General features: G+C 42.3%; 1 pseudogene; it reads left to right on the forward strand.

Moving 5' to 3' along the window:
• Positions 1-21599: 21599 nt before the first annotated feature.
• LOC148134870 (putative G protein-coupled receptor 139) lies at positions 21600-31631 on the forward strand (annotated as a pseudogene).
• Positions 31632-72089: the final 40458 nt, after the last annotated feature.

Below are 72089 nucleotides of genomic sequence, written 5' to 3' on the forward strand. Positions count from 1 at the left end.
CTAGAATGTAGAAGAAGACTGTATGGGTTTGGGAGCCTTGGTTGTCCTCATGTCTACATGTGATGCCACCTTCAAGTAAAACTATGCAACTGCAACCATAGGTCTCTGTGTTCGACAATTAACTGTCCGCAATTACCAGGTATTGATCTCCTGTTTCCCCCCATGTCTTTTTATTACAATAATCATCCAAACTCCTCTCAATTATTTTAGTTAAACATGCGTCAACAGTTCGTTCCAGCAACCAGAACTATCCATCAAGTGAATACCTCATATCACTCTGTCTAGTTTTGCAAATAAAATTAAATCTGTAATCTCTGGTTATTATTCAGAAATGAGACTGAGCAGTTTAGGACTGTTTACTCTATTCAGCCTGTTTCGTATTTTGAAATCTACCAGCAAATCTGCACTTAGCTTTCTTCTGTCCAAAAAGAAAAATCTCAAAATCTGCGTTATAACTGAACTCTCTCATACCTGGAAGTATTCTTGTGAAGCACTTCTTCAGTTTCTCCAACTTATGACACCAAAACCTCTGTATGATATTCCAGCTAAGGTTTAGCAATTATTGTGTAAAAAAAATCCACATAAACTCCTTGGCATGTACTCGATGTGCATTTGTATAAATCAAAGAATACTCTATGCTTTACTTATCAGTCTCTTTACTTGTCTTGCACATATGCATCCTAATCCCTTTTCGTTCTTTTTTCTTCACATTGTATGTTATATTTTATATGGTCTTCTCTTTGCTAGCAAATTGTGATGTCTCACACTTCACTGCATTCAAATTCTTCCACCACTTCCCAATGCACTCTACCAATGCCAATGTTAGTTTGGAGTTCTACACTTCCTTCCTCACAGCTATAATTTCTCTCAGTTTCACGGTAATGGTGAATTTTGAAATTGACCCGTACTCACCAAACTCCAGATCACTCGTATACATGTATGAAAACGAATGTGGGTCCAAAAACCTTCCTCACTCCTAAATAAAATACTTCTGGACCATTTATTTTTGGTTCCTATTAAACAGCTATTGTTGTGTCCACATTGTTGCAGTCCCTTTTGTTCCATGATATGGAATTTTCCAGCGAAGGTTTGTTGAAATGCATTTGATGAATCACCTTCTGAAAGTTCATGTTCATCACATGAACAACGTTACTATCACTAATTTTCCTTTTGAAATAACTCATTGACGAATTTTCCAATCCTAAGAGAGGGCAGATAAGTGCTAACCGCATTGTTGTGGGTCTGGAGTAATATGCAGACCAGATGAGGTAAGGATGGCAGTTTCTTTGGCTAATGGACATGAGTGAACGAGGTGTTTGTTTGAGACAATCGACAATCGTCTCATGGGCATCATTAAACTCTTAATTCCAGTTTGTTTTAAAATATAAGTTCTACCATATGCCATAACAGGATTTACCAGGGCATCTTCCAGATAACTACAACAAGTTTGCCAAGCATGATTTCCTATTTAGAATCCAATTCTGACTTTTCCTACATCACCCATCCTTTTTCAAGTCATTTTCAATATCAGCCCAAATTGTTTTTGAAAGTTTTCGAACCAGTGATGATAAACAGAATTTTTTGCATTTGCTGGGCTAATTCAAACAAGCTTTCTTGGACACGGTGACTCAGTGGTTAGCACTGATGCCTCACAGCGCTTGGGTCCCACGTTCGATTGCAGCCTTGGGCAACTGTATGTGTGGAGTTGGTACATTCTCCCCGTGTCTACCTGGAATTCCTCCAGTTTCCTCCCACTTTGCAAAGATGTGCGATCCAGCTGAATTGGCATGCTAAATTGGCCAGTGTTAGCTGCATTAGTCAGAGGGAAATGAGTCTGGGTGGGTTACTTTATGGAGGGTCAGTGCGGACTTGTTGGGCCGAAGGGTCTTTTTCCACACTGCAGAGAATCTAATTTAAACTTTTCACTCTTCTATTTTCTCCCCTAAGTCTGGGTTAGACTCACAGATTATTGACAGTGCCCCTGCAATATCTGCATTCATATCTTTCAAAAACCTTGAATGCATCTAATCAATTTCTGGCATTTTCCAAATTTAAGTGCCAACTGGCTCTAAAGTACAACAAAGATTGTCAGGCTTACACTTCTTGGTGTAAGCCTGACCGCAGATTGACCGCAGAAATCTGCGCTGCAGAGGAACTTGGGAGCCCTTCTCCCTAAATCTGGGTAAGGTTGATAAAGGTTAGGCAGGTAAGAGAGAAGGCGAATGGAATTCTGATATTTATTACAAAGGGAATGGAAAAGAAAAAAATATGGAATTCTTTGAAAATTATATAGAAGGTACTCGGCAAACCACATGGAGAACAATATGAACAGGTTTGGTCGTGTACCTGCAGAGAAAACGTTTTTACATTGATTGCAGTCGAGAGAATATTCAATAGGTTGATCCTCAGTGAGGTTTTCATGAGAAAAGGTGGAGTAGATTGAACTTGAACGTATTATAATTTAGATTGATAATGATAATTTATTGACAGACGAAGAATCTTCATGGATTTTCGAGAATATTGTAGATGCTTGGAAGTTGGTTCCCGAGCTCGAGGATCTGGAACCATAGGACATAAAATGACTCACTCATTGAGGGAGATTAAATTGAATCTGTTCAGTCAGTGGGAAAGGAACATCCATCTGCAGGAAAAGTGCAGGGAACAGGATTTGTCTCATTTCCTTAATTGTGCAGATCTTCTGAAAGCATTAGGATTGACAAGATTCCTGTTATTTCTTCGGACACCTGTTATTTCCCTTATACCTTTCCACATTATCTCCATTTGCTAATTCAGAGCCCAGCTCATCTTCTTATCGATGTACCTCTGTAACACATAACATATTTCAGTACTATCCACAAATCTGCCAACCTCCGTGTCTTCTGCAAATGTACTATCCCATCCTTCTTGGCCCACATCCAGATCGTTTATAAATTGCCGTAGAGCAATGGACCCGCAACAGATCCTTGTGACACAACACTGGTAACAGAGATTCAGGATGAGCATTTCCCATGAACCACCATACATCGCTTTCTTTCAGATAACCAACACTGATCCAAACTACTAAATCACCGTCAATTCCAAAATTCCATTTTGTGCACAATAGCCTCTCATGTGGCACTTTATCAGACGCTTCACTGAAGTCCGTACCGACCACAGCAATCACTTTACCTTTACTCACCTGTTTTCTCACCTTCTCGAAGAAATCAATTAGCTTAGTGAGGCACCTCCTACCCTTCACAAATCCCTATTGACTATCCTGAACAAAATTAATCCTTTCCAGATGATTACACAACCTAACATTTATGTGCTCCTCGAACACCTTACACGCAACTGAAGTAAGGCTCTCTGGTCTATAATTACCAAAATTGCCTGAATCCCATTCTGTCCTATGGAACCATAGGACATAAAATGACTCACTCATTGAGGGAGATTAAATTGAATCTGTTCAGTCAGTGGGAAAGGAACATCCATCTGCAGGAAAAGTGCAGGGAACAGGATTTGTCTCATTTCCTTAATTGTGCAGATCTTCTGAAAGCATTAGGATTGACAAGATTCCTGTTATTTCTTCGGACACCTGTTATTTCCCTTATACCTTTCCACATTATCTCCATTTGCTAATTCAGAGCCCAGCTCATCTTCTTATCGATGTACCTCTGTAACACATAACATATTTCAGTACTATCCACAAATCTGCCAACCTCCGTGTCTTCTGCAAATGTACTATCCCATCCTTCTTGGCCCACATCCAGATCGTTTATAAATTGCCGTACAGCAATGGACCCGCAACAGATCCTTGTGACACAACACTGGTAACAGAGATTCAGGATGAGCATTTCCCATGAACCACCATACATCGCTTTCTTTCAGATAACCAACACTGATCCAAACTACTAAATCACCGTCAATTCCAAAATTCAATTTTGTGCACAATAGCCTCTCATGTGGCACTTTATCAGACGCTTCACTGAAGTCCGTACCGACCACAGCAATCACTTTACCTTTACTCACCTGTTTTCTCACCTTCTTGAAGAAATCAATTAGCTTAGTGAGGCACCTCCTACCCTTCACAAATCCCTATTGACTATCCTGAACAAAATTAATCCTTTCCAGATGATTACACAACCTAACATTTATGTGCTCCTCGAACACCTTACACGCAACTGAAGTAAGGCTCTCTGGTCTATAATTACCAAAATTGCCTGAATCCCATTCTTAAACAAAGGAACAACATTTGCTGTCTTCCAGTCTTCTGGCATTAATCCTGTCAACAATGATGACGTTAAGATCAAAGTCAATGGCTGTGCAATGTATTCCTTGGCTCCCCATAAAATCAGAAAATAAATCCATGCCTGTCCAGGGGTCTTTTCTATTTTCTGACGTTCCAAAATTACTGAAAATCATTTTTTGCCAATTTTAATCCCATTTAATCTTAGAGAATGTATCTCCGAATGCTCACTAGCATTGTTCTATTCCAATGTGAATACTGACGAAAAGTATTCATTAAGTACTTCCACTATATCCTCAGATACCACACACAAATTTCAACTACTCTATTCGTTTGGCCCTAATCTTATTCTAGTCATTCTATTATTCCTGATATATCTGTAGAAGGTCTTAGGGTTTCTTTGACCCGATCCACTAACAACTTATGACGTCCCATCCTGGCTCTTCTTAGGTCTCTGTAGATGGTTTCTGGCTAAGTTATAACTCACAAGCCCTCTAACTTAGACTTCACTCCTCAAACTCCCACAACTCTTCTTCCTCTTGAGAAGAGTTTCAACGTCTTTGGTAAAGAATGGCTCCCTCTATCAATAACCACCTCGCTGCCTAATAATTATATGCCTAACGTTGTTCTTGTTGAATGAGCTTCACATTTCACGTGTGTCCATTCTTGCAGTTTCCTTCCCAATTCGATGCTTCCTTCATCGTTCCCAATCGAGTCATAATTGCCGTTCCCACAGTTACAACTCTTTCCCTGAGGTGTTCACATATCCTTGCCCATTGCCATTGGAAACATAACTGAATTGTGATCACGATCGCCAAAGTGTTCCACCACCAGTAAAGTAACACCTGGTGACGTTCATCACCAAATCCAATATGGCATCGCACCTTGTTGTCTTGTCTACATACTGTGTCAGAAAACCCTTCTGCACACATTGTATAAAAATTGATCCATCTAAACTACTTTAAACTCTTGTATTCCCAATCTTTATTGGGGAAGTTACAGCTTCCCATAACAATTACGTTGCTAATCTCGCTCCTATTGAGAACCATCTTTGCTATCCTTTCATCTAAATCCATGGAACATTTTGGAGCTCTGTAGAAAACATCCAACAGGATGTGAACTCTCCTTTTCTGTTTCAAACCACAGCCCAACTACATAAATGGTTGTGTCCTCTCACGTTCTCTGAGATGGTGTCATATTACCCTGGATTAACAAAGTTTTACTGTCCATCTCTTTTGGCATCATCTCTGTTCGTGCTGAAGTATTTAAATTCTGTAATCTGCAGCAACCATTCCTGTCCCTTCCCAGAAATGTCTCTGAAATGGCAACAACATCGAAATCCCAGGTACCAACAAATGCTGCAATTCTACCCAACTTATTTCGGATGTTCCTGGCATTGACATACACAAACTTCAATCTTACACCCTGTTTGCAGGTACCTTATTGCGACCATGTAAACCTATCCCTGATCTGACTACCCTAAACGTCCTGCACACTGAACTACAATTCAGGTTCCCAACCGACTGTTGAACTAGTTTAAACACCCCCACCCCCTGAAAAACATTCACATATCTCCCCCCAGGATACTGGCACCCCTCTGGTTCAGCTGAAGACCATACTGCTGTAGAGGCCCCACGTTCCCCTGAAAGAGCTCCAATTATCCAAGAACCCAAAACCCTCACTCCTGCACCATCCCTGCAACCACGTGTTCAACTCTGCTCCCTCCCTGTAGATCACTTCGCGAGCACATGACACAGGCAACAACCAGAAGGAACAACTCTGTTTGTTCTTGCTTTCAGTTTCCACACTAGGTCTCTGAATTCTGACTTAGATCTCAATTCTCTTCCTCCCGCCGTCGTTCGTGCCTTTATGCATAACAAGTTGTGGCTGCTCCCCCTCCCGTCAATGATCCAGAAAACACAATTCGAGGTATCGCTCATTCTGGCATCTGGGAGGCAACACAGTGAGTCCCTATTTAGTCCCACAAAAAACTCCTATGTGCACCCCTAACTTTGACGTTCTCAATGAATAAAGCTCTGCTCATCTTCCTATTCCCCTTTGAGCAACAGGGGCAGAATCTGCGAAAGAAACCATTTCTTATGCCTGGTAAGTCGTCACCATCCCACGCGCAACAGTATCCAATACGGTATTGTTTTTGAGCACAATGACCACTGAGATCCCTGCACTGCCCACAGGTTCCATTTCCTACTCCAGATGGTAACCCATCTACCTTATTCACGTGACTGTGGAGTAACTTCCTCTCTGTAACTCCTTTTCATAATTCCTTTTCATAAAAACTTTCCGAAGTCCATCGTGCTCCAGCTCCAGGTCCCTAACATCCGGAGTTGGGTGCAGTACCCACAAACGAAGTCAGCAAGGACACGAGAGATGACACTTACCGCCCACATACTGCAGGAATAACATTCAACTGCCTAAACTCAATTCCCACGATTCCAAATTCCCAAATAAACAGCTGAAAAATACTTATTAGCTTACCAACCGACACAAAGAACTCCTCTTTGGTTAGAGATGGATTGGTGAGAGACATTACCCAAGTAGTGTTTTCGTTCAAGCGACTGCCAAAATATGTGAACTGATGATGTCTTCAACAGCCTCCTGCTCGACCCTCCCGCACGTCTGGCAGCTGGAGCAACAATGGCGAGCCCCGACGCTTGAAGTGAGTTTTAACATATTTTACTCACCTTCCGCCAGCGTCCTGCTCTCTTGATTTGTACTCTCCACCATTCTCACTATCTCTCTCTATCCCCCTACATTTCACTTGCCCTGAAAATCTCGGTCTCTCCCTCCCGCCCTCTCCATCTGCTAAACTGTCTCGCTCGTCCTTTCCTCCCCCTCTGATTCCGTGACGGTGACAGGTGTGGAGAGTCTGAGGATGGCGGCAAGTGGGTGTGGTGGTGGACAGAGTAAATTTGGAAGAGATAGAATGGAGGGAGACACAGAAACCCGACCAAAATGAAACTTTACCAAACTATAATAAGATTCAAATCATTGTCTGTGCCAAACTAGGAAGGTGTTTCCAGGCGTTGTGGTGTGAAATATTAAAGTTAAAATGTCAGGGAGTGTAATTGTGAAGGATATTCACATCATTGAAGTGGCTGACACAATGTCCCCGGCCGGTAGACGAAGCTGGGATAAAATCCTCGCTCAGTGTGTTCTGACCATCATTTTACAATCTTCACCAGGTAGATATGATAGTTTTATCAGACACAAAAAGCCGATAGATGGAAGTCGCGCTGTGACAGGTGAACTGAACTACCCTACATCACAGCTCATGGTCAGTGATGCAGATACAATTCCCAGCAGTAGAAATGAAGGCCGTTCTGTCACAAATACTTCTCAATTCTAACATTTCAAGAAGTGAGAACTGATTCTAATTAGCGGCTGTGTTGACTTTGCCCCTCGTCAAGAATTCATACTTTGCATTTTTTGTCTGTGGGTGTCATTTCTGACCTAACAGTTTCATTTAACACTCACATTGTGACACAAACACAGAATAGGTAAATACATTCTAAACTGAACAAGACCCAGGATATTAGTTATTTACAGATATTCGCATCCATTACAAAATTGAGCTCCCAAATCCGATTATGAAATTCACAGACTGTCCCAACCTGTTCAGGATAGGCTGCGGGCACCTCTTACAGTCCTAATTCTCTCATTCAGAACAGACATGTCGTAGACTCGATAATCGGCCTATGCATTTTCAGCTGAAAAGCGTATATATCTTTAAATCGACAGCCAGACAGGGAACAAGCAGATTATCTTCTCCATGGCGACAATTACCAGTCTCTGTGATATCGCTCCTGTTCTTTAACGCATCCTCCCTCTGTAAACAGTCCAGTTTCTGCAAATATCCCTACATTTAGAACATACTAAAAACCTAAGCTTCTGGAAAACTCCTTCCTGCTGTGGGAGAAGGCAAGAGAAGTACAGTTGGGTCGAGTTTATGGAAGACGTTAAACAGTGCAAAAGACAGTTTAGTTTGGGGAGTATGAGATCCAGAGCTTGCAGAAAACAAAATAAAATTGCATTAATTCTATAGGAGATTAACAGAAGGCTTGAGAGTATAGGACGTGATTTCATTTGAAGTATTTTGCGTAGATGGAGTTGTAGTAATTGGCAGAGGTTTGAGAGATTTATAGATTTGAAGGGTCCAACGAAGGAGAGAGATACATGGACAGTTTTGACATCTGGTGGTGATTACAGAGATCGGGTGGACTGGACATGTTTTCACAGATAGGGAGGGATTTAGGATGCGGAGATTACAGAGATAGTGAGCTGTGTCGGTGCAGAAGGTTGTTTCACCAAGGGGAGCGTGAAATAGAAGAATGTACGCAACCAATCACGTTTTGTAGTAGGTTCACAACGTGAGAAATTGTAGGGACTCGAGGGTGGAATTTTCGCTGCTGGAGAATATTGGACATATAATGAACACTGTCGTGGCTGCAAGAGGTTATGGAGATAATGTCATTTGTCAGGACAAGAGAGAGTTACTGCATACAATTCTATGTGACAATGATGTGGACACTTAGGAGAGGGTGCAGAAAAGTTTCACCAGGTTCTTGCCTGGTATGGAGGGTCCGAGCTATGAAGATACGTTGAGGAGATAAGGAATGCTTTCATTAGACAGAGGCTGAGAGGGTTCCAGATTGATGTCGACAAAATCACGAACATTTAAGACAGAATGAAGCGATTTCCCAGAGTTTGGGACTCACATGCTCGGGCTCACGAGTTCAAAGAGAGATTGTAAAAGTTTAAGGGAGATAAGTTTCGAAAGTTCTTTACGCAGAGGCTGGTGAACGCCAGGAATGCCTTGCCGGGGGAGGTGGTAGAGACGGGCAGGATAACGTCAAATAAGATGTATCAAGACAGTTGCATGAATGGGGAGGGAGCAGAAGGAGTTGGATGTTTCTAAAATAGACGGCAGGTTCAGGCAGAGGATCTTGATCGCCGCAGCTTCTAGGGCCGAAAAACCTGGAACTACGCTGTAATTTTCTTTGCTTTTTGTTCTTTCTTTGAATATCCTCATGCCATTTTCTTGGTTAAGAGCCATCGCTCTGACTGACAACCAAAACATATCTAACTCCTTCTCAATGTGACAATGATTATACTTACACTGTGTGTTCCGCCCTCCCACTACCCTCTGAGTGAAAAGGATACTTAAACTACTCTTCTCTTCGCATATCTACCTTTAAACGTTAATCTTTCTACCCAGCTGTGATCCCTCCACAAATACGAACAGGGTCTTCCTGTGTACCGAATTTGCTTTCTTGATAATTTTAAGCCTCTCACTCAAGAGACTCTTCTGCTCATAAGGAAACTCAGTGACCGTTAAGGAAGTGTTCACAATTATAGGCACCACCATCTGCCCACCCCCCACAACCCCCGAACCCCAGCCCTCTGCTCTGCATGGTCGGACATTTAGTGGATGCAATAATTTGCCTTCAGCTTCTGACAACAAATGGCTGCAATTCGTTTAAGTGTAATGGATGTATTAGATAAGGTTTCAGAAAGTTCCACGAGTTTCCTTTGCTTTATTAAGTGGAAAAGGTGAAAAGGGAGAGATTAGGTTTATTTAAATGTCATCATCGCCGTCTATGCGTGGAGCCGCAGGAGATTGCCAAGATTTTAAACAAGTATTTATCATCGTTGTTTACTCAGGAGAGAATCGTCTACGCTTAGGAACAAGGGAAAGAATGGTGCTATTTTGGGCAGCTTACTACGAAAGAGATGTCTGCAAACTTACAGCTTATTGAGCTGGTTAAACCCCCTTCACCTGATCAAGTCCGTTCTCAGAAGATGTGGGAGACTAGCGAAAGACTGCAGAGACCGTTGCAGACATTTCTGCTTCGTCTTTAGCGACTGGTAAAGTTCTGGACGTCTGGAGGTTTTCTCATGCTATTTCAATGTTTAATCAATGTAGCAAATACAAACAAAGCAACTATAGTCTAGTGAGTCTTACATCAGGGGTAGGCATATTGTTGGAGGAAGTATTGAGGGCCGGGATGAAGCATCATTTTAATTGGTTTGATTATGGATTTATGCGCGGGAATTCATGTCTAACAGATGTACTAGAGATTCCTTTTCAGAGAAGTAACAAGGAGTATAGGTGGAGTTAGGGTGTTGGGATTTCGCGAGAAGGACTGTACTCAGACCTCCAACAAGGTCCCAAATGGCAGATAGTCATGCAGGTTAGGTCTCATGGGATCCAGGGAGAGCTAACTAATCGGATTCAAAATTGGCTAGATGGTAGGAATCAGAGGGTTTTGGTTGCAGTTGTTTCATGGGCTGAAGTCCTGTCACTCGTTTGCCACAGTTGTCAGTGCTGGGAACTTTGCCTTTTGTTATTTAAAGAAGTGATCTGGGTGAGAATGTATAAGGAATGCTAAGTATATTTGCAAATAATTCAAAATTAGGAGGCATCATTGGTATCGAGGAGGCTTATCAAAAAATCAGAGGTTTCTTGATCAGATGCAGAAGCTAGAAGTGAAAATGCAGGCGTGTCAGCGTTGAAAAGCGTGGGGTTGAAGAAAGCACAACATTCAAGCAACATCCAAGGAGCAAGAGATTCGATGTTTCGACGGCAAATCCAGGGCTTATATCTAAAACATCAACTCTCCTGCTCCTTGGATGCACCCTGACGTGCTGTGTATTTTACGGACCATGCTTCCCGACACTTGATCAGGTGGAGAAGTGGGCTGATGATTAGTGAATGCAATTCAAAACTACAAGTAAGTGTGACGTTTTACATATTGGAGAATCAAACCAATGTGAGACTTATGGAGGGAATTGTCAATTCTTACAGAGTTTTTGGGATCAGACGGACCGAGGAGTACAGGTGCATAGTTCTTTGAAAATGGCGTCAAAGGTAGCTAAGGTAGTGAAGAAGCTGTTTACCATGCTGGTCTTTAACTTGAAGGCAGTGAATATAGGAGTTTGGAAGTTATGTTACAACTGCATATGTCATTGGTGAGGCCGAAATTGCAGTATTGTGTTCTGAATTGGTTACCCTGTTTTAAGAAATACACTGTTCAAACGGAAAGAGTGTGATAAACATTTACAAGGATACTGCCATGATTAGTAGGCCTGAGTTAGAGGGAGTCTTCACCATGATATCACTTTATTCCTGGAACCAAATGAGAATGAAGGGTTACCTTATTGAGGTGTATTAAGTGGGAATGTTGCAAGGATTTGCAACAGCTTTTTGACAAGTTGTGATTTCGTGTGTGTTGGATTTTCAAATAATTATGTTGTTCTTAATTGGGTTTCATGATCGTGGATAAGTAAATTGGGCTTAGTATAAAACTGACTTGTTGGGGGAGTTGCATCACTCCTGGAAGATCGAATTTACACCTGCTTAAATCATGTAAAGTATTTAGGGTCTGGGCTGCATTCTTCTAATATTTTGAGGGGTTGGATCATGTTTAGCAGCAGTCTGGGCAGAGCTTGCAGTTCTGCCTCTCTTTATGATATATGGCATTAATTCTGCGCAGTCTTCTAATGCTGCAGCTCCTTGGCTTTTTCCAACTGTTTTGAGAAAAAATGTAGGTTCAGGCATGTCTGCCTTAACCTACGTGAAGACGTTTTGAAGTTAAAATCAAGCCCATGTGCTATAAAAGCGAGTGGACCGGTCTCCAAATTCAGCATGTTTCTGGTTAGGATTGGTTTGGGTTGGGTTTTAGCAGGCTAGCTATTGAGGGGAACCTGTCAGTCAGTTTTGAGGCTGCTATCAAATAAACCGGCACATCAGAGAAGGTGTTCCATTGTGAATCTCTCTGCCATTTCTGTCTCTACTGTAAGAACCTTGTGCTTGGTTTTTCGTATTTTTCCGGGGGTGCGTCTGGAGATTATTGCAGTTATCTTGAATAGCATCATCAATTTGGCATAACCTTTACGACTTTTGGATAGTGTACGTTGTTGTACAATCCACCCTCTTTTGATTGGATTTCATTCGGCAATCTGGGAAATATATTCTGTTTTCGATGTAGGTTTGCTCACTGAGTGGGCAGGTTCATTTTCAGACTTTTCGTCAGCGTACGAGGAAACATCATCACTGAGCCTTCAGAAGAAGCACTGATGAGATGGCCCAAATTCTATTTATCTGTTTAGGTTTCCTTGAGTTGTTGACTTCATTTTCTGTGGTGATTTCCTTTCCTGTGGTGATGCCATTTCCCGTTATTTTTGTATGATAAATGGGATCCAAGTCAATGTGTTTGTTGATAGAGTTCCTGTTTGTATGCCATGCTTCGAGGAATTCTCGTCCGTGCCTTTTTGGCTTGTCGTAGGATGCATGAGTTGTCCCAGTCGAAATGGTCTCCTTCCTCATCTGCATGTAAGGATAAATCTCCGAAAGGAGTGCCAGACTACTCAGAATGCTTGGGTATCATGGTATCTCACAAAATCAGGTTGGGGGAAAGTGAGATCTGCAGAGACTGGAGACCAAAGTTGAAAAATGTGATGCTGGAAAAACACAGCAGGCCAGGCAGCATCCGAGGAGCAGAAGAATCCACAGGGCTTATGTTTTTCCACCATCACATTTTTCAACTCACATCTCACAGAATCACAAAGACACTAATTAGCAACTAACGAACTTCAAAGAACCTACACATACAACACAAACTCTACCTTGGACAAGCAGGCAGCAAATTAGCCACCAGGATACATGACTATCAACTATCCACATAAAAGGCATGACCTACGTTTACTGACATCTTTACATACAGATGAGGAATGGCACCATTTTGCCGGGGACAAACATCCACCGAAGGATAAGCCAAACAGAAACTGCACGAGAATTCCTCAAAGCATGACATTCCAAAAGGAACTCTATCAATAAACACATCGAGTTTGACGCCCATCTCCCACCCCCTGAGTTAAAGAACAGAAAGACTTCTGCGCAGAAAATGACTTCACCAACCCAAGGAAACCTTACACATAAATAGAATGCGGCCAGTACCACCAAGCGTTCATCCGAAGGCTAACTGATGTTCCCTAACATTGTAACGAAAAGTCTGAAACTGCTCAAGGGTTTATGCGCGAAAGATCAATTCTCCTGCTCGTCGAATCCTATCTGATCTGCTGTGCTTTCGCAGGACTGCACTCTCGACTCTGAGCTCCAGCATCTACAAGCCTTACCTTCTCCTGGTGGCTTCATAGTGACCATCTGACTAAATATCAATTGTTGAAAAAGCACATCTGATCACTATTACTCTTTCGAAATGAGGCAATAAGCTGTCCTCACCTTGCCTGACATATATGTGCCTCTAGACAGTAAAGCAACTGTTTCTTCACAGCTCCCTGAAATTGTCTAACAGATTTTTCAGTTAAACGACAAATAGGAATATGCAATACATAATGGCTGAGCTGGATGTGTAACAACACATGAACTAACTCTTTAAAACTACCATGTATTATGTCAGGCAGCGAGCAGCTACCTTGAGCTTTTCAAAATGTGAATTCCTTGCCGTGTACCAAACCCAATGAGCAGTAACTACAAGTTGAAAAATACATAGCCGCATCCAGGCGATTTCAACTGAATCTGACCTGCTTTTATAATGATTATACATCATTATTAATTCATCACTATTAACATTTATTGAAGATTTGTGTTAAATTTGTAAACACCATTTAAAGCAACAGAAGAAGGGCCAAACCATCTCAAACATTTGTGTAAAATCATGCACAGTCATGGGTCAGGATGGATAGTGATAATAACAGTGAGGGAAAGGACGTCTCCATTTTTGGAAGTCTATCTTGTTCACTGACTGCATTTCTATCAGAAAAGGCAGTATGTTCTTCTCACTTGGTCCTTCATGTGACTCCAGATCCTGTGCAATTGTGGAAGGGGAATAAATAACGGCCTTGGCAGAATGAACACGTTCAATGTGTGGGAAGGTTTAAATTTCAATCAGTGAGTGAAATGTTCTTGTTTAAACAGGGCATACACCACACTAGCGGAAAGAATGACACTTCTGAGGTATTTTTGACACTTGGAATAAACTGTCTCGATGCAACATCGAGTAAAATAAAATATGATCTCAGGTTGGTGGTCATGGGGTTTGAGTGAACAGCGTTGTTTCTTTAAGATTCCAGATCCTGCTTTTGTTAGTTCGTTATGATGTATGGGCAGAAATGCTCCTTCAGAGTTGAGATTAATCTTGTTCTTAGAATTGATTTGTTCATGGCAGAAATTTGACAACAAACGGCAACAAAGCTGAGCTGCAAACTCGATCTCCCCAAAGATCTTCCACATGCGATAAGGCAACGTCTCTGTGAATGTAACAGCTCAGATTTTCAATCAAGGAGCTTTTGGCTGCCTGTAGGTACAAGTCACCTCTCACCGAAAAATACATGTGAAAAAGATGTCCGACGCAATCATTCGTTCTATTTGCGATTCTGATATGGCATTATGACAATTGAATCTGTTTTAATCTGCTGCTACTATGCTCTCTCGTTTTCGCATTTGAACAGAAATGTCTCCAGCTCACTGACTGGTCAGCCTCATCCAGACACCGGAACAGTGATAGAGAATCACTGAGCAGCATTCTAAGTGCAATTATCCACTGACAGAAACTCCCAACTTCACTGCTAGTGCAGTACTTTCTGATCTCAGAGTTCCGTCATCTGCTCCGGTTTCATAAAGTTTGAATGTATAAGGAGAGATCAGGTGTATTACTTAAGAAAAAGGGTCGCTGATCGAGAAATATTAACACTGTTTTCTCTCCCACGGATTAGGCAGACCGGCTTAGGCATTTCTCTATCGCTTATAATGAGACCTGTTTTCACTAGAATTTCCAAAGTTAAAAAAAATAATCTGAGTGAAGCCCGACAAAATATTAACAAGATAAAAGCGGGTGATAAAAGTAAACAGATGCCATTGGGTGTGAAAATGATGTTCAGTCCGTTCAGGAGAGATGTTATGAAACAATTTGAAACGAAAACTATGGAGAGGTTAGATTACCTAGATTAGATTACTTACAGTGTGGAAACAGGCCCTTCGGCCCAACAAGTCCACACCGACCCGCCGAAGCGCAACCGACCCATACATTTACCCCTTACCTAACACTACAGACAATTTAGCATGGCCAATTCACCTGAACTGCATATCTTTGGACTGTGGGAGGAAACCGGAGCAAACCCACGCAGACACGAGGAGAGCGTGCAAACTCCACAGTCGCCTGAGGCAGGAATTGAACCCTGGTCTCCAGCACTGTGAAGCAGCAGTGCAAACTACTGTGCCACCGTGCCACCCACAACTGTCGTCCAGGCATCAATTGCTGATTTTAAATCTGAGATAAGCAAATGAATTGTCGGAAGTGCTCCCTGTTTTGATTTGTACCTACCCTTCTGGAAATTCTTTCATCCTTACCATCTCTTGTCAGTGACTTCAAATCTTGAATAAGTTAAACATCACAAAACACCAAGTTCTAGTCCAACAGTTGTATTTGGAAGCATTAGCTTTCGGAGCGTTGCTACTTCATGGGTGATTGCGCAGTATATGATTATAAGATAAAGAATTTATACCAAAAAATTGCAGCGTTATACAGGGATGTATTGAACAAACCTGGATTGTTGCGTCATTCATCTTTTCGAATGTAGGTTTTGGTTGATTTATATGCGAATCCTAAAGATCTTTGAAGTCACCTTCTCGAGATAACTTAACGTTTTGTAACAAAATGTGACGTTTTAGCTCAGACACTGTATGATAGTTGTGAGGTCAGAGTCTGTATCCCAATCTTGAATCAGACTGATTCTATTTACAACTTGTAATTTATTTCCCTGCCCTTTACAACATATGACATGTATTTACATCTGCATTGACTTTCTGCAGATTGTCCTTTTTTTAAAGCAAAATAGAATGTGTCTACAAATTTAATTCTGCAAATACAAACTCACCCCATGGATTTTGACCTGTATCTGTGTGTTAGCGAGAGAGAGAGTGCATGTGGGTGTGTGAGTGAGTGCACAACAAAGTGTGTGTTTTCATCTGTAAAAGCTTAGCAAAGTGTGTCTGTGGGTGTAATGGAGTATATCCCTGTGAGAGGGTGTGTGCGTGTGCCTGCATGTGGGGTGTGTGTGTGTGTGTGTGTGTGTGTGTGTGTGTGTGTGTGTGAGAGAGAGAGAGAGAGAGAGAGAGAGAGAGAGAGAGAGAGTGTGTATAAAGGTCTGCGTGAGTGTGCATTGGAGAATGTGTGAATGTGCTTACAGGCGCCGCCATGACTGCCCCTAATGATATTACTCACGCCAAAACACCGAAAACTTTGCCAATATCCTGTGTAATGCCTCTTCTGCCACCGCGGATCCTACAGGAAACACTTCCGACCCCCGACGCTGGGGTGAGCGTCAATTATGTAGGTGAAATCACCTGGATCTCACTTCCGCACCAACTCCAGTTAAAGTCTCAACCGCGTCCCCCAGCTCCAGCTTTACAGCAATTCCTAGATGAGCCCTGCTGTGTTTTTACCATCGATTGACTCCTCAGCAAATGTCTCACCTTCAAACCTTATGGACACGGATAAATGAATTCAACACTTGCCATGGCATTGAATACATATGATGCCTTTGCTTCCGGTCTTTTTTATTCCAACAGGACTCTGGTCCACCCTCCGAGGATCCCTTCTCTCGCCTCCAACACGCCCCAACCACTTGGAACCTTGTGCTGGCCTGTTACCAGTCCTTACTCTCTATATTTCCAACGGACGATGGGAAATCGACCACCTCATCTGTCGACACCTCTCACACAATGCAATCTGTACCCTTGCAAAGCTCAGCCACATGCTCCGCTCGAAACTCAAACTCGCAGTCAAACCAGCAGGCAAAGGATTGAGTGGGGGGGAGGGGGGGGGAGTGGGGTTTGCAATGGTAGTTTGGCGCAACGAAATGTGCACTGCTGAAGCCAGGTGTCAACTCACAGGCATCTCTTCCCTTGGCTCATTGACCATGGCGTCCCATCCCATCACCAAACTATCAGAGCATAACACACCTCATCAGCCAATGGGAACTCCTACCCACTGCCTCCTCACAATTAACAAACTTCCCTGCCCTTGTCGACCGATTGTCTCAGAATGATCCTGGCCCACTGAAATCATCTCCACATACCTTAATAATTTCCTATCCACACGGTCCAGGATCTCCTCACCTATAGTCGAGACACCCCAACGCCCTCCACCTCCTCCTTGACATTCATTTCGCCGGTTTCCAACAAGTCATCATCACCATGGACATCCTGCCTCTATACACATCTGTCCTTCCCGACGAAGGCTTCCAAGACTTCTATCTCTTCCTCTCCAGTCGTCCCCACCAGTACGCTTCCATTTGCTTGGCAGAACTGGTCATCAACCACAATAGAACATAGAACACTGCAGCGCAGTACAGGCCCTTCGGTCCTCGATGTAGCGCCGACCAGTCTTACCAATCAGAAGCCCATCTAACCCATACTATATCATGTCCGTCCATATGTTTGTCCATTGACGACTTAAATGCACTTTTCATTGGTGAATCTATTACCGTTGCAGGCAAAGGATTCCATACCCTTACTACTCTCTGAGTAAAGAAACTACCTCTGACATCTGTCCCATATATATCATCCCTCAAAAAAACATTATGCCCCCCTCATGATCGCCATCACCATATCTGGAAAAAGGTTCTCCCTGTCCACCCGATCTGACCCCTGATTATCTTATGTGTCATTATTAAGTCACCTCTTCTCTCCAACGAAAACAGCCTCAAGTCCCTCAGCCTTTCCTGGTAAGACCACCCCTCCATACGGGGCAACATCCTAGTCGATCTCCTCTGTGCCCTTTCCAAAGCTTCCTCTTCCTTCTTATAATACGGTGACCAGAACTGTACACAATACTCCAAGTGCGGCCGCACCAGAGTTTTGTACAGCTGTAGCATGAACTCATGGTTCCAGAATTCGATCCCTTTATTAAAAAAAAAGCTGAAACACTGTCTGCTTTCTTAACAACCCTGTCAACCTGCGTGGCAACTTTCAAGAATCTGTGTACATGGACACCAAGATCTCTCTGCTCATCGACACTACCAAGAATCTTACCATTCTCCCAGTACTTTGCATTCCGGTTACTCCGACAAAAGTGAATCACCTCACACTTGTCCGCATTAAACTCCATTTGCCACCTCTCAGCCCCTGCTTTACAGCTTATCTATGTATCTCTGTAACCATCGAGACTATTCACAACTCCGCCGACATTAGCGTCTTCTGCATATTTACTAACCCACCCTTCTACGCCCTCATCCAAGGCATTTATAAAAATGACGAACAACATTGGACCCAACACCGACCGTTGCGGTACACCATAACTAACTGGTCTCCAGGATGAACAGTTCCCATCAACCACCACCCTCTGTCTTCTTGCAGCAAGCCAATTACTGATCCAAACCGTTATATCTCCCACAATCCCATTCCTCTGCATTTTGTACAATTGCTTACTGTGGGGAACCTTATCGAACGCCTTGCTGAAATCCATATACACCACATCAACCGGTTTACACTCATCTACCTGTTTGGTCACCTTCTCAAAGAACTCAATAGAGTTTGTGAGGTAATACGTGCCCTTCACAAAACCGTGTTGACTATCCCTAATCAAATTATACTTTCCTACATGATTATAAATCCTATCTCTTATAACCTTTTCCAACACCTTACCTACAACTGAAGTAAGGCTTACTGGTCTATAATTATCAGGGTTGTCTCTTCTCTACTTCTTGAACAGAGGAACCACATTTGATATCCTCCGGTCTTTTGGCACTATTCCTGTAGAGAGTAACGATTTAAAGATCAATGCCAAAGGCTCAGGAATCTCCTCCCTGGCTTCCCAGAGGATACTAGGATAAATCACATCCGGCCCAGGAGATTTATCTATTTTCACACTCTGCAGGATTTCTAATACCTATTCCTTGTGAACCGCAATCCCACCTAGTCTAGTAGCCTATATCTCAGTATTCTCCTCGACAACATTGTCATTTTCTCGGGTGAATACTGTCGAAAAATATTCATTTAGGTCTTCTCCAATCTCCTCTGACTCCACACACAACTTCCAACTACTATCCTTGATTGGCCCTAATCTTACTCTCGTCTATCTTTAATTCCTTAAATACCGATAGAAAGCCTTAGGGTTTCCGCTGAATCTATCGGCCAACAAATTCTCATGTTTCCTCCTGGCTCTTCTGAGCTCTCACTATATGTCTTTCCTGGCTATCTGGTAACCCTCAAGCACCATAACTGAGCCTTCATATCTCATGCTAGCATAAGCCTTCTTCTTCCTCTTGAACAGAGATTCCACTTCCTTCGTAAACCAGGTCTCCCGCGCTCTCCAGCTTCCTCCCTGCCTGAGAGGTACATACTTATCTCGGACACACAGGAGCTTTTCCTTGAATAAGCTCGACATTTCTAATGTGCCCATCCCCTGCAGTTTACTTCCCCATTCTATGCTTCCTAAATCTTGCCTAACCGCATTATAATTGCCTTTCCCCCAGCTTAGCCATGGACACACGCGTAGTCCCCAGCTCTGCCTGCCCTTTCGTTGGATATGCGGAACAGTCTATCTTCTGCAGCAACACCGATACCATCCCCGCCCATCCCCCCGCTGTTACCTCCGCTGCATTGTTGATTCTATCCCACGAGAAGTTTAAACACTTCATCAACATCATAAACACATTCCACCTCGACCTCAATTGCTACTGACCATCTCGGACTTTCCCTCCCTTTCCTGGACCTCTCCATTTCCATTAACGACATCCTTATTTCCAATTCATCTGCCTCCGCCGCACCTCCTTCCAGGATGACCAATTCCACGACAGAACACACCACGGCCTCCTTCTTCAAAGACCACAATTTCCTGTCCCAGGTGATCGATGATGGTCTCCTACGTATGACATCCAACTTTCGCATCTCCGCCCTTGAAGCTCACCCCTCCAACATCAACAAAGTTGGGACTCCTCTGCTCCTCACCTTGAACCTTATGAATTTCTGAATATCTACCGCCTGGGTCAATCCAAACAAACAGGATCAGTGTGGATTTCGCAAGTTTCCTTAGTTCCCCTCCCCCAATTAATTCAAAATCCAACTTTCCAACGCGGCTTCGCCCTCTTCACTTGTCCGACTTGTCCACCTTCGTCCTCCCCATCCGCTCCCCCCTGCTCTCTGAGCTATCACCTTCACCCCAACCTCATTTACCTATTGCATTTTCAACTACCTTCTCCTTAGTCCCACCCCCTCCCAGTTATCTCTCAGGTCTTCTTTTCTAGCCCCTAATTCCTCATCAAGTGCTTGTGCCCAACACGTCGATTGTCCTGCTCCGTGGATGCTGTCTGACTGGCTGTGCTACTCCATCGCCACAGTCTTCGAATCTGATTTCCAGAGACTGCAATGCGCCCTTTCCCCCATGCCAGAATGATACGACAATGCTGGGCTGGAAACCCTGGCTGTGGGAAACCGTCACGTCAGGCTGAGACAGTCAATACAAGATGGGACTATCCGAGATTATAATAACTGTTCGTCGTCACTGAAGAAGGCTTCCAAAGAGGGCCACCCAACAGGGTCAAAGCTGCCAAGATGGGGACTGCCGGATGTCATCCTGTGGTTGAATCAAAACAGCTCACAATACTGGAATCAGCCGTTGAGATCTGAGGGAACCATTTCCAAATTTCTAGGACCACGTGCTCAAAGGGAAAAAAATGGGATATGTCCAAGGCATTTGTCTGCATTCAAGAGTGGCACAGGTTTCTTTCCTTGACATTTGATTACAGACTTCGTCGCTTTTTCTGCAACTATTTCAGTGTTATCCAGCCAATTCCCAAACACATGTTCATGATTTAGCCTGTGAAGAGCTGCGACTCATGTCTTAGCTTGCAGACCTCATATTGCCACCCAGCGTCTTCAATTCAGAACCCATTTAGTTTGTTTTAACATCCCGACTAAAGTTTTTAATGCACCTCCGTCCGCTCTTGCATATGATAACTTCAAGCCTTATCTCAGCAGTCCATGATACAATTCATGCCATGTATCAAAGGTGACAGTATTGCATTGTTTACATAAAAACCTTGATGTTAAATAGTTCACACACAGTTAGAAATATCTCCGTGATTTGAACCGTCCATATGATTGGAGCCCCAGTCAACCGCGATAATTTTTCCAGCCACACAGTCATCTCTGATAGATACAGCACTCCCGAACTCGAGTCTTGAAACGCTTCGTGGTTTTTACAATCTTTTCTAGTTGCCACAGCCTTTCGTGAACCTTCTCACATGTGGCATACTTTTCGCACTCTATTCCGGACTCAGGCAGTAGCAGACTCGAATTTTGGCCTGCACACTACCCAGGGCAACGGTGGCAATGGCGAGTCCAGCGAGGTCTCATACCAGCGAGGGCGTTGGTGGGGCAGGACGGATTCGAACTGTGGCAATTTCCATCCCAGCTGCAGTGGTACGGTGAAGGGACTGCTATCTCTCCACCAGGATCATGGCTCATAGCAGAGAACTTCAAGAAGTGGACAGTAAAGTTGAACAATTTTATTTTTATTCATCTGGCTTTATATCGCACGTCAAAACTTTTTGTTTGCGTTTTAAGATGGCACCAGAAAATGGCCACACTCATGAATACATTGCACTGTATTCTGTATCAAATTAGCCATGACATCATATGACTAAAATCAAACCTCTTTAAAAGTATATGACCCAATTCAACCATACATAAATCTCTCGCCTGTCTTGGACTCCACATTCCTCCATATAAAATTGCCCAACATCACAGAGTTCCATTTTTTTCTTATTAGCAGTGGTATTTTACAACTTTTCTGTACTCCGGAAGCTAACATTCTTGCATCAATTTGATTCAGTTACCATTACGTCATCAGTTCATATAAACTGATTAAGATGATGTCATAGTATTACTCATAGTGGCCAGTAAACTTTGAAAAATACGTGACTCCATTTCTTTGAAGAAAGGAATTTACCATGAACTTCAAGCAAGCTGAGAAGAAAATTTTGTGTTAAGCGATATAGTTGTTGGTGGGAAATCTTCGAACTCTAGCAATATGTGACACCACTTCCTTTGAAAAAGGAATAGGCCATGGGATTTCAAGCAGGCTTAGAAGAGAACCCTCTGTTTAACGATACATTTGTTATGTGGGGAGAGTTCAGTTCACCTTCTACATTTTCAAGGTTGAATAAGACACAGATGGTTTACTCCCATTTTGGTAGCCCTTATGAAGAAAATGTAATAGCAGCTGGGACTTGTAAATGTATATGAAATAAAAAACAATTGACTAAATAAAATATGTATAGACGAGGCAACTTGCAAATAAAGTTTTTATATATGTCGTTATTTACTGTATTGGACCTTAATACAATTTATACGGATCATTATGTCCTGCCTTTGTTTAGCATTTGAGGCATACAGGCGAACGAACTGTTCAAAGCATTCAGCCCAGCAGAAGAAAATGGTCAAAAATGAGTAAATGATTCAATGCAGCATTGCCAATTGACTGAGGACTGAGACACAATCTCAAGAACGTCAATATACAGGTTCTATCAGCGTATGTCTCCACTTTCGACACAAATATAGATTGAAGATGCATATGTAGCAAAACTAGGAATAAATCTCACGTAGTCAAGATAATGCATCATGTAATGCATCAGTTCACCAGGCTGTAAGTTTGTGGCTTCGAACGAATTAATAAAGAACTGCTTTCACTGACTAAGATACCTATCTGACAGTTTGAAGTTACGCTGCTTGCAAACTGCAGTGGAATATCCTCGAGTCTTTGGAAATGGAGACGAACCAACTTAGTTTATGCCTGCGTCCTAAGCTGAACCAGAAAGCAACAGCTGTGGTACACCTGTCAGGTCGCTGCCTCAATAGTGTTATAATATATTAAAATTTCCTGAGTTGTTGCAAAAACTTCTCGTTTGCCTTACTGGTTAACGTCTCAAATGTCCAAACTAATTTTAGAATTTGTGTTTTTGCTCACCTAAAATTTTAACGACGAACGATATACTTGTTTTCAGCTTCGATTCTTCCATCTTATCGTGATCACACAAACCCCATAAAACTTCCTGTCTCAATCCCTGTCCCCAGCACTTAACCCTTCGCGATTTCCACATTCATCCCCAGGCTCACAAACCTGCAGAAATCATCAGTATTTTGAGCACAGCTAATGTTTTCATTTCTTCGTGAATTTCAAATTAATTTCCAGTCTTTTTATTCAGTTGATTTCAGCTGCTGTAATTAATCCTTCGAAATACACTTTGCCACATCACTTTTGTGACTCCATATACGTAACTTCAAGGCACTGCATCAATTTATGCGAATACGACATTTGGTTTAATAGCTCCAATAATTCTTTGGTATATAACATCATCTCACATACATGGTAGATTTAAACATTCAAGTTCATCCCTTCAAGTTGAATCATTGGCTCCTCCCATGAATCCCTTTCCGACAGCACTGCATTGAGCAGAATAACATCACTATTTGTTCAGTGACTAATTAATGTCTGTCCCCATGGATTGTATTTCTATCAATTGAGCGGGGATTGCGTGATTTTTACCTACATAAGTGTGTCCTTGCCATATTTTTTTCCAACAGTATGAGAGGGACCAAGATCTTGGACACCAACAGAGATAAGTGGATACAGACACAGACTGAGACCGACAGAACAGGAGCTTTGAGTCAAGACATCGACATCTTCTGCAAATCCTCTTGAATCCAAAACCCGCCATTGAAATTTAACAACAAATGGATCAGAATATGACAATAACAGATTGGTATGGTACAACAATGCACCAGGCTCTGCGAATACTAGCGTGGAAGTTTCCATCAAGTGCTGAGAATCTTGGATCAAAAAATTGGAATGCAACCCCAATGAAGAGAGATTTATCCTGGACTGTTTACTTTCTTTCTTTATTTTACAATCGGATGTCAGTAGCTTGGCGGATCCAATATATACTTTATATTGTTCAATACTTCTACTATCCTATGCTTGCAATTGTTGGTGTTCCTCGTAAGTAATGATAATTGTTCTTTTTTATATATGTATACATCAAACGAAATTATCTGGATTATTATTCTTGGATTTCAGTGCAGCACTATAGATACGATTGGTGCTCCCAAAGAGATTCCTTTTACAGTTGAAACTTTAGAATTCACTGCTAGTTGTATTCGTGCTCTCATTATCTAACGATCTTCTTTTTATTTGCGTCTGGTAGTATTGTTAGTAAGTGCCAGCATTCAAGTCATATATTTTTAACCCTCAAAATTCCCCTTTGTTGATCTTCTTACTCCAGTGCTGGTAAGACAAAATCATTCTCTTCAACATTGAACAGAAGCTCCGTTCCGCCACTCTGGGTGATTTCTGAATTTGAACAAGACTATCTTCCACCTTTAAGGAGAAAGTGAGGTCTGCAGATGCTGGAGATCAGAGCTGAAAATGTGTTGCTGGAAAAGCGCAGCAGGTCCGGCAGCATCCAGGGAACAGGAGAATCGACGTTTCGGGCATAAGCCCTTTTCAGCCCATTCCTGAAGAAGGGCCTATGCCCGAAACGTCGATTCTCCTGTTCCCTGGATGCTGCCTGACCTGCTGCGCTTTTCTAGCAACACATTTTCAGCTGTCTTCCACCTTTAGAATATTTCTTGATTCAGACACTAGGTGCACCATCTCACCACCTGAATTAATGCTTCTTTGTGCGACCAGAGTCAAACTGTGAGACCACGTTTGCCTTTCTGAAGTTTAAACTCCACAATTCTCAGAAGGACTCGTTTACAATAAATACATATTGGGAAAATAGAAAACATCTTCCAAATTCCGACTGCTCGTACCATTTCACTCCAATTCTGTTCAACTGATATCCTGTACAAACGCACCTTCATAAGGTTCTCATTGGGCCAAAAAACTATTTTCTGCTTTCATTATTTTGTGCAAACCCAGATATGGCCTCACCCATTCAATGTTTCCATTCCCATACATTTTCAATGAAGTTAGACTTTTGTTGTCTGTTTATTTGCTAATACTGTTGAACTTACAAAAAGTGCTGCTCATTTCGGAAGAAGCTGTAAAATGAAGTGGCATACCTGTAACACTTCTAATTGGATGAGAATCCTAGATTAAAAGGACCCAAGGGTAGTTCAGTATTATGAATACATTTCCCCCTCATTCCACCACTTTGCTTCTATTCTAACAATTCGCATACCAATCTATATCGACGAAGTTGTGTGAGGACAAATGTGTACCATTCTAATGTAAATTATCTTCTTGAAGAAAATGGGAAGCAAATGTCTCTATGGGTGGTCATAAAATGCGGGACACTGTAATTTCAATTATCATTCAAAACAATGTTTTGAAGTATTGCTCTTCTGTATTTTGTGATCGTCAATTCTCTATGAGGCAAAATCATCACAGTCATGTTAGCTTTAATTTGTCTTGAGTCTTGGATCCTCTAAGCACGGCTGAAAATGTTGTAAAGTTATCAGGAATGCTTCAACGAGAAGCTCCAATATTTCGGATTTGGAACAGTTCATGCAGAAGCAATGGTGCAAAATCAATCTTCCCCTAACCAGAGTGTTTCATTTGCCAATCCAGGGTTGTGTTTACCCATTAATGCCTTAAATATAAATGCATAATAGTCACAACAAACAAACTCATTCTCCATGGGAGATTTAAATTTTCCCAACATTGACTGGGATACACTTAGAGTCAGAGGACTAGGTGGGTTAGAATTTGTAAGATGCGCCCAAGAGAGTTTTCTAGAGCAGTATGTCAATGGTCCGACGAGGGAAGCGTCCACATTGGACGTAGTACTGGGGAACAAGCCAGAACAGGTTGTAGAAGTTGCGGTGCGGGATTTCTTTTGGAAAAGTGACAACAATTCTTTAAGTTTTTAAATACTCGTTAATAAAGAAGAGAGTGTAGCTAAGGGAATAGTACTAAACTGGGGTATGGGCAATTATATTAATATTAGGCAGGAGCTCAAAAATGTGGATTGGTCACAGCTATTTGAAGGGAAGTCCACATTTGATATGTGGGAAGCTTCCAAATATAGGTTAAAGATAGTGGAGGAGAGTCAAGGTCCGTTGAAGGCAAAGTATTGGAAGGGCAAGATTCGTGACCCGTGAATAATTGGAGAAATTGTACGATCAGCCAAGAGGAAAAGGGAAACGTACATAAGATCTCGGCAGTAAAGAGCAGAATTGGCCTTCGAGGAATATCGGAAGAGTAGGACAAGTCTTAAAGGAGGAATAAAGCGGGTTAAAACGAGTATTGTTAGCGAGCAATATTAAGGAGAATCCCAAAACATTTCATTCTTACATAAGAAGCAAGCGGGTAAAAAGAGAAAAGATTGGTCCACTCAAGGATAATGAAGGAAGGTTGTGTGTCGAAACTGAGAGAATGGGTGAGATTCTGATTGATTACTTTCCACTGAAGTTCACTGAGGAGAGGAACATGATGAATCTTGAGATTAGAGAAAGATGTTTGATTACTCTGGATCACGATAATCCAAGTACGGAAGATGTGTTGGGTAGGATAGAGGTTACTAAGGTGCACAAATCCCAAGGACCGGATGGGATCTATGCCAGGTTGCTGAGGGAGGTGAGAGAGAAAATAGCTGGGTCACTGACAGATATATTTGTAGCATCCTTAATCACAGGAGAAGTGCAATATGACAGGGGGTTGCTCATTTTGCCCCAATGTACAAGAGGGACAGTAGGGATATTCCGGGAAACTACAGACCAATGAGCCTGACTTCGGTGGTGTGACAGTTTCCGAAGAGGGTACTGCGGGACAGAATGTACATATATTTAGAAAAGATTTTGCTTATCAGTGATCGGCAACATGTTTTTGTGCGGGGGAGAACGTGCCTTACTAAGTTAATAGAGTTCTTTGCGGAAGTGACCAAGTTGATAGATGAAGGAAGGACTATTGATGTCATATACATGAACTTTAATAAGGCGTTGGATAAGGTTCCCAATGGTAGAATAATGGAGAAAGTGAAGTCACATGGTGTGCAGGGTGTTCTACCTCGGCGGATAAAGTACAGGTTGAGCAACAGGAGACAGAGAGTAGCAGTTGAAGGGTGTTTCTCGAAATGGAGAAAGGTGACCAGTGGTGTTCCACAGGGGTCAGTGTTGGAGCCATTGTTGCTTGTGATGTACGTAAATGATCTGGAAGAGTGCACCATTGGTCTCATCAGCAAGTTTGTAGATGTCAGAAATGTTTTCTGGAGTAGCAGAAAGTATCAGGGACTGTCAATGAATACAGGAGGATATGGACAGACTGGAGAGTTGGGCGGAAAAGTGGCAGATGGATTTCAATGCATAAAAATGTGAGGTGATACATTCAGGTCAAACTAATTCGAGAGCGAATTATACAATGAATGGAAGAGCCTTGGGAAATGCTGATGGGCAGAGAGATGTGAGAGTGCAGGTCCGTTCTACCTGTAGGTTGCAGCACAGGTAAATAGAGCGGTCAAGAAAGCATATGGCATGCTTCCCTTCACTGGATGGAGTATTGCGTTCAATAGCTGGCAAATCATGTTAAACTTGTACAAGTCATTGGTTCGGCTGCATTCAGACTACTGTGCACAGTTCTGGTCGCCACATTCCCAAAGGGCGTGGACGCTTTTGAGAGAGCGCAGAGAATGTTGACGAAGATGTTGCCTGGTACGGAATGTTCTAGCTATGACGAGATGTTGAGTAGGTTAGGTTTGTTTTCATTAGAAAAATAGGAGATTGAGGGGTACCTGATTGAGGTTTAAAAAGTCATGAAGGATATCGACATGTGAATAGGGACAAGCTTTTTCCCAGGATGAAGAATTCAGTAACGAGAGATCACAGTTTCAAGGTCAGAGGTGGAAAGTTTAAGGGGGAATACAAGCGGCAAGTACTTCACAAAGAGGGTCGTGGTCATGTGGAACGCATTGCCAGCAGAGCTGGTAGAGGCAGGCACTGTAGATTCATTTTAGATCCATCTGGACAGATGCATGAGTAGGTGGGGAGCAAAGGGATACAGATGCTTAGTACTTAGGGTACAGGTTTAGATAGTAAATTTGAAAACGGCTCAGGCTTGGTTGGCCAAAAGGCCTGTACCTGGGTTGTAAATTTTATTTGTTCTTTGGCTTTCTTTCCATATCTAAAATTTGCCTACCATTGTGGGCGGCACGGTGGCACAGTGGTTAGCACTGCTGCCTCACAGCGCCTCAGACCCGCGTTCAATTCCCGCCTCAGGCGACTGACTGTGTGGAGTTTGCACGTTCTCCCCGTGTCTGCGTGGGTTTCCTCCGGGTGCTCCGGTTTCCTCACACAGTCCAAAAGATGTGCATGGTCAGGTGAATTGGCCATGCTAAATTGCCCGTAGTGTTAGGTAAGGGGTAAATGTAGGGGTATGGGTGGGTTTCGGGTCGGTGTGGACTTGTTGGGCCCCATTACTGTTTCTACACTGTAATGTAATGTAATCTAATCTAATCTAATTGTTTGTTAAACTTAAAGCAGCACGTTCCATTCCCTTGCAGCACTACCTGCATGTTCCCTTATACAAAAATAATCGCCTGGGGCTCATTTTAAAAACATCACATCGTGCAAGTCTTTCTCACGTTGCCTACGCCACTTAATCCTGGGGATTTTGAAAGCATGGGGAAACTGCATGGGATATCCTTTGGTTCTCCCAGTAGTGTAGGCTCTTCATCGTGACTCACACAAACCGCCATGTTAACAGAGAGTGGTTGCAGGAACTAATCTCAACGTCAAAAGAAAACATTATCCGTAACGTCGAGTCTGATGAAGCTTTCTTGTGCCCTGCAACTTGTAGTGTTTTCTGGAGCAAGTGTTATAGAAGTGGCGTTCCACTTTTTCATATTTCTTTAACCTAATGATACCAGAATTGCCGACAGAGATCTTGAAACCGCAGTAATGTAATGTGGCTGGTTACATTCTGGATAGATTGACAAGTATTCGAATATGAACAATGCCAATTAAGAGTCCTCTTTGAAATGGTGGATTTTAGGTAAACCCAAATCATGGAGGAAACTAGCCCCTTTCAAGACATGCCATTCAAATAACCTAGACCTTAGCTTTTATTTTATATCAACACAAGCTGAAAGCACTGCATTCCAGATGTGATTCGAATCGTCACATACAAATCGTATTTGTTATTCTACAAATGTTGCTAAGTCCTTAGAAACACAGATTTTTGTTATCTAAAATACCCAGAGACTTCCATTTTCAATTAAGCACACAACCAGATAGTCCAGAGTAAACAACCTCTCCCTTCCTACGTTTCAGCATGTACATGGTGAGTTGTCGTCTTGGCGTGAATAACAAATAAAAATCCAATTCATTTCTGCAAACCTGTGTCGACATTTTCGGGTCTATTTCCCAGTCTAGATCATCCGAATTCCTGTTATTATGCTGTTTCTTCATCAACTCTATTTTCTTATCTAATTACTGACTCTTCCAAGATTGGAATTTGTCCCTGCAGTATCTGAAAACCTTTATTAGGACAATCTTTCCTCATAACGTAAGTACGCATTCCATTGTATATCACTTGGTTGTTAAAATAGAGATTCGTACAGCCAGTCCGTCGTCTTTTATCAATTGTGTTGCAGAGCTGTCACATGGTTAATGACACCGCATCGATTGAAACAGCTTTGCTTTCATGAAACCCTTAATCAAACTAAATTAACTATCTTCTTAATCTGCTCTGCTCGAAGTTGAACCATCCACTTTTGCTAATTCTCCTCTGTGCATGCACCATATATCCGTTGAAAAATACATGCAATTACATCAGTTTCTCACACTCTTCACATTATGCATATACTTCACTCCTACCACACCCAATTGTCTATGGCACTCAGTAAAGGCAAAGGTTATTTTATCTATGTTTTGACATACCTAATCTATTGTGTAAAGTTCTGGCACATGCCGAGGATGCTTTGAAGAGTGTGTAGAATTTAATAACGAGGATGTTGCCGGGTATGGGGCACTTTAAGTCATTAAGGAAGATTGGCTCGACTGGATTTGATTTCACTGGAATGCAGCAGATTGAGTGGCGCAGCATAGAAGTTCTTAGATTTGTGAATGGCATTGGTAGAGTGGAAAATATGAGGCATTTTCCCTGTGTGGAGGGTGAATTACGCAGTTTTAAGATGCAATATGGGAAGTTCAGACGCGATGCAGGAGGCAATACTTTCACACACAGAGTGATGACTGCTGAGAAAATGTTGCTAGACGAAGTGTTTGAAGCAGACATAATCGCAGCACTCAAAAAGCATACGGACGAAGATATGAATGGAAAGGGAAAAGAGAGTTATGGGTCCTCAAAGCGAAGCAATTTTAGAATGAAAGGGCAAAATATGGCAGTGTAGGTTTGGAAGGCTGAAGGACCTGATGCGGAACGGTGGTGTTCTTTGTTATTTACTCTTGAAGTTTTTTCCCCCAGATTCCGAGATAACTTTCATGCATGTCCTTGTACTCTGTCTCACAGTGAACGCAGTGACAATTGTGATTCTGTCCCGCGGGAAGTGTGATCTATCCAAATGTGTCACGCTCTACCTGGTGTCTATGGCAATTGCGGACTTACTGGTTATTATCTTCGATCTCATACTCAGACACATTCCAATTGTTTACCGAGAAGATTTTCATTTCTTGATTTATATCCCTGTGTGTAATATCCATGCTGTCCTACTTTATGCAATCACTGACTGTTCCGTATGGTACACCGTCACTTTCACCTTTGATCGACTTGTTGCCATTTGCTGCCCGAAGCTGAAAAGTAAATACTGCACGGAAAGAACAGCTACGATGGTTGTGGGAACTGTAACAGCTTTGAGCTGCATGAAGAACATTTTTTGGTATTTCATGTTATCAGGTAAATATTCCCAGGTCAACTTACCCTGGTTCTGTTACATAAGAGGAAATGTTTTAGAATCTATGTTCTGGGTGGCAATTGAGTTTCTACATCATATTCTAACACCATGTTTCCCTTTCATCTTGATTCTGTTGTTCAATATAATAACTGTGAGAAATATTTTATTGACAAGCAGAGCTCGTAGGAGACTTCACGCTTCTCGTAGTGGCAAAGATCCAGAGATGGAGAGTCGTAGAAAATCCATAATTTTACTCTTCGTTGTCTCAGCTAATTTCATAACCTTCTGGTCAACGTTAATGTTGTATTCAATTTGGTATCGCATGTTTTGCTTGGGGTATCATGCCATATCATTGCAGGCGTTCGTGCTTGAGATGGGATTGATGCTTCAGCTTCTGAGTTGTTGTACGAACACTGGCATTTATGCAGTAACACAAACTAAATTCAGAACGAATTTTATGAATATATTGAAATTCCCCTTTACTGTAGTTATTAAATTAATTGAGAGATAGGAATGACTGAATTATTGAAGATATGCAAACGTATCCTTTTGGTAATTTGGTATTTGGTGAGGATTTTATTAACTGATGCGACAGTGTAAGTATGGTTTGGCCAAAATCTATATGAAAACAAATGCGGGCTTCTCCTATATTAATGAATAATTGTTCGCACTAAATTGTAACAGAACAATGAGGAAGAGAACAGTGAGTGCAGCCTCGAGACAAAAGCTGCTCCATTGGTGGCCATGAGATGATTTGGATTTTTGTAAACGTCTATCTGGTTTCTTCATCCACTCGGAAGAAACAATAGTCACACCTTTTCTTATCCGGCCAACAACACTGACTGAACACTAACTGTGATGAGGGTGGTTCAAAAAAGCTTACTGAAGTGCTCAGAATAAGTAATCAGTTTCAGAAGAGAAACTGGATTAAACAATTTCCATCTCAGGAAATAAAAACAGCATGAATGATATTGCAACATTATAAACGTCTGATGCTATTGATAAAAGTTAGAGAGGCTTACAAAAGGGACGTCAACAGAAATCCTGAGGTAACACTTACAATAATTATTCTTTATGGACAATGTTCTCGGCAGTTAAATCACAGGATAACAATTTGCATACACTTCAATTCACTCAAGGTAATATCAAGAAATTGTTGAATGCAGTGAAATTGGTAAAGCTGTCAGACATGACAAAATTTCAGGTCAGAATAATAAATACTTATGATATAAAACCAGCAGCACGATTGTTGTTTTTTTTTTAATTTTAGCTACAATGCTGGCATCAACCCGACAATGAGGAACATGGTCCAGGCATATCCTGAAGAATGACAAATCCAACACCACATCACTCATATCTTGGTTATGAATAGTCTGAGTAAAGATGTCATCAACAAAGCAATCAATGAGCACTTGCTCAGCAACAACTCCCTCATTGGCAACTAGTCTTCGTTTCTGACTCTTCATTCACTAATATCATTCCAAGCTTGAGAATGTAGAATACTTCCAAAGATGACACCAGCATGACACCCATCCACATTAATTCCATATTTGACTTTTTGCGGCATTTATTACATTAAGAAACTCGAGAAAAACTGGAATCAAAGACACTTATACTTAAGTCTCTCTGCTAGTTCTGACAAAAACTGGCAAAAATAAGTTCGGGGTTTGATATCAATTTGAATGCTTGCAGAACATCTCCACAGTAGTTCATCAGAGTAGTATCATTTGCCTAAAAATCTTCAACAGCTTAATCAATGATATTTCCCATTTGGGCAACATGAAGATTCGAGCTGGAAAGTGGGAATTGCGATTTGTGCAACATGTATGTCAGGTAATGGTCATGTCCAATGAAAGAAAATCATCCATTGGCATTCAATGACATTATCATCACTGAATCCACATGAGAAAGTTTTTGCATCAGAATAATGGATGTATACTGTGCAAACGAGGCACTTTCCTGCATCCAATGTGTAGTTAGAAAAATGCAACATTGTCTTTACCGATGTCATTTCTAAAAATAAATGATGTTAGGACACTTTACGTGCGCATCCAAGTCTATTATTTTGCAATGCTCAAATATTATCGCCTCAAATACCATTTCTGGCACGACATTTCAGACTACGATCCGAGGGCAAACGTTCTTTTTTGCCTCAAGTCCCCTGAAATTAAGCTCGCTTGATATTGAGCATTCATTTATTCGGAATATTGTTTCCTGCTCACACTGTGCATTTCTCTCAACAGTGTGTACACCACTATACGGTCTCTACTCAACCTTCAATTCCCAAAATTCCCTGAGATTATGTAATCTCTCTTCGTGTTTGCAATACTCCATTCCTGACAATATCTCAGTGAACCTCTCATCCATCCAGTTGCTGCAACCACATTCTTCCCAATAATTTTCGAGACGAGAACTTCACACAGTAATTCAATGACATGCAGAGTTCCAAAATGACCTCCCTGTTCTTACAGTCTATGCCACGACCAATAAGGAGAAGCATCAAGATCAGAGTAGGACTTGAAGCGCACAGCAAGTGAGGCAGCATTCGAGGAACAGGAAAATCGACGTTTCGGGCAAAAGGCCCTTCCCAAAAAGTTGATTTTCCTCCTCCTCGCATGCTGCCTGACCTGCTGGTTTTTCCAGCATCACTCTAATCTTGACTCTCATCTCCAGCATCTACAATACTCAGTTTCGTCCAATAAACTGAAGTGTTCAATATTCCTTGCTAATTATTTTTCACCTTTACTGCCAGCTTCAGGGACATGTGCATAAGTACACCAACATTGTCCTATTCATTGAAGATTCTTAATATCTTGTAATTCAAGGAAGCGCAGTAAATACTATGGCTGCCACACAATAACGAGGAGCGTGAATTTAATTACAGCCATAGGTGACAGTTTGCCTGCAGTATGCACTCCCTTCTTGTATTTGCATGGTTTCGGCTGGGTGATATGGTTTCCTCTTAACGTCCAAATGTTTAGACATGAAGTGAATTGGCGATGATAAATTACTCTATATTGTCAAAAGACGTGTATTTATGTCGATTAGCTATGTTAAATGCGGACTGAAAGCGATAGGGCTTGGTGGGATGAATGGTTCAGCGTGGATTACCTTCTGCATTTCTCTGATGACTCGTGGGGCCAAATGGCCTTTTCTTTCGTTGGAGGCAATCCACACTGCTCCCCTTCCAATTCCTTCTTCCAAATTATGTCGTCTCAGATGTATCAGTGACAAATTTCATTTGCTGCTTGTACGTCAGACCAATCCATTTATATCTTCATATAGCCTAACACCCCTCTCGTCACTTTCAACTCACCCAGCCAATTTTTCTTTTTAGATTAGATTACTTACAGTGTGGAAACAGGCCATTCAGCCCAACAAGTCAACACCAAACCGCCGAAGCGTAACCCAACCAAACACATTCTCCTACCTTTACCCCTTCACCTCACACTTCGGGCAAATTAGCATGGCCAATTCACCTAACCTGCACATTTTTGAATTGTGGGAGGAAACCGGAGCACCCGGAGGAAACCCACGCAGACAATGTGCAAACGCCACACAGAGGGTCGCCAATGTGCAAACGCCACAGAGGTGGGAATTGAAACCGTGTCTCTGAGCTCTGCGAGGCTGCAGTGCTAGCCACTGTGCCGCCCGTAATGTTGATCATCCAAAAAAAGCATACTTATCTTCTTTCCCGCATTCTCCTTTAAATTATGTTTTGAATACAACGTCAAAGGCCCAGATTGACCTTAACAGTAGATCACCTCACAACATCTCCAGGCAGCTTCCATCAGACTCTTTCTTCGAAGCCAATTTTGTATCCATATTCAAAACTTTCTCTGACATCATTAGCTTTTACCTTCTTTTTCCTTATGACTGACCTTCCTGAAATTCATATCAACGTCATCAGAACTCGTGGTCATCTCCTTCAAAAATTCTTCTAGATTTGTTGGGTATGATCTCCGTCTTTCATATCCATTCTGAATATCACTGATGAAAAGTATCCCTCTAAATCCAAATATGAGCAGTTTAGGTGGATTAGACATGCTAAATTGTGTAGGATAGGTTGATTAGGCACGGGAAATGCAGGTTCACATGGTTAGGTTGGGATTTGTATACATGTTGACAAGGTTTCAGAGCTTCAGTGGGACTCGATAGGCTGAATGGCCTGCTGCTGCACTGTACACATTTGATGATGCTCTGATTTTGATCGGAATTTAATTTTATCCTTTACTATTTTCTCCAGTAGAATCAGAATCCCTCATGTTCGATTCGCTAGCCTGTAGTTCCCTGGTTTACGTCCACCATCTTTCTAGCAAATTGGAAAATGACTGTCTGTCCTCCAGAACTCTGGAACCTTCTCTGTTGTCGGACATGGATTCAAACTTTTGTCAGAACTCCAGTAGTTTCCTCGTTATCTCCCGCAATAGCCTGGGATAAAACTCACGTAGACCTGGGTATTTGTTCAATTTACAATCAATAATGTCTAACTCTCCTTCTTTCTAATATGAATATGCTCAAAAGCTTCACAGGCACTTTGCCAAACTTTGTAGACATTTTCGTCTCGAGGGAAGACATGTGTGAAGCACTGATTTCTTAGTCAGCCAATATTTTTGAGTTTCTCATGCAGAATCGCCCTTGGCCCCACATAGGCTTTAATATTTCCCTCATCATTCTGTTCGATTCATATTCTTGCAGAACATTTTGGGATTTTATGCAATCTTACCTTCCAGGGTATTATCATACCACAATATTCTCTCCTTCTTGTTTTCCTCAGCTGACAAAACCCCCATCTTTACCCCATATGGAACATAGAACTATACAGAAAGCAGAGGACTTTCAGCCTACGATAATTTTCTGAATCTGACGCCAAATTAAACTAATCCCTATTGCTTGACCGTGCTGCGTATCCCTGGATCCCTTGCATAGTGATTTGCTTATCCTTAAGTCCCTTAGATGCCACAACAGTGTCTTCCTGCATCATTACTTCTGGCAGCGCATTCGTGTCAACCTTTTAAAAACGTCCGTTACATCTCGTTTGAAATTTTGCGCTCACTTCAATTGGTTGTCCCCAGTACTAGATATTTCAATTCTGGGAAAGAGAGTCAGGCGGTCAAACCCAGCTAAACATCCCATAATGTTATGGACTTCTAAGAAATCTTGCCTGAGCCTCCGCCGCTTCAGAGGAAATGCCCGAATTTTTCTAGACTCTCGATAATGCCCCAATCGCCAATCCAATAAGCAACCTGATAAGTCTCTTTTGCACCCACTCCAAAGCACTCACATCTTTCCAGAAATGTAGCGGCCAGCATTGAACAAAATGCTCTATGTGTGACCGAAATAATTCTTATTATGCTTCAACGTGGCAAACCTGGCTCCTATATTAATGTCCCCAAACAATAAAATCAAGCAAGCCGTACACCTGCGTTACCACCGTGGACATTTTCAGGGAATTATTGAGTTGAACCCGAAGATCCCTCCTTATAGCAATACTTTTCGGTGTTCCTCTATTAATTGTAAACTTTTACCTAATGTTTCGTTTGCAATAAAAAAAGCACCTCACTGTAACTTGGATTACTCTTCGTGTGGCATTTACCCGCCAATATCTGCAAATGATCTTTATCCCACTGGATCCTTTCACCAATTTGTAAAAAATCCATAAATTATCTGAACTTTGCATAGCCTGAAAATATATACAGGAGAATCTCGATTATTGGCGGGCACTATTTCGTTCGGAGAATCTATTATTCGGTTAATCGACTAAATGCTTTCCATCTGGGGTAATGAGTTCGAAAAGTCTGCTCCCTGTTCAGCAGTACACAGCGTGCGAGCGCCCGCCCCAACACCGCGCTCCGCCCCCAAACCCCTCCAACACTGCCCCCACCTCATCCCCATCCATCACCGGCCCCCTCGCGTCCCCGTCCTGAATCCTGTCCATCACCGCCTGCCCCAGCCCCAACCCCACCCATCACACGCCCCTCCCAACTCCCTCCCCAAACATGTCCATCACCGCCCCTCCCGCCTCCAACCCTGTCCATCACCGCTACCCCTCCCGCCTCTGCCCCAACCCTGTCCATCACCATCCTCATGTCCCCCACTCCGAACCCCATCCATCACCGTCCGCCACCCGCCCCCAACCCTGTGCATTGACGCTCACGCGGCCACCGCCCATCACCGCCCCCTCCCACGCCCCCCGCCCCAACCCCGTCCATCACCATGCCCGACCTCAGAACCCCGTCCGTCTCTGCATCCCTCCTGCGCACCCCAGTCCAACCCGCGCCCCCGCTCCGGGACAGCCGTAGTGGACACAAACAACATGACAGCTGCTCTTTCTGCCTTTATGAGGTAAGTCTCCAAATAGCACACATACGCACACACAGACACAAACGCACAGAGCCACATACAATACATTTTACTGTACCTTTTTGAGAGGTTCCACATTTGCCTTGTACAGGACAATATTGGAGAGATTGTCTATGGGAGGGGGTTTAGGGTACACCCCTTTGTAGAACTCCAGGGAAAGTGTTGGGAGAGATATAGGGCGCGAGATCAATTACTTGGAGACGGTGCTTTTTTTAATCGCAGTAAACAAAAGATCTGATCACTGTTGGAAACACATCTTTGATGTAATATTTCTCTCGGGATCTCGAGATCTCCTACGGATAATCCAATGATTGACGGAACAATCCATTTTGTTTGAGGATTGACATGTCAGTTTTTCAACAGGTGCTGCAGAACCGAGAGGTGTGCAATGTTTTTTAGTCTGTAGCGTTCTGATAATTGCGCATAAAGAAAACAAGAGATTCTCAGAGACGTTCAACATATTGCAAGTTACACTGATGATGAATATTATAGCTGGAAAAAAGAAGGACAGAGAGAGGCAATCTAGGCTATATCATTTGTATTTATTTATAAACAGAAACTGTTAGAGGAACTCAACAAATTCAACATCGTCTTTGGTCGGAAACCAGATTTAAAATGTCGTGTCACATGAACATTCAAGGTACCAAACATACATTTTCGTGACAAGTCAGAGAGTCTTTGGAATCCAGTGGATCCCCAATATCTTTGCCATTATGATATAAGCAGAAAAATGCGACATTCCGTGTTTGTAAATCGAAAAGTCATGTACGCTATTTTACAATGGTGTGTTTTCTTGAAACAAGCTGCAAGTTCAAATGTTACAGAACTGAATTGATTTAACTTTAGCGTCTCACATACTCAAATGTGTCCAGTGATAATATTGTAGTCATCACAATACAGCACCACCTTAACTATAGAGGTGACTCATTACAGTCATTTAAGATCAAATTGTTAGGAAATGCGAAACGTAACAGAAGTAAAGAAACAAATATTTCAAAATTATATTCTATGGTAATAAAATAGAAAAGTAAAAATGTAAAAATCTCCAAATACAAGTCATTCTGATATAGTCCATATCAGTAACTTGTCTCAAAGGATAACATGCAAAACTACGTTGCGACGTGCACGAGAACTAAAAACATATGAGTTACCCCACAGCAGGTGCCATCCCTTCGCCGCTCGGAATACTTCGCTGACGCCACTGAACCTACACTCGCACCACAACCAGGTGCGATTCACTCCCCTGTCACGCAAGCCCTCATGTCCAGCTGCGACTGCAGATATTGCTTTGCTGGCGCCACCATCTGCCGCAAACGACAGAAGAACAATCCTGCTGCTGCTACCAAAGGTACCAAAATCCAAGAGAAGCCGTGCCCACCGCTACCTTCTTGCTGCGGTGTGGGTGCAGCCAAACAACCCGCAAAATGCTTTTTTCGCGAAAATCTGTTCCATTTCTCAAGGATATTGTGTCATTGATTTTTTTCCAGAGGTTTAAGAACAGCTTTCAGTGCCAATTAATTTGGTTTGCTGCAAATATTAAAGGGTATTGAGAAGTATTTTTGTTTATATGTAAACAGATGAGAATTAAGGTCAAAACAGTCATGTTTCGAAGTGACCTGTATAATGAAAGGGTTGTGGTCAGCTCTCCAGGCGAAAGTAAGGACTACAGATGCTGAAGACTAGAGTCAAGGTTAGGGTGGCAGTGAAAGAGCACAGCAGGTCAGACAGCATCCGAGGAAGCAGGAAAATCGACGATTTGCACAGGACCCCTTCTTCAGGAATGAAGGGCTGATGAAGGGCTCCTTCCCGAAATGCGATGTGCTTTACCAGCACCACTCTAATCTGGTCACCTCTCTGCGTGGACCATTTAATTCACTCTAGAATTAATTGTGAGTTTAACAGTGAGCTACGTGTAAGCAACGTCTCTCACTTTTCTGCCATTCAAAATTCAAACTATCAGCTACTGATCCATTCATTTACATTTTCTAAGGGGGTTTGCTTATTGGGAATGCTGTGTGCATTCGGAAACGCATTATTAATTCTAGTTTTGCTAGACTGAGTTATGTATGAGTTCTTTATTCTGTTCTTTGTATTTTATTGTGTAATTTTGTGAATACATATGTTTCCGTTCTTAAGCTGTTAGTTAACTTCGCTAATCTATTCCGGGTAACTAACACTGTACACTTGCCAAATCAGTTTGGATTCGGGGCAGCTTGCTTAACATTTTGCTTTGAATGGTCTGGCCAGGTCCATAACAGATTTGGGGCTCTTGGAGGAATTTCCCACAGAGTCGACCAAAACAAAGCAGTACTAACAGTTCTTGGTACTGAGTAGATGTTACTGAATGCTTGTGCCAGAGGTTCGTAGTGTGATTGCTGCATTCACTAAATTGTTTTAAAAAAGCTACAATTTTCAGTGGACAGTGGACTGTCAAAAGACATTTTACGGCCTTAAAAACTGTTAACCATTGTCCCAAAACGAGCCACACCGGATTACATGAAGCCTTTCAAGGTGGTGATCGATGCCAGTGATGTGGGTGTTGGTGCTGTGCTCCTGACTGTATAATGACGAGTGAACAGAAAGACCCCTTGAGTATTTTTCAAGGAAGTTGAACTTCCATCAATATTCAACATTGGAGGAAGATACTTTAACCTTGGTGTTGGCATTGCGACATTTCACTGTTTACACTAACAGCAATGTATCTGAGACAATCGTATACACTGATCATAACCCTTTGATATTTGTGAAAAAAATATAAGGACATCAATTCCAGTCTGTTCAGATGGAGGTTGCTGTTGCAGAGATTCAGTTTGATAATTGTGCGTATGACAGCTCGCGAAAACGTGATTGCCGATACATTATCGAGACTCGAAGGTGATGCGAGGGCTGTTGGTGGTGGGTGTAGATGAAATTTCATGTGGTTATATATGTTTGTATATTTACAGTTAATGTAATGTATATATGTGTTTGGATTACTAACCGGGTCTTTGAAAGGTTTTCAAACGGAAGCCACCTTTTCATCTTGATGATTCATTTTGTGTTGAAGGGGGAGGTTTTTCAAAGCTGGTTTCCTTTTTTTAAAGGCTCATCTTTTTTCTCAAGGATAACATGACCTTCGTTTACGCAGTGGTGTAATAGCGGAGTAGGCTGGTTTTGTGTAGAGATTATAGGGTATTGAGAGGCCTTTTTGTTTATATGTAAACAGATGAGACTTCAGGCCAAAATGGGTATGTTTGAGTAGTGACCTGTAAAATGAAAGGGAAGTTGTCAGCACTCTACCTGAGCCGGTTAGTTTAGTCCAGAACTAGTTTGGAGTTCAACAGTGAGCTCTGTGGAAAAAGCCTCTCTCTTTTCTGCCCTACTGATTTCAACCTGGAAGCATCTTTTCCATTCATTTATTTTGGTTTCTAAGAGGATTATTTATTGTGACTGTTGTGTGTATTTAGAACAGCCTAATTATGTCGAGCTTGGATAGGCTGAGTTCTATCGGGATTTGTTTTATTGTTCAATCATTTGTGTTTCATTGTCTAATTTTGTGAATAAACCTTTGTGTGTTTTGAACCTGGTGGTCGACCTCGCTAACTTACTCTGCTAATTTTCACTGTACACGGACCGAAACCTATTGCATATTTAGGGTCTGGGCTGCCTGCTTAAGAATGTTTTGAGTGATTTAGCCGAGACCAAATAAGAGAAAAGAAAGGATCAAAGCAAAAGGGAAAGAGAACGACAGAAAGGACCTGAATAACTTAACACAGGCTTTCACTTCTGTGGACTTGAACATCATTTGTTGCCACTACCCATAAAGATTATATTACTTACAGTGCGGAAACAGGCCCTTCAGGGCAACTAGTCCACACCGACCTCCGAAGAGCAACCCAGACAGACCCATTCCCGTACTTTTAACCCTTCACCTAACACCTAATTCATCTAATCTGCACTTTTTTGGACTGTGGGAGGAAATGAGAGAAAAACCAAGCAGACACGGGGAGAATGTCCGCCTTCCACACAGACAGGTACCTTTGGGGGGAAATTTCTTGGGTAGTGATCCTTTTTCAGAGTCGTCCTCTCAACCATCCCCTTCCCACCTTAACCACAGTACTCAGTCTGAATAACTAACTTCAATCCGCTTAGAGTTATGTACAAAAACACAGATGAATTTCACCGCAGTTAACTCATTTTCCGATACCTCAATGCAGTTCTTTCATGGAAGGTGAAATGTTTTCATCACAGAGTCACAGGGCGGTAGATATTGCAGCAGATTGTTTGTGATTTCTAATTTGTCAGGATGATGGTGGCCTTCTTAAACTTAGTGGGGAATTCAGACTGAAGCAAGGAGAACTTAAAGACGTCATCGAATATCAACGTTAGCTGGTCCGCATATGACCAGTGAGTCCATCTGACTGGATTTCCTTGGCTCACTGTAATGAAGGCCAAATTGGCATCTGCAGTGGTCACAGAGGGAAGAGATGTATCTGAAACTCTAAACGTAGTGGCACCATTTGGCTGAAGATCTGATCGACCGGATGATCAAATGCATTCACGGATCAGACAGTGTGATGTTTTATACATTATTCTTTCCTGCATCACTCTATCGGCTGTGTTGTCAAGTCGGCCATGTACAGAAGGCGGCGTCTATGTGGTGAGTTTAGGTCTCTTACATAAGTCTAGTATTGTCTCTTGACGTCCGTTATGGCTTTACTGAGGTTTTGTCTGGATTGCTTGTACAGCTCTGGTTCTACTGAATTGAACCCCGCACAACTTATCTTCAGAAGCAATGTATTTCTCGATTCATACGTGGTCTCCCATTAGGGAATGTACGGTTTCACGTATTTCACAATCTTTCCAGTACACTCTTGCTTATGAAGTCCGTGACGACTGTGTCATATTCGTCCCGGGTTGCGTTAAATTCCTGAATATGGACTATTCCACTGCTCTTCACAGGCCTGCAAAAGCTGTTCCATTGCTCAGATCAGCACTGCATTACTTTATGCAATGGGTCCTCAAGTTTCTGATTGTGATTGTGAACTGGGAGGCAAAATACACCGTTGTGATTGTATTGCCCAAACTGCAGACGGGGAATGGAGCTGTTGGCATTTTGAGGTTTCTCCAGGGATGGTCAAGAATTGTCGATAGAAGGAAGTGCAGGAGACGTGTTGATGGTATTTGTGAAACTGCACAGCAACTCACAGTTCAATGCATAGTATGTGATCTTTCAGCTTCGAAAAGAAATGGTATATGGGTTAGCACTTGAAACGTCATCACTTTCAAGTGCTTGAAAGGGGGAATAGTGTCGAAATGCTGATGTAGACACGATTGAATGAAAGGCACATTCATTGGCCAATTCGACTACGTTGACTTAATCTAATTAAACTTGGCTGGTTTGCTCTTCTGCAAATATGGAAGAGAATATTCTATTAAAACAATGCATTTAAATGTGTTGGATTGTCTGGAAAGGGTGAACAGAGCATGGATGTCATCGTGGTCCAACTGTATCCGAAGAGAGTTCTCCTATGGACTATGAAGGCTATCAGCTATGAAGAGAATCTTGATAATCTTAGGTCTTTTCACTTGAAGCAGAGAACTTTGAGCGTGTAAATAATATAGGTGTAAGATTGTGAGGGTCATGGACAGTGTGAACGGAGATCAGCTGTTCCTTTTAGACAAAGGATTACGAACAAGGGAGTACACTTTTGAAGTAAAGGTTTGAGGTTTAGTGATGACTGGAGGATAGTTTCACGCCAGAGAATGTTGGGGGTTGTGACTGTTGGGGGGCTGCTTTCATGTGTAACCTCACAGCTGTTAAAATTATTTGGACGAGCGCTTGCAGTGTCATATCTTTCACAGCTAACGGCCTAATGTTGGAAAGTGGGACTAATGTAGACCGTGCTGTATTTCTGTTCGACAGGTTCGACGCTCGTGTGATGTATGGCTGTCGAAGGTGAATCACTGAGTAGATTAAGACAGGACTTATTTGTTTATGGACAGTACATGAACAAAGGTGATTAGAGCTAACTGTACCAGCTTCTAAATGTTTGTCAGTGGGTAGGGTAGGAAACCAAGTGCTACTTCCTCACAGTGTGAAACCAGAGAATGGAGAACATGGAAATGGCAGAACTATGAAGCAATTACCTAAATTTTGTCTTCAAAGAGACAAAAGACATTTTAAAGAAAGACAAGCCAGCAATAGCAGAAAGACGAAGTCTGCTGAAAAAATGAAATAGAATGAAATTAGTAAATGCACGTATCTGGAGAAATTATTGAGACTGAAATTAACGGGCGTAGAAAGGGGTATCATACTTGAGAAATCAACTTGTCGATAGATTATGGAACAACAGTCGGTTCAATGTATTTGGATTTTCGGAAAGGTTTTTGATAGAGCCCCAAGCATAGTGTGTGAAGTAAAATCACATGGGATTGGAGAAAACATGTGGACATTGTGTTATAAAGGAAGAGCTAACAGGAAACAAAAATTTGTGTAAAATGGGTGTTTTGGAGTGGAAAGCTGATGGTGTATCACAAGGATGGGTGGTTGGGTTTCAGCTGCTCACAATACCAATCAAACATTTGATTGACAAAATCAAATGCAATGTTTACAAGGATTCTGGTAAGCTGGGATTGTGCGTGAGTGAGGAGGATGTAATTCGCTCCAAGTTGATTGAGACAAGGGGAGTGAATGGACAATTAGAAGGCAGATGAAGAACAGTGTGGATAGATGTGACTTTATGAATTTTGGTGGTGAAAATAGAATGGCAACCTACTATTTGAAAAGGAGTTGGTTGGGAAATTTTGATCGATAAATGGACCGACATTCCCGAATTCTTTTTGTTTCCTTCTGCACAGACCTTTGATTTCCATGAAGGGTAGCGAGTTCGGAAGCCAGAACCCAATACTGGGAAGGGTATTGGCACACATAGACACACCGAGTGAGGAGATGCAACATTGGAAAGGATCTGGATATGCCTGAATACCAGTAAAAGCAATGTTTCCGGACCAGAAAGCAACCAAGGATATAACCGCTGTGTTAATCGTCATTGCAAGTGGGTTTGAGTTGAGTCGTGAAAATCCATTACTGCGACTATATAGGATCTTGCTGAGACCTCATCTCAAACATTGTGCAGCACTGTGTGCTGTTTTAGTCTCCGTACCCAATAAGTGGGAAAACAAAACTGAATTAGAGGGAGTGCAGTGAAGGATGACCAGACTGATCTCTGGGATGACAGGCTTCATGTTTGTGTCGACGAGGCCTAAATTCCATGGGGTTTAGCAAAATGAGAGCAGATCTCAGTGAAATGCATAAAACTCTGACAGGGCCTGACAGATTTGGACAGGAATGATAATTGCCCTGGCTGGGATGTTAAAGCAAGTGCCACAGTATTAGGTACACTCAGGCCACTAAGAATTAAGATGAGAATTAATGTCTGCACTCATAGACTGGTGAACCTAAAGAATTCTCTGCAACGTGAAGGCTGTGGAAGATAAGGCACTGAACATAAATACGGCTTTCTAACCACTTAAGGCATGGGGAGAGATCAGGAGTATGGTGAAGAGACAGAGGATCAGCCATTGTGTTAATAAATTGGGGAGCATATTTGATGCACCAAATAAACTACTGCAGTTTCTATTTCATAATTTCCGATTGTCAACCACATTAAGGGATATGTACATTGTGTGGGAAAATTGCATTCGGGAGATGTTTGGCCGTGAACTGGAATGGAGTGGGCTCGATGTGTTGAATGGCCTAATGGTTTCTGATGTCGCTGCGTGGTCTGTGGAAAAGCTCTGTACATGTTGTCAAGCTCTCAGCTGTTAGTGAGGAGGTCTCCACAGTGGTGACTGGGCAATGCTTCCCATTCAGTTTTGTGATACTGAGGCTTGTGACGGGTGTTCTGTCTGGTTTTAACCCTGAAGGCCTTGTAGCATTTTTTTTTCAATTGATAGTCTGGCTTCGTCGTTTTAGAGAACATTGATGATTTTATCACGTTTGTGTCTGTCTTTCTTTAGTCACAGTTAGGTCAGGCGAGGAAAACACTCGAGTTTTGCTTCCTGTGTTGCTGAAGCAAATTGGTGTTCACAATCGATAATGGTTTCGCAGTCAACATTACTGACACAAGATTTTTGCGTTCGATATTTAATCGTCTTTGACTTCCACCTGCTGCCAGAGCATTACACTGGTCTAGGTTAGTAATCCAGTCGCATTTCCACAGCAGCACCTTCTCCACATCGAGACTTGTCGAAAACCAAACTGAGCAGCTTATGTCTGTGCTGGTTGACAGCTCTTGTCAAAAAGATCTCCGACCAATTTGACTGTCGTAAAGGGACTGAGGGTATGGTAATTAGTTTATTGTAATATTTTCCTTTTAGGGGACTGGACAGAGCCGAGCCATTTTCTACATTAACAGGTAGATGTCAGATTTGGAGCTGGAATGAAACAACTCCCTCATTGACTCGAATTGTTATGCAGCACAAGTCTTCAGACTTATTGCAGGAATCGTGTCAGGACCTATTGCATTTATCGTATCTACTTTGTTCAGCTGTTCCTTCATGTCTCGTGCAGTGAATTGAATCGGTTGTAGATTCGTATCTGGAATTCTGTGAATATCATGACAAGGGTGAGGTGGATCATCCACTCAACACGTCTCACGCAGGATGGTGCAGTTACTACATTCTTGTCTTTTACACGTATGTGCCGGGCTACTCCATTATTTAGGATGAGGGTAGGCAGCCCACTCCTCCAGAGAATTGCTTAATTGTCCATCACGATTGATGATTGGATGTGGCAAGACTTCGAACTTCCACCTCATCTGTTAGTTTTGCGATCGTTTCGCACTCTCTGTCCAATGTTAGTTCCAAATATTAGCTTGGAATGTAAGCTGTGAAATGCGGTAGCTTTAACGGCTTGTCATCAGTTTTCTGTCCCTGGCACTCACCGCTGAAACATAGATCAACTTGATTTGAAAATTGGCGTTTTGATACTATTACAGAGGTGGAGGAGGTATGGTGGAAAACAAAGGGTGTGGCAGTCTAATACAAAAGACAATGAGTGTTTTATTTGTGGTGGAAGAGGAACAGACATGAATTGTGTGCAAATTAAGTTGTGAATGAATAAATGGGTTCTGGAGGAAATGTCAATGGACACTACTGAGTGGAAGATAAAAAGATACAAATAACATAAGATCATCAGAAGGTCAGTAGGGAGGATATGTGAACAGTGAAGAACTGATATAATTTGGTCATGCTGTGAAGTTATGGAATTGAATATTAACTCCTATATTCCTTATTGTATCAATGTGAAAAATGAGGTGTTAGTCGAGCTTGGGTTGAGCTCCACTGGACCATTGCCGCAGCCCAGGCCTAAAATGTCAGCATGACAGCAAGGCATGTTATTGAAATGGGATGCAGTAAGAAGGCCAGGATTATTCCTCCAACCGTAGTGGAAATGCTCCTCAACGCAGTCTCTATTTGATGTCGTCAATGGAAAAGGGAGTACATTGTGAGCAGCAATAGTAGGAGACTGGATTGAAAGAGTACAAATACATGATGCTTTACCTAGAAAGTCTTTGTTGTGTTTGCGAAAAAATGAGAAATGAATCAAATATCTGGCGTTATTACTTCTTAACAACCGTTTCACGCTTCCTGGTCACCTACAACGTCTTGTATTCTGCATCCCTCCTCCTTAAACTGGGTCGGGGGGGTCGCTTATATTTTCCAATCCTCTAGGACACTCCCTGACTCCTTTGATTGCAGAATGATGACCAGCAATACCTCCACAATCTCGTGAGCTACCATTTGAACTCGAGTGTGCAGTCTGTCTGATCTGGTTGAGTTATCAACCTTGAAACCTTTCAGTTTCCTCAGCACCTTCTCTTGAGCGATCGATACTGTCGTCACCTCCGTCACCTGACTCTCTCGAAGTTCGGTCTGGCTGCTAACGTCTTCCACCATGAAGAGTGATAAAAAGTATGTATTCAACTCCTCTGCTATTTAATTGTTTCCCACAAGTACTCGAGGCCCTTTTCCAGCCGTATGTTTCCTTTTGATTCCCGCTCTTCTCTATTATCTATCTAAAATCCTTTTTCAAATCTCTGCTATATAATTAACAAGCTGAACTTCCAATTTCATCTTCTCCCTTTTGATTTTAATCATTATCTTCTGCTGGTATTTCGTTTTCCTCATCGTCGGGATTGCCAATAATCTTCACCACATTGTATGTTTTGCGCGTTTGGTTAATTGCTGTCTCTGACTTCCCTTATCACTCAATGTTTTATTGTCCTCCCCGAGGATATCTCTTCTTCATTGCTTGAATTGAAGCAGTGCCTACAAATTATCCCCAGAAACTTCTGCCATTTCAGCTTCAATGTCTTCTCGGCTCGGTTTCCCCTTCCAGTGCACTCTGGCCAGATATTCCCTCTTGTCTTTGCTGTTAAATTGCTCAATTATAACCACTTCTCATGTAAGAGTTAGCAATAGATATAAACTGAGAGAGGGAGCTTTAAGAGGTGGGATACAGGGAACGATTGAAGGATTTATTAATTATGTCCAAAGAGAGAAAGAGATAGAGAATGTAGATGAGGCGATAAACTCATAAAATAATAATAAACAAAGATTACGAACAGCAGTTGATGAACTTCCTTATTTCTTTTGGCAAGTTCCATGTACTGTGATCCTTTGTACAGTTGGTATGCAACAGAGTAATATGATCAAATTCTGTGTCTGAAGCAGCTACTTTTATCCCAAATTATATAACAGACAGCCATTGTTGAAAGAACCCAGAAGGAAAATATATTTATTTCCAGGTACATATTGAATTAACTGAAATAGTTTGGGATGCCAGTAGCAGGAATTTATAACACACATCTTGATAAGGAGTAGGTCAAGAGCACGGAATCCCAAGAAACGGGAATGTAAGACCTCAACTCAGGATCAAATAATGTTTTAATATTTTATATATCTTCTACATCACATTCATCATGTTTTCTTAAATGTGTCTCCGTTGTTCATTCTGAAGACCTTGTGCACATATGCAATTCATTATCTATCTGCAAAAACACTGATTCAACAGAGTGTATTAAATCATTTTTTTTGCATCCCATTTCGAATTATCCTGTTTCCTCCACATTCCCCTGGCTATTCGTTGTTGCAAGTGTATTCTGCTCTCTGCCTGCATTTTACTTTTTTTTGTCTTTCAAAACGATATTGATGACTGGGAGGTATTACTTCACTCCACAGCCACTGTCTGCTATTCTTTTCTGTTCCTTAAACAATGCCACGCACATTCTGTCTCTGACTCTTCACTCGCAATGAACACGGTAATTGTAAATGTAACATTTATTTTTGGGATAAGCCCAGAAAATCTGAAAAAGAACATAAAAACGTACAAGCAGATGTTTACAGCTTTAGATACAAATTATTGAAGTGAGTTTTGTTAAAGAGATAATGTTTCCTTATTAAAGCAATTAAAGGGAAGTTCATCAGAAATACAGACTTTCTGTGTGTCTTCAGGGCAGTTTTGTCCAGACACAGTTTTAAAACTGACAGCTGCTGTAATACCGAGGAAATGTCTATGTCGTAACAGCCCCTCGATTGGCTCTTAGTAACGCAAGTACATGGAGAATTGCATGTGGATAACACAGCATAGTAATCGAGCCAGTGAAGAGAAATTATCACCTTTCTCCTTTATCTCTAACATTGCTGGAGTGATTGGAAATGGGCGATATGACAAATAGCACCGCACTGTGTTTCCAAGTATTGGTTATGGTTAAAAATCCGGCGAGAATATGAACTGTTATTATTCAAGCAGTAAACGGTCGCTTTCTCTGTTTTGGTGGTGTTCCTGCTAAGTCTATCCCTGTCCATTTATTAATTCTGTCGACTATTCTGAACGCCATCGTTTTATCTATTCTCTATATTTGTAAAACATGTAAGCTATTGGATTTGTTTTCAACCACAAAGTCCATTCCAATTTCATGCAAGTTATGCCCTTAACATACACACACCTGAAGTGGAACAAATAGACGATAGACAATAGGCAATGGGTGCAGGAGTCGGCCATTCTGCCCTTCGAGCATTCATCACCATTCAATGTGATATTAGCTGATCATCCTTAATCAGTTTCCTGTTCCCGACTTAACTCCATAACCCTAGACTCCACTATCCTTGAGAGCTCTATCCAACTCTTTCTTAAATGAATCCAGAGACTGGGCATCCACTGACCTCTGGGGCAGAACATTCCACACACCCACAACTCTCTGCGTGAATAAGTTTCTCCTCATCTCTTTCCTAAATGGTCTACCCCGTATTTTTAATCTGTGTCCTTTGGTTCGGCACTCACCCATCAGCGGAAACATGTTTCCTGCCTCCAGAGTGTCAAATCATTTAATAATCTTATATGTTTCAATTAGATACCCTCTCCGTCTTCTAAATTCAAGGGTATACAAGCCCAGTCACTCCAGTCTTTCTGCGTAAGGTAGTCCCGCCATTCCAGGAATTGACCTCGTGAACATACGCTGCACTCCCTCAATAGCCAGAATGTCTTTCCTCAAACTTGGAGACCAGAACTGCACACAATACTCCAGGTGTGGTCTCACCAGGGCCCTGTACAGCTGCAGAAGAACCTCTTTACTTCTATACTCAATCCCTCTTGTTATGAAGGCCAGCATGCTATTAGCTTTCTTCAACCTGCTGTACCTACATGCTTACCTTCATTGACTGGTGTAAGAACACCCAGATCTCTTTGTACTACCCCTTTAACTAAATTGATTCCATTTAGGTAGTAATCTGCCTTCCTGTTCTAGCCACCAAAGTGGATAACCATACATTTATCCACATTTAAACTGCATCTGCCATGCATCTGACCATTCACCTAACCTGTCCAGGTCACCCTGTAATCTCCAAACATTCCCCTCACATTTCACCCTCCCACCCAGCCTAGTATCACCAGCAGATTTGCTAATTTTATCAGTAATACCATCTTCTATATCAATAATATATATTGTAAAAAGCTGCGGTCCGAGCACCAATTTCTGTGCTACCCCACTGATCACTGCCTGCCATTCCGAAATGGAGCGATTTATCACGACTCTTTGTTTGCTGTCAGCCAACAAATTTTCAATTCAAGTTAGTACTTTGCTCCCAATACAATGTGCCCTAATTTTGCTCACTCACCTCCTATGTGGGACTTTATCAAAAGCTTTCTGAAAGTCCAGGTACACCACATCTACTGGATCTCCCTCGCCCACCTTCCGAGTTACAGCTTCAAAACATTCCAGAAGATTAGTCAATTTATGATTTCCCCTTCATAAATCCATGCTGACTCTGACCTATCCTGTTACTAGTATCCAGATGTGTCGTAATTTCATTCTTTATAATAAACTCCAGCATCTTTCCCACCACTGAGGTCAGACTAACTGGTGTATAATTTCCTGCTTTCTCTCACCCACCTTTCTTGAAACGTAGTACAACATTAGCCACCCTCCAATCCGCAGGAACTGATCCCGAATCTATCGAACTCTGGAAAATAATTACCAACGCATCCATGATCTCTCGAGCCACCTCTTCCAATACCCTGGGATGTAGCCCATCAGGCCACGGGGACTTATCAACCTTCAGACCATCTGCGGTCATTGTTTTCGCCTCTTCAGACCTAACAGTCTCTTCAACACCAATTCATGGCAAATATAAATTTCCTTAAGTCCAGGTCCTTCAGCCACTGTTACCTCAGAGAGATTGCTTGTGTCTTCCCCAGTGAACACAGATCTGAAGTACCAAATCAAATCTTCTGCCATTTCTTTGTGACCCGTAATATATTCCCCTGTTTCTGTCTTCAAGGGCCCAATTTTAGTCTGAACCAGTTTTTTGCCTTACACATACCTATAACAGCTTTTATTATCCTCCTTTATATTTTTGGCCAGTTTATCTTCGTACCTCATTTTGTCTCTGCGTATATCCTTCTTAGCAATCCTCTGTTGTTCTTTGTAAGCTTCCCATTCCTCCGTTTTCCCATTCATCTTTGCTATGCTGTACTTTTTCTCTTTTAACTTTATTTGTTTCTTAACTCCCTCGTCAGCCACGTCCATCCATGCCTCCTCCTAGGATCTTTCTTCTTTTTTGGGATGAACTGATCCTGCATCTTCTGCATTATACACAGAAATATCTGCCATTGTTCCTCCAATCATCCCTGCTAAGCTATTGCACCATTGAACTTTGGGTAGCTCCTCACTCATAGCTCCATAATTCCCTTTATTCAACTGAAATATTGTCACTTCCGATTGTACCTTCTCCCTCTCAAATTGCAGATTGAAGCTTATTGTATTATGGTCACTACTTCCCAACGGCTCCTTCACTTCGAGATCCCTGATCGATTCTGGTTCGTTGCACAATACCAGATCCAGAATTGCCTTCTCCCTAGTAGGCTCCAGCACCAGCTGTTCTAAGAATCCATGTCGGAGGCACTGCACAAACTCTCTTTCTTGAGGTCCAATACCAGATGTGTTCATAACCTCGGTCGTCAATTTTGGCTTGTGTTGATTAATATCTTCATATTCTTTCCATCGCTGAACGCGCCCACTACTACCTACATAATATTGCCAATCTTCACTTCTGCCTCAGTGCAGTTTGTAAATCCACCATCACCTTAAACTTTCCGGTTGCAGTTTTCTTCCGGTCACTCTCCGAGTTTCAAATATTTTGATCATAAAAGTATTTCACTCCATCCGTGGACTTCTGCCAGTTGGAAACTATGAAGCCAGTTTGATTGTAAAATGATGTGGCCAAAGCTTTGTGTCACCTCTTTCAACATAACCTGTTAACTGCCACTAGGGAGAGGACGATGCTGTCAGCGACCACGAAGTGACAGTTACATTGAACTATTGTAATTGTGAACTTTCTGATCAGGAGTGGGTGCCATGTAGAAATACTTCCAGGTGTAGTGCGCTGATGTATACACAAGGTGACTTAGGCACTACCTGCCGCTCGCTGAGGGGAACGGAGTAGTTCTGTCTACTGTCCACAAACGGAGATACCGAAAATATTCCAGAAATTTGACCCGACAAAGTGATTGATGAAAATGAGAAACAGGGAGGTTAGAATTAATAAAGATAAATTATACAAAATCTAATTGAATTGAAGGTTGGGTAAGTTGCTGCATGAGATGGGCCCATTGCCGATTGTACAGGAAGGTGGCAATACAACTAATTAAAGGATAATAGAGTCACGCAACACGAAAACAGTCCCTTTAATCAGTCCGTGAGTACCATCATCCCAAACTTACTTGGTCCCACCAAATGTTTCCTATTCAGGTACTTATCCAAATATATTTTAAACGTTGCACCTACAAGAACGAATTGATGAACACCCTTCACAATTCTTTACATTCTGGAAATTCTGCTTCCTGATGCTGAAAGAACCTATTGTATTCTGAAGTATTTAAAACGGGCGAGGGAGGGAAAACTGAACAAAGCTAAATATTGGACAACTTAGTGTTAATTGTCAGTAAAGTATTTGAATCTTTTCTAAGGAATATGAAAAACAGACACATGGGGAATCAGGTATGAGTTGGGATATGAGTCAGCTTAACTTCACGAAAGGGAAATCATCTTTTAGAAACCTGATAAGTTTGTTGTGGTTGTGGTGCAATTCAATTTACAGAATAGTTCGACATGGTTGCTGACCGGTGAGAGAAAGTCAGTATTTAAGTGGGGTGGGGCACATTGATTGAGCATTATTTAATGAAGAGAATACAGAGAGCAGCACCGTAGTCTGGACAGAAGGAAGTTAATCATGAGATATTACATGAATCAGTGTTTGGGGCACAGCAACTTACACAGGAATTAAATGATTTAGATGTTAGCAACGAATATTATAGATCTCATTTTTTATTGATTAAAGGTGCGAGGATCGGAAGTGCTGTTCAAAAAGACCTGCATGTCCTTCATCATGAGTCACCAAAAACAGCACATACACGTGTATAAATAATTAGTCCATATTTAGTATGCTATCCTTCACTGCACAATGATTGAACTTCATAAGTAAAGCGATCTTCATGCATTTGTATTTCCTTGAGTGTATTTGGGGCACTGCGTACAGATTTGATGTTCAAGGTTTCTGTAAAGATTTGTAACTCGTGTGCTGCTGGCCACGGTTGTGTGCTTTATTTGCAAACGTTTCATTTCCTATTTGGGTGACATTTTCAGTGGTTTTGAGCATTGCGTGAAGCGCTGCTATACCGTGTCTTCTGGAACTTATTTCCTTACGTTCCTGCTGCTTCTGGTTGCCAGTTCCAGTTGTTAGTTTTAGATGCCAATATATTGGGTACGGGTCGGTGTGTTTGTTGACGTACTCTTTGGATAAGTGCCATGCCTCTAGAAATTCTTTGGCTGCCCTCTGTCAAGCTTGCCCACTGATCATTGCACTATTCAGTAGAATTTGTGGTTTTGTCATCTGAATGTATGGCTACTGGGGACAGTTGGCCGTGGAGTTTCGTTGCTCATTGGTGTTCGTGGGTATAGATTGCTACTTGTCTGCCTGTTTGGCCAGTATTTCCTTCCATGCAGTTTTTGCATGGAATCATTTCAATTAAGTTAGTCTTGCACGTGTTGGGTATAGTGTCTTTTGCTCGGGTGAATTGTTGATTCAGCGTGGTTGTCGGTTTGTAGGCTGCCATGAATTCCAGATTACGAATACTCAGCAGGTTTGATCTCGTTTGTAGGAAATTATCTCCTTGCCGCAGGCACAGACGTTGGTACCATGCGGAGAGAGTGAAGAAAGTGCGTGTTTATTCAGTAGACCTGTGAGAGAAGAAGAGATGATTACGATGAAACTTGAAAGGCGGCTGGGATCACTTGTTTCCCAAAGAAAAATTGAAAGGCTGAAAAACGCATGTTTTGCTCAGGACTGATTGATGTGATTTAGAGTGACGTGAACCTGAGTGCAGTGAAACATTGCTTGTGAGCAGGATGGACGGATCATAGTAAACAAGAAAATGCAGATCACAGGGTTAGTAAAACTTGAACAGAGTAAGGCACAAAGATTACACGCCACAGGACGTGCACGAGACAAGATCAATATGAACAATACCAACGTGATTTGAAGTTAATGAGTCAATGCATCAGTCTAATTTGTATTTCCTTATTGTTTATGTGGATCTGTGAGCCCCATACGTATTGAGGGAGACGTGCAGGCTCCAAATGAACTTTTCCCACATTCATGTGCACTTGGTGTGTGTGATCCTGCAATGGACATAATGCTTTTTACAAACCCGACGCCAGCCACAATACATTCCTTCTGAAACAGTTAACATTCCCACAGCTTCTGACCTACATAGAAAAAAACAGTCTATCTTCTCAGAAATGGAAGATGCCTCCGTGAAACCTCACAAAAAACATTTTGCGCCCGTCCTCACTGCCAGCAAAACACGTTACATTCCTCCCTGTGTATCACGGGCAACTGAGTCATATTGTCAGTGTATGTTTCCTGTCTGCTATTCTCTCTGAATTTTCTCTTTATGTTTTGTTTTTGCCTCTTTGATTGGAGAATTGTATATGAGAATCTGTATCAGAATTTTCCTTTTGTCAAGGGGTGTGTTTTTTGGAGATTCGTTTATTAGAAAAAGCAATTAATAATAATTACTGTATCCATTATTCTGTAAAGTTTTCCAATAGAGTTAAGTTACTAAAAATCCTCTTTATTTGGTTGCATTTTGGCGATAGTTTTTTTTAAAGTAAATGTTGTTCTGATGAACACTGAGTAGTTTTACCAGTCACATTGCACCTCAAATATCAACTTTACATTTAACTTTAAAATAAGAAAAAAAACGCTGAGCTACTCTGCTGTGGTCCATCCTCTTCCTGTGTAATAGGCGGGAATGATCTAATTGACTATTCCTCTTTTTTCCAAAGGTTTCAGTGAGCTGACTGGTGTCGTCATATTCCAGTGAAGTGAGCGTGATGTGCTGATTAAACTCTTCATTTTTAACTGTGAAATTGTGCGGTGTCTAGCAGTACTATTACAAGAATGATAAATGCACTTTAAGAGCACAAGCTTGAATGTTGCCTCGGTTTGAGTGCATGTGGAACAGCGTGCTTCAAGTGCAAAGAGGTGACTTCATGATATGAGCATTGTGTGATCTTCACTGACCAGCCCACATCTGATCTTTTAGTTGGGGAAAGAATTTGAAAAAGTAGCTGAAGACGTTTTTGCAGAGGATGCTACTCTGAGGATCTCCTGCAGAATGACACAGAACTGGGAGAATTGACATCCACGAGCCATACACACCTTCATTGTTGGCGCAATTGACTCCAACTAGTGAGGAGCTTATTCCCATTTAGTTCCATATTGTTTCGCTCTTTGAGGTCATCTTCAGTCAACCACTCCTTAATATCAGTGCCAACCACTCTTAGCCAAACACTGGTGTTCTTCACGTTTGTCCATATAAATAGGTCATGATATAGTAGCAGCCAGTGTGTTCTTTCTAACAGTGATTAGTGAATGTCAGAAATTCTCTATTCCACAGTGTTCAGGGAACTAGGTAAATGAAAATATTTAAAGAGGATGTAGACGGATGTCGACTTGTCAGAGAGTTGACGGCAAGAAAGAATTGGACATTTAAAAAGGACTTGTGAACAATTTCGGCGAAACTATCAATGATGAGCAGATAGAATAAAGAAAGGAATGCAGACGCTGGAGATCAGATTGGAGTGTGCCGTTCTGAAAAAGCACAGCAGACCCGGGAGCAACCAAGTAACAGGAACGTGTCGTGCATAAGACCTTCATCAGGAATGAAGTCTTGTAGGATGGAGGCTACGTGATGTAAGGGTGGCACAGTGGCTAAGTCATGAGCACTGCTGTCTCACAGCGCCAAGAACCTGGATTCGATCCCAGCCTCGGGTGAATGTTTGCGTGGAGTTTTCGCATTCTCCCTGTTCTCCGGTTTCCTACTACAATCCAAAGATGTGCAGTTCAGGTGAATTGGCCGTGCGAAATTGCCTATAGTGCTCGGTGCATTCGCCAGAGGGAAATGGGCCTGGGTGGGTTAATCTTCGGAGGGTAGGTTTGGGCTGAAGGATCATTTTCCACACTGTAATGAATCTAAGCTAATAAATGGAAGGGGTGATGGGCTCGGTGGAATGTAGCTGGGGCCCATCTATCTGCTCTAACCCACCTTCATTTACATATCCTACTCCCAACTACACTCACCACACACCCAGTTCCACATCCCTCCCATTTATCTCTCTGTGCCAGGCCCACAAGTCTCATTCCTGATGAAGGGCTTCGGCCCGAAACGTGATCCAACTCCACGACTTCTGCCTGATCTGCTGTGATTTTCCTGCACCACAATCTTCAAGCCGACCAGATATTCTAATTTGACCATGCACCATCTTCCAAAATTTCTCCAACAATTCTCCTATTCATATTCCGATCCAGATATTTTTTATATGAGTAGTCGAGTCTGCTTTCATCACTTCCTCTGGCAGCACCTTCCGTACATCCACAATTCTGAATGTAACAGTTGTCCCTAATGTACCCTCTAAATCATTTCCTTCTCACCTTCAACTCATACCATATGTTCTTGAACTCCACTATCTTGGGTAACTCGTTATTCTCATGATTTTATGAACTATTATAATATCACCCCTCCCAAGTCCTCGATAATCCAGGGGGATAAAGTTCTGCATATTTACGCTGTCACTGTGGCTCAAAACCTCCAGTCCTGTAACGTTCTTGTCAATCTTGTCTACACCCTGTCACATATAACAGCATATAAAGCCAACCGAATTGCGTGCAGGATTCTTAAAGTGGCCTCACCAAAGTCCTATACAAAAGCAACATGCCACCCCCAACTCCTATACTCAATGCTCTGATCCAATAGAGCAAGCGTGTCAAACGCTTTCATCACTGCCCTGTCCAATTGTTACTCTACTTACAAGGAACTATGCGCCTTCAACTCTATTCTCTTTATTAAGCAAAACTCGCCAGGATCTTAACATTAAGAGTATGATCCCTGCCCTGATTTGACTTTCCAAAATGCAGAACATCACATTTATCCTTATCCCGTTGGCACATTTGATTACCTACTCTAAGGTAATCATATTGACTGTCCACTACATTACCATGTTGATGTCATCAGAAAACTTACGAAACATGCCTCCAATATTCATATCCAAATCCTTTATATAAATGATCAAATGCAGTGAAGTCAGTACTGACTGTTGTTGCACACCACTCGTCGTAGACCTCTATTCTGAGAAACAACCCTCACCCTTCAAGTCAAATGTGAATCAAATTGGCTAACTTCCCTTGGATACCATGCGTCTTCCCCTTCTACTTACCCATCGGAACCTTATGAACTCCTTGCTGAAATCCATATTGAAATGTCTGCCACACTGCCTTCATCAATCTTCTTTGTCAACTCTTCAAAAAACTCAATCAAATTATAGTCAAAGAGTCGTAGAGGTGTTCAGCATGGAAACAGACCCTTCTGTTCAACCCATCCATGCCGACCAGATATCCCAACCCAATCTAGTCCCATCTGCAAGCAGCCGCCCCATATCCCTCCAAACCCTTCCTATTCATATACCCATCCAAATGCCTCTTAAATGTTGCAATTTTTCAGCTTCCACCGCATCCATTGGCTGCTTGTTCCTTACAGGCACCACACTCTGCGTGAAAACTTTGAACTTTAGGTCCACTTTAATATCTTTCCCCTCTCACCTTAAAATTATGCCCTCTAGTTCTGGACTCCACGACCCCAGGGAAAAGACTTTGTCTATTTATTCTATCTATGCCCCTCATAATTTTGAAAACCTCTAAAAGGTCACCCCTCAGCCTCTGACGCTTGAAGGAAAACAGCCCCAGCCTGTTCAGACTCTCCCTGTAGCTCAGATCCTCCAACCCTGGTAACAACCTTGTAAATCTTTTCTGAACCCTTTCAAGTTTCACAACATCTTTCCGATAGGAAGGAGACCAGAATTCTACGCAATATTCGAACAGTGGCCTAACCAATGTCCCGTAGAGCCGCAACATGACCTCGCAACTCCTGTACTCAATACACTGACCAATAAAGGAAAGCATACCAAATGCCTTTTTCACTATCCCATCTACCTGCGAGTCCACTTTCAAGGAGCAACGAACCTGCACTCCAAGGTCTCTTTTTTTCAGCAACACTCCCTAGGACCTTACCATTAAGTGTATAAGTCCTCCTAAGATTTGCTTTCCCAAAATGCAGCACCACACATTTATCTGAATTGAACTCCATCTGCCACTTCTCAGCCCATTGGCCCATCTGGTCCAGATCTGAGGGAACCCTCTTCGCTGTCCACCACACCTCCAATTTTGGAGTCATCTGCAAACTTACTAACTCTACCTCTTATGCTCGCATCCAAATCATTTATGTAAATGACAAAAAGCGAAAGGCCCTGCACCGATCCTTGTGGCACTCCACTGGTCACAGGTCTGCCGTCTGAAAAAGAATTCTCCACCACGATCCTCTGTCTTCTACCTTTGAGCCAGTTCTGTATCCAAATGGCTAGCTCTTCCTGTATTCCATGATATCTAAGCTTGCTCATCATTCTCCCATGGGGAACCTTGTCGAACGCCTCACTGAAGTTCATATAGATCACATCAACTGCTCTGCCCTCATCAATCTTCTTTGTTGCTTCATCAAAAAACTCAATCAAGTTTGTGATACATGATTTCCCACGCGCAAAGCCATGTTCACGATCCCGAATCAGTCCCTGCATTTCCAATTGTGTTCTCCTTCCTATCAGAAGGGCGTTGTGAAACCTGAAAGGGTTCAGAAAAGATTTACGATTTGTTGCCAGATTTAGAGGATTTGAGGGAAAGGGAGAGGTTGAATAGTCTGCGGCTGTGTTCCCTGGAATGCTGAACGTTGAGGGGTAACCTTCGAGTTTAATAAAATTGTGTGGTGCATGGATAGGATAGACAATCAAAACATTTCATTGGGTTTGCACAGTCCAGAACTAGAGGGCATTGTTTTAGGGTGAGAGGGGAAAGATATTAAAGTGGACCTAAAGTTCAACGTTTTCACGCAGAGTGTGATGCCTGTATGGAACAAGCTGCCAGAGGAAGTCTTGGAGATGGTACATTTAAACGGCATGTGGATGGGTATATAAATAGAAAGTGGAGGGAGGGATGTGAGCCAGGTGCTGGCAAATGCGACTAGATTACGTTCAGATATCTGGTCAGCATGGAAGAATTGCACAGAAGAGTCTGTTACGGTGCTGTAAATCTCTGTGACTCCCAGAACTTGTTTTTAAAGTTGTATTCTCAGAACAGCTTTCAACAATGCGCATCATGTCAGCTAAGAATAATGCGTTGAAGTTGTGAAGTTGAAGGAAGTCTTTGTTCCAATTTCAGTTCAGACTGTTTCGATTTCTGAAGTGGGAGTTACAAAACCTTGTATACATTTATATAGTTTTTCAGTAAAATCAGGCATAATTCTACAAATACAAATTCAACTCACAAACCTATTTGTGTGTGCATGCAGGGAGACTGAATGTGTGTGCGCGTGTGGGTGCGTGAGTGTCTGTGAGAGGGTGTGTGTCATTGTGTATATAATGGAGTATACGTCTGTGAGAGGATGCGTGTATGGTTTGATTGTAGGATGTGCATGTGTGAGCATATGAAAGAGAGTGTGTGTTTATGAGAGAGGGCCTGTGTGAGTGTGAGTATGTGTACTGCAGTGGGGTCATCTGTAGTGTGACATGAACCCATGATCCAGGTTGAGGCTATCCCCCTCGGGACCGAACTTGACTATCAGACTCCGCTCAGCCACTCTGTGTTTTTGCTTATCTAAAAGTCCGTCTTGGAGAATGGTCCACCGGAATGTTGGAGGCCCAATGTGCCTTACTGCTAAAATGCTCACTGACTGGTTGGGAATTCTCCTGCCGGACGATTTTTTGCGGTGATCCATTCATCCATTTCAGAAGCCTTTTCTCGTTCTCGCCAATTTACCATGCCTCAGGATATCATTGCCTACAGCGTGTGTGATAGACCACGTTGGCCGAGTTATATGAGCACATCCCACGTAAGTACTCAGATAGTATGTCAATGAACGAATGAATATCACATTCTGTACTCATCATTCCCCGGAACATTCTGTAACTGTCAATCCAGTAATATTCTGTACCCAATATTCTACAACAGCCAATCCCTGGAAGATTCTATACCCAACATTCTAAACCTGACAATCTCTAGAACATTCTATACCCATAAATACATACCAGACATTCTCTGGAACATTCTGTAACTGACATTCTCCAGAACATTCTATGCTGTACATTGGCCGGATCATTCTGAAACCAACATTGCCCCAAAAAATTATACACCCGAAATTCCCAGGAAAATTCTGCAATCGACGTTCCCAAGAACATTCTATAACTGATATTCACTGGAACATTCTATAACTGACATTTTGTGGAACCTTCTATCCCTGACATTATTTGTGAACATCCGAATGTCAATGAACTGAACAAAAGATAAGATCCCTAGGGAAGACATCCAGTTCTTGGGAGAAGGAGACATTTTTCCGAAGTCCCCTCAGGTTGTTAACGTTTTCCCTTCGTTTACATTTCATCACGACACAGGATCGACCGCAAGTTAACCTAAAAGACAGAAATCTCCAGCGTCCGTTTGTCTTCAAGGAACAGGGAGAGAATCGTTCAGGACAACAACGTTTTCAAACCGTATTAGAAATCGTGTTTGCTCTCGAATGATCGAAACTCTGGGAATGTTCTAGAAACCATCTGTTCTATGGATGTGTCTTGGTGTGTTTGCGGAGGGACGGGTTCTTATGTTTCATGATACATTTTTGTCAGTAATTCACATCTTCTCATTTGTTATTTTATTAAATCTCCAATTATTTTAATCAATCTCATAATACCGTGACATACTTGAAAGTTTCACGGGCACCTGAATCAAACTCGTTATACTTCCTCCAGGTTGCTGGATAATGTTTTGCATTCATTCCTCGCAGTTAACGTATTGAAGATCTGCATCCTCGTTTATACATTGGCAGCCCTTACCTATGGGGCATGGCAGTGATGGATATACTGGTTATTATCCTCGACTGGTTATTATTGATACACGTCCCCATTGTTTATCAGGAACAGTTTTATTTCCTTTATTTCATCCCCGTGCGTATTATCCACGCTGTCCAGCTTTGTGCAGCCACTGGCTGCTGTTGTTTCTAATTCCCCCTCACTTTCACGTTCAATAGATTTTTGACCATTTGTTCCAATAAGCTCAAACATATATCTTGCGGTGAGAAAACTGCTGCTATGATTTTGGGAACAGTGACTGCGCTGAGCTTTTAAAATAGTATTTTTGGCATTGTATCCTCAAAGCTCGATATTACCTGGGTAACATCCCCTGGTGTTGTGATGTAACAACCAAGTTCCGCCAGGACATTCTAACTCCAGCTCTCTGATTTCTCCTGATTCTATTGCCCAATATTTTAACCGTCGGAAACATTTCAGTGACCAGCAGAGCCCGCAGGAGATTCCAGGCTCATACCAATGGGGATGCTCAGTGAGATGCAGAAATATGAAGCCAAAAACAAAAATCCATCATCTTACTGTTTGTGACCTCATCTTTTTGTGGTAACGTTAATTGTGTATTCTGTATGGAGGCGGATGCATGAATTTGGGTATAGATACGTGCGATAGGGTTAGTTCTCCTGCTCCTCATCTGCAGTCCTCACTTTCTCCTTATAGATATATGCTTCGAGATTTCTGTGTGCAGGAAGTGGGCTTCATTCTGCAGCTCCTCAGTTGCTACACAAGCACCACAATTTATGCCGTTTCAGACAAAAATCAGATAGCAGCTGAAAATTGTGCGGGAATATCCTTTTACACAAAATCATCCATCAAATTCACTCATGAATTAATCCGACCTGGATTTACTCATTTCTGTTCAATGTTTCAGTAATGCAGTCGCCTGTCGCTGTGGTATCAGTCGGAGGGTAGTGCTGGTTTGTCCAACCTGTCAAGCTGTGTTACAAGTACACATTTCAATGTTTCTCTCAACTCAGAGGCCAGTGAGCAAAGGAAACATTCCATTGAATGTATCGAACACTTCAATTTGTAAGCAATAAAAATATTCATTAAAATGTGCCGGGCAGAAGAGTGAACAGTATTGTTGTTTGCATCTATGTTGAGAAAACTGAACTGGAGTGAGACATACTCAGTCCCTTCTCCTGTTACACAGGCAATGGGAGGAAACTGAGCCCAGACCTCAGGAACTGGGTTTAAGTTACTGCCCTTAGTTTCACCTCAGGGTCCCTCACTGTAACCTGGCCTGTGGAAGAATTCCTCTTTCTCCGTTTACCCAAGTCCTGTTGACCGCTTCCATCTCTCTCTATATCTCCATCCCTCACTCTCCCCTTCCCATCTCAACCCTATCTTGAACAATCTCCCCATTAACTCTCGCCATCAAATCTCCTCAGAGTTCTCACACTCTCTACACACTCTTTCTTTCCCTGTCCTCTCGCTTTCACTCTGCCTTTCGACGTCTCTCGCTCTCTTTTACACTCCGTTATTCAACACACCGTCCGCTCTTCCCTCAATCCCTTACCATTTCTCTCACTTTCCTGTTGTATCGGTCTCGTTGCTGCATTTCGTTCTACACGCCATTTTTTCCTCCGCCCAACCCGACATCCTCTATCTCTTCTCCAGCCCTTCCATCATCATTCTCTCCACGACATCCATCCTCTGCGTCAGAAGAAGAGGAAAGGACGAGCGAGAGACCGTGTGTCAGATTAAGAGGGAGGAAGGGAGACTAAATCAGTCAGAGGGAAAGGGATGAAGGCTAGGGGAGAGAGAGTCAGACAGAGGGTGAGGAGGAAGGGAGAAAGTAAGACGGAGACAGAGCCACAGAGTCGGGAGGTGGGTATAGAGAGAGAGAGGGAGAGCGTCAGACAGATGGAAAGGCAAAAAGAGAGGGAGGCGAGGAGAGAGAGTGGAAAGGGTAGATTAAGAGGGCGGTGAGAGGTTGAGAGAGAGAGAGCGAGGGGAGTGGGAAATAGAGATATTGGACGGCAGGGAAGGAGAGCGATAGGGACGAGGAGAGAAAGGAAGGGGTGTGTGTGAGAGAGAATGGAAGCAGGTGAGAGTGTGTGGAAGGAGGAATGAGAGAGTGGAAATTGGGGAAAGAAAATGTGAATGGGATAAATAATGGTGGGGGGAGCAGAGCGACCTAGCGTGGGAGGAAAGAGAGAGAGGGCGGAATGAGAGCGAGGAGGACCGCGAGAGGGTGGTGAGAGAAAGAGGGAGGGAATGAGAGAGCGAGGGGTAGAGAGAGGAAGGGATGGACCGTGTGTTCTCGAGTGCCGCAGGGAGTGAGGGAATGATGTACTGAGAGTGACGGCGATGGAGAGATAGGGACATAGAAGAGAGGGACAGTGGTGCCGATAGAAATGGAGGTTGCACAGAGAGGGGGAGAGCGACGGGGAAAGAGTGGGGAGAAGGAGGAGAAGAGAGAGGCGGAGTGAGGGGGAGAGAGAGAGGCTGGAAAAGCAGAGACAGGAAACTGTGAGAGAATGTGGGAGTGAGACAGAGAGGGGGAGACATTACGTGGGGAGAGAGAAAGGGGAGAGAGAGGGGTTCGTGGGAGAAATTGAAGTAGATTGGTAGGCAGTGCAGGGGTAGAGAGAGAAACGGAAGGGAAAAGAAAGAGGAATGGAAAGAGACAGAGGGGTGCTGGGCGAGAGACGGTAAGACGTTGGGGCGGGAGATAGGGAGGGGGAAGACTGAGCGTGAGAATCTATGAGATAGCGGTGGGAAGAGGTCAGAGTGAATGGTAGGGGCAGAGGAGTGAGGAGCAAGACAGAGCTAGCTTGATGAGGAGGGAGAGACACAGAACGTCGGGGAGAAATTTTGGGAAGAGTTCAAGAGTGTAATCTGAAGCGACGGAGGGTAAGAGAGTGGAGGAGAAGTAAGAAGGTGGAAAGGAAGGGGGATGAGAGAAATTGTTGAAGGGAGTGAGACACTTGGAGGGGGTGAGACATAGAGAGGGAGAACATAGAGAAAACAATCGGGCGGGAGTGGCAGAAAGGGTGATAGAGAGAGGAAGTGGGAAAGGTCGCGAGAGAAGGAAAGAGACATTGGGGAGAGTCCGAGTAGGGAGCCAGGAAGCGACTGATGGCGTGAGAGTGTAGTCGTAGGTGAGAGGGAGGGAGAGGAGGGAAAGAATGGGTGAATGGGCAAATGAGAGACAGGGGCAGAGCGGGAGAGCGAAGGAGAGGGAGAGAAGAGGGAGTGAGTCAGGGAGAGAGAGTCAGGGGAGATGGAGAGAGTTGGGCAGAGAAAGAATGGGAGTTGGCATGAGTCAGAGTCAGAGGGGCGAGATAGAGAGAGGGTGGGAGGAGAGGGCTCGTCAGTGACAAAGAGTAGAGTGGGAGGGGATGGAAGGAAAACAGAGAATGATGCGAGAAAAGGGACAGAAGGGAGCGGAGAGTGATCGAAGGCAGACAGCGTGGAACGGGAGAGACGGAGGGAGCATAGAGGATGAGAGAGATGGGGAGATAGAGTTTGGGGGTGGATAGATGGAGAGTGTGATGTGGTAGAGACAGACAGAATGAGAGAGGGGGAAGAGAGACGGAAAAGGGAGAGGGTGGGAGAAAGAGGGAGGCGTAGACAAACAAATTTGGGAAAGAGATCGAGACTTGGAGGCGACAGAGAGAGGGAGGTAAGAGAGAGACTTGGGGAGAAAGCGAGAGGGATGTGGGCGAGAGAAGAGGGAGCTGAGAGAGGAGAAGGGGATAGAGAGTGAAAGGGATGGGAGAGAACGTGGAAAAGGCGGAGAGAGATGTGGTGCGAGAGAGGGATGTAAGTAGAGGGAGAAAGAAGTAGATAGAGGGGAGGGATGTGGAGAGGGGAGAGAGGCGGAGAGAGTTGGAGATGTGCGAAAAGGATTGAGGGGAGAGGGAGGGAGAACGAGAGAGACCGAGGGCCAAAGAGGAAGAGAGGGAGCGGGGGAGAAAAGGGAGGGAAGAGAGGGAGAAAGGAGGAAAGGGATATGGTCGGAGGGGGAGGAAGTAAAAGAATGGAGACAAGAGAGTGGGAGTCATATGGGGATGGAGAGAGAGAGAGGCAGAGGAGAGAGAGATTAGGGAGACAGAGTGACAGTGCTGGGATAGAGTGAGTGAGAGGTGGAAGCAGCCGTATACAGTGGGATTGGGGAAAGAATGGGAGGGGTGGAAAAAGAGAGTTGAGGACATGGAGATATTTTTGGGAAATGGAAAGAGAGAGTTTGGGAAGTGAGGGCGAGTGAGGAAAGGAAGTAGACAGTGGGAGTGTGAGGAGAGAGAGATGGAAGATGTGCGACAATGGGTAGAGAGAAGGAGGGTGGGGTAGCGAGAGATGTTGGAAGAGAGAGAGGAAATGGGGATAGATATAGGGTAGAGAGGGAGTCGGAGAGGGATGGAGAAAAAGTCGGAGAAGCAGAGTGAGGGATGCAGGCTACGAGAGAGAGAGAGAGAGATAGATAGAGAGGAAGGGAGAGTGGAGAATGCGAGACATAGGGAGTGAGAGATAGAGGTGCAGAGGGAGAGGGAGATTGTGACGGATTAAAGGACAGAGAGTGGGGAAGAGAGTGTGGGCTGGATGAGAAAAAATGGGGACAGAAAGGGGAGAGCGAGAGTGGGGGCGAGACAGAAGCGCGGAGAGAGGAGAAAGGCAGAGAAAGAGGAGGAGAGCCAGAGAGAGAAAGAGGGTGGAGAGAGAGGAGGAGAGAGACAGAGACAGGGCGAAAGGGGAGAGGGTGTTGTGTGTGAGGTGGGGAAGAGAGGAGAAGCGGTGAGAGCGAGAAAACAGTGGGGCATGAGGCAGTGCAGGGGAGAGCGCAGGAAAAAGAACGGGAAGGGAGAAAGTGAGGGAGAGACAGTGGAAGGAGAGAGACCGTGGGGGAGACTGTGAGTGGGGGTGGAGAGAGTTGGGGAGACAGAGTGCTGGGGAGAGAGACTGGGATGGGGAGGCAGAGCGGGTGAAAGCGAGAGGTGAGAGAGAGAGAGAGAGGAAAGAGATAGGGACGACAGAGAAACGGCGACAGGACAGAGACATTTTGGGAGAGAGAATGCAGACAGAGAGAAGATGGGATGGAGTAAGGGGCGGGATAGCGTGAGAGAAAGAGAGGATTAGATGGAGAGCGCGAGGGGGCCAGCGAGGGAGCGTGAGACAGAGAGAATTAGGAGAAAGAGTGAAGAGGTGGGGAAGAGACGATGGGGAGGGACTGTGAGAGTGTCAATCGCAAGAGAGAGTGTTGGGGGGGAAGAGTGGATGGCAGGAAGTGTTAAGAATGTGTAGGGGGACTGTACATGTTAGAAAACTGACAACCCTGCATTTTAGAGAATTGACAAGCTGGCAAGTTCTGACAAAGCACAGAGCCCTGAAAAAGTAAGAATGTAACAGTTTGTTGAAACAAGTATATGCAGCTGAGTTGCTAGGAAACAAACTCAAAGTCAAATGCAATCAATCAGTTTAAATTGTGCACCAAAAAACCAAAAGCCAAACAAACTTGCATTTCGTATTTTGATAATATGAATACCAATGAACCGTTCCGATGTATTGGGGCATAAATCTGGATATTTTGAACAGCTGCAGAGAGAACTACCATAGGACCAACAAATGGAGCTTGCTTGTCGACGAGCTTTCAGCAAGGTAACTGTCTGTATTTGAACAGGAGAACATCGGAACTGACCTGGGGAGAATATACAGAGCAATATCTACACAGGAGAATCGATAAAGCTGACTATTTTTGAAACATATGTTGTTTTTTGTAAATCTTTAACAAGATTTTTTTATCGGACTAGTATTGCAGAATGGGAAGTAAAATATCCATGTAAGAGAAAGAACTTTGAAATAGTTGTTCTTTTCAATATTCTCTGTTTGATTTAAGAATAAAATTGTCATTTTTTGTGTTAAATGATTAACACGTGGATAGTTCTTTTCTTCTCGAATTTTAACAGATCACAGCAGGGTTGCATCTTTTCTGTGTTGCTGTTTACATTAACAAATGGGTTTGACTCCGTGTCATAACACAAACAGTAACTATATATGTGTAACCCTGGTTTGTTTTACAAAAACGCAAAACCACGCATTGATCCACTGTTGGCTCATTCATGAGCCCAATGTTCAAGGTCTCTTTGTATCATTGATAACCTTCTTCACTGTTAAGTGTACCATCAATTTGCTGTAAACTGCATATTTGTTAACGATGTTTTCTAAGTTTTCATTCAAATAGTTGATATTTATAATAATCAAAATTCCTATCCCTGTGTAAATCGCTAATCAGAGGCCTCCAGTCCGAAAAACAACACTCCACACGACCGTCTGTCCCCTACAACCTCGCCATTTTTTAAACAAATTGGCGAGCTCTCTCTGAAGTCCATGTGATCGAATTTTAGGAATCAGTTTATCATTGCATACCCCCGTCAAAGGTTGCACAAAAATGAATGTGGTCAACGGCTGCCGCTCTGTCCTCAAGAACCGTTTTGTTTCTGTCCTCAAAATAAAATGTTCCAACAAACTTGTGTGACATAATTTCCAGCTAACAGACTCATGCTAACTACACCTGAAAAGTCTTTGCAAATCCAATTGCATGCAAATATATCTCTCAGAACCCCCAACAACAAATTGCCCACCACTGATGTCAATCTCAGTGATCCATAGTCCCCAGGATTTTCTTTACAGCCATTTTTAAAATAAAGTCAGCAAATTAGCCACTCTGGCATTTTCAGATATGTCACCTGTCGATCTTCTTTTTGATAATCACTAGATTGGCCACCCTGAACATTACAGGCACGTCGCTTCTTGCGGTAAATGATACATGTTTCTATGCCAGGACCCCACAACTTCTTGCCTATCTTCGCACAATGTTCCAGCGTACATCTGATCAGTGCCTCGAAATTTATGAACTTTCATGTTTGATGCAACGTATCCAGAACCTCCTCACCTGTAAAGTGAACTGTTTTCAAGACATGAAAAAATATTTGCCTGGCTCGTTCGATACCATTTCTTTGTCCACGTTAAAATTACTGATGAAAAAGTGAAATATTATTTGAGTACATCGCTGAAAATATAGTCTCCTAATAATGCTACCAGGCCATCTCCTCCAACGAAACTAATGCAATTATGACCACTGGTCTCAACGTCCTCCAACATTAACACTTCAGTGAATTGCTCAGCCTTGGATTATTTAAAGAAAATGTGGAGTCCGTTTGGAAAGTGGGAAAATTAACAGCGTCATGATTATTCAGCAGTACTTCTAAACAAAAGATAGAGACATAACAGGATAAAACAATTGCTTCTATTCAGAATGATTTGGACTTGGAAGGTAGCGAATGAGTCATTTCTGTCCCCACGTGCAGCCATTAACCAAATAGGTTTGAGCGTTTATTTCACAAAAAAGAAATATTTTGATCAGATAATTAATATTGAATTTATTTTCCAACAGATCTCAGTTAAAACAGTGTTTATGCGTGTATCAAGTACAACACTTTTAACAGGATAATTGATATATGACCGACTGTTGATTAACTGTTCCAATATCGTAACATCCCATCAGAACACGTTTGGCAAAGTCAAATTCACGAAAGCAGATAATCTTGCACGCAATTTGAGTGGGCAGGAAGAGAGCCCTAAGATTTACCTGTAACACAGTAAGAAATACTTGCTTCCGCATTCAGCTTCAAGACCTCAGTATGTACAATTACCTGGGTTTGTCTGTGCTTGACCTCAAGCAATCAGGCTCCGTCTATTGTTAGAATATAAGTGCCCTAAGCCTCCCAAGTTATTTACTCGCTTGGATTTAAGCAGATTGTTTGCGCCCTCTTTATGAATGTTTCTTAATTAAAAAGAAAGCTTAATTCTTAACTCCATAATGTCGTTGCATGCCCCACTGAATGAAAATGAACAATCATGAGATAACAATGACTTTATTTGACTCTAAGTATACAAGCATTCACTCTTAGTCTTTTCAGTCCTCTTTTCCTCAGCACAAAACGCCTCCACCTTTCATATCAATTATATTGTCTCATCCTGATACGAGTACAAATTTAAAATTGAATAGCTGCAATAATAAGTTCCATTAAAACAGTCGAGGATTTTCATACATACCTTTTTTCCCCAAATACTTTCAGTCCTTATGATCAGAAAATACACATGTCTCAGACACATTATTACCAACAAATATGTTGAAATTATGCAATACCAAGACTAAACGGAAGACCTCCATCTCTGTTTGGAATATTTCTTTGGCTAATTATTGAATTTACTGGAAACAATGCCAAAAGTTCTTTCTATTTTCTTGACTTCTTGTTTCAAGGTTATATCTCTTGCATCATTAATCACTTTGAATGACATTGTGCAGATACATAAGGCAGCTTTTAGGCTGTCTCATGCTTATCTCAATTCTGAATCCACTGGAATTTTCCGCACATCTTCAAGAGCACAGTCAGTGGATCAACCACACTGTTTAAATTTGGCATAAACATCCAGTGAAGAAAATCACTCAACCCCAGGAATCGCCACATTTACCTCTTCATCGATAGTATCGCAAACTCCAAATAGATTTTCATTTTCACATTCCAGTTGCGCATTTGTCCATGTCAAAAAAATCATGGACTGGAATATGGTTTGGGCTTTTAAAATGTTATTCTCAGTCAGGTTTATCACAATGCATCAAGTCTTATGAAAGATGCTCCAAATCTTCCTTCCATGTGTGACTAAATATCACCATTAATATATACCACGCAATTAGGTAATCCAGAAATGACTATATTGATTAGTCTTTGGAATGTGGCTGGCAATTCATAAAAAAAATGTTATTGCGTCAAATTGGTGTAGTCCATTCTGTATCATGAAAGCAGAAGTGTCCTTTTTATTCCTTCAAAATAGAAGTACTCACCTGTATCCTCTGAGTAAATCCAATTTTCAACGTAAGTTACGTGTTTTAATTTCTCAATACACTCTTCCAAACGTGGTACAGTATATTAATCAGACATTGTAATTGCATTTACTGGCCATAGTGCACCTATAATCTTTGGGCACCATCTGATTTTGGAACCATTAACTTGGTGAGCTCAAATTGCTGGGACTAACTTTCATTTTGTTATCTTTCAGCATGTGCTCATTGTCTATTTGAACCTGTGACAACTTTGGAGGGTTAGGTCGGTTCGAATGCTGCTTAATTGAAAAAGCTTTTCCAATGCGTAAATATATACCTATGTTTAATCAGAATACTACCTCCCAGCTCGTAATGCAATTGACATCAATGTCTCAGGATATTTTGGTGTTCCTCTGGAAGGCGACTCAATAATGTGTCGCATTTGTTGACAACTTATTTCTTGGCGACTTTAATTTGAGGAATGTTGAGTTCAGTACCCTCCGAACTTCATGTATTCGTCTGTGTTGTAACCAATACAACATTCTCATTTTGATTTCCTTCGCGATCAAAGAAAATTTTGGGCATATTCACATAAGAAACTCAGATAAATTTCTTTCTGTAATGGCGTTATTATCAAGTAATTCAACTCACACAATTTCTTATGGTAATTTCAAATCATCTCCAACATACATTTCAAATGGACTGAATTGAGCTGTTTCATTCTGTGCATGCCCAGTTGCAAGGTTTACAAATTAAATTACTTTACCTCAATCCAATGGTTAATAATTACTATAAGGACTCAGAAACATTTTTGAAAATGATGCAAGTGTTCTACTGCTGTCTCGTTTCTGGATGGCATACGGTAGATTTACGACTTCGATGTAAAATTTGGCACAAGATCCGCTTGTATTTCTGTGAGTAGTCAGTGTCAAGTTAATATAAAACAAAAACTTGAACACCATTTCTGCAAAACGATTAGGCATGGTACTGTGTAAAGAAATGGTCCCTGGAAATGTAGTAGACGCGTCCACTATGTTGAATAAATCTTGTTGTCGCATGTTGCATTCTGATGAAGTCCTCTGTATTAATTAAGCCTTTTTCCAAAAGGTTTTCGCAAGTGACAAATGTGTATCAAACATGCCGGCTGTATAACTGGCTGAAGTTTTCGAAATACCTCACACATATGACGTGCCCACTATATTCAATCAAGTCCTTTTGCATTCCAAAACAGTGAAAGTATATTTGTTTTTGAGCTTGTATTTTCCTTACTCCCAATTGACCTCCTTATGGTAATTCAAGTATTACTCGCAAAGTCTTCTTCATGTAACCCATCATTAATGCAAATTGATTAACTTCTACCTAGTTCTCATCATCCTCGTTGTCTCCAAGTGTGAACTCCGTTTTCTGACCAAGACTTCATTTTTATGCTAGTCACATTTTGGTACACGTGCATTGAGTTAAACTGTTCATACTTTTTGATCCAACTGTTTCTGATTTTCTACTTTTTGTTGAAAAACACCTCATGCTTCTGAAACAAAATATCAAACTTGTTCTCCACTTTTATTTTGTATTAACCATTTGGTCAAGCATAGTCTCTGACAACGTACTTGAACATTTTTGACTTTCCTCTTTGATTATATTTTTACACCGTGTTGTCATACAGTGCGGAAAACTCTCAGGATTTACAAAGTGAACAAACTCTATAAGATATTAG

Source organism: Chiloscyllium plagiosum, unplaced genomic scaffold (genome assembly GCF_037043375.1).
Source record: "Chiloscyllium plagiosum isolate Xiang-an unplaced genomic scaffold, Cpla_swu_hap1 HiC_scaffold_52, whole genome shotgun sequence".
In the NCBI taxonomy this organism is placed as follows: domain Eukaryota; kingdom Metazoa; phylum Chordata; class Chondrichthyes; order Orectolobiformes; family Hemiscylliidae; genus Chiloscyllium; species Chiloscyllium plagiosum.